At 41.3% G+C, this 72,089-nt stretch overlaps 1 protein-coding gene and 1 long non-coding RNA gene across 2 annotated transcripts in view; both read right to left on the bottom strand.

Moving 5' to 3' along the window:
• Window positions 1–11,581: 11,581 nt before the first annotated feature.
• On the bottom strand, window positions 11,582–37,653 carry Ndp (Norrie disease (pseudoglioma)). The gene is made up of 3 exons (XM_005408998.2): window positions 37,338–37,653; window positions 22,416–22,796; window positions 11,582–12,800 (listed from the first exon to the last, which is right to left on the bottom strand). The coding sequence occupies exons 2-3, from the start codon at window positions 22,587–22,589 to the stop codon at window positions 12,573–12,575; spliced, it is 402 nt and encodes a 133-aa protein (XP_005409055.1). The 5' UTR covers window positions 22,590–22,796; window positions 37,338–37,653; the 3' UTR covers window positions 11,582–12,572.
• A 27,451-nt stretch (window positions 37,654–65,104) lies between these two features.
• The window catches only part of LOC102005833, a 139,093-nt gene continuing 132,108 nt past the window's right edge, over window positions 65,105–72,089 (bottom strand). Inside the window, exon 8 of the long non-coding RNA XR_264537.2 lies at window positions 65,105–65,138. This is a non-coding gene — a long non-coding RNA (uncharacterized LOC102005833). The remainder of the gene's footprint in view (window positions 65,139–72,089) is intronic.

The following is a 72,089-nucleotide window of genomic DNA, read 5'->3' as shown; positions in this document are numbered from 1 at the left end:
GATCTGCCTAGAATAGTCTGGTACACTTAGCACTTCCAAAACCTTTCTATGGCAACCAAAACCCCAGAAATATATTTTTATTAGGATTCTTCCAGGTCTCATCCATCTCCTTGATTCTGAGTACAAAGCACTTGCAGAATCTGCATTACAGTAGACCATTAGCACCATCTAAAGGCTACATACCAAATGTCTTGCTAGCATGCATGTTGCTCAGAATGCTCTTTGCTCTGATGATGTAATTCTTCGCAGGACTGACACTCTGAAAAATGTTGCCTACACGGAAAGAAGCGATAGGCCACAGTGGGATGCTATATATCTGTGATGGTTGTATGCCCAGAGAGGTGCGTACCGTCCCTAGCGCTTGCCTGTTTGAAAGAGGTCAAACAGTAGGCAACATGTATCAGAAGCTGTGATGGCCTGATTTCTTCCTTAAGCACCCTGTCCGTTCTTAGCTCAGGAAATTCCCTCTGCCTGTAAGCCTCATCTGAACCTGGCCGTAACTGCTGGAGTGAAGGTGATGGTGAGAAGGATGGGGCAGGCATCCAACAACCATTACCCTGGGCCTGAGAGATTGGGGCTCCAGTCCTGCTTTGTGTGTGCTAAGTTTGTGACTTTGAAATATCTGAGCTTTTCATCCATAAAATGCAGCTCAACTGTATTATCTCTAGGGGCCGCTCCTGTTCTGACATCCATGAGTCCAGGGGTTCTGGGAAAGTGATAAAAGTGGCCTATCTCCTCATGTCATTGCAGAGAGTGAAATAAAATGCTCCAGGTAGGTCTCTGTTACGGAGTTCCTAATCCAGGCCAACTTTCACCCATACCCTTTGGATTCAAGGCCAAGGCAAGTCTGCCTTAATATTTTCTTGGGATGTTTACAGGGACCCCCATGGTTGGCTGGAGTCCTTGGAGTTTCTAGAAGCTGGAGTGCTCCCAAGGATCTTTTAGAAATAGGGGCTGTTCTTATAAAAGACTTGGATGGTACGAGGGTTTTAGAACAAACTGACCTTGATCTTGACACAGGTGAGATGATGTAGTTATCCAGCAGGAAAGCGTTCTACCCAAGAGTCAAACCCAGGTAGGGGCAGGGAAGGAGAGTAGGTGGAATGAAAAGGAAAAGAATTTTAAACTTAGGAGACAGAGAGATTTGTGGTCAAAGCTTGCTCCTGCTCCTTACTGACTCTGAACCTCAGGACAAATGATGGCACCTCTCCAGGTTTGGTTTCTGTGTCTGTAGTATGTGGCTGATAACAAAGACATTGAGAGGATTATTTAAGTTAATGCCATTTTAATTGCACCCGTGGTGTGTAGCAGTATCCTTGATGCAGGGTAAAGATGCCGGGAGTGATTTCCCCGGCTTCTTATCTTAAAGTCACACGCGAATCTCTTGTTCATGGAGCATAGACCCCTGGGACAGATGCCAAGTCTCAGATGCAGCACACTTGCCGGGTCCCTCTGACATGAAGCCCGGGGCTTGGCCTTTGTCTTTCCAAATGTCCTCTCTGCCCACCACTTCCTGAGAGTCTGCTATCGGCCCCGCCCTTCTGCTTCCAGCACAGGTGGCTTTTGCCATCAGAGTATTTGAAGTTTCCCTTTGATGGCCCTGCAGTGAAGCAACTTAATTATGGATGAGCACTTTGCCTAAAAGCTTCTATCTCTCCTTTTTTCCTCAAATATGCCTGGCATATTTCCAGGGCCTTGGAACACAAAAGCAAAGGGATGGCTGAGCCACTGAGCCACCCCCGAACCCTGCCGGTCCATCTGCCGCTTGGGGCATTTGTTAGGAGAGAAGAGAGGAAGGCTGAGCTAGGAGGAGAAGAAAAGAAGAAATGGAACACGTTTTCCCTAAAATATATCAGCTTCAATTAAAAAATTCTCAAAATGAATAATGCATTATAAGCAGTTCTCCACTATGTAATGTAATAGAGTGAACCGTGCTCTGATATTGGACACAGCGGTATTTTAATGAGATTATTAGATTGTTCCTATTTTCAATAATGCAGATAAAGTATTGCCTGATGTGCTCTTTTTTCCAGTTCTGTGGCCTGAACCTAGGGCCTTCTGCCTGCTAAGCATATGCTCTACCGCCAAGCTACACATGTACTCCAGCCCCATGCACAACCCCTGAAAAGAAGAAAACTGGAGACATAAGTGAAAATACAAGGTTTCTCACTTGTGAAAATAAAACAGGAACACATGTTCAAAAACAAACAGAAAAGTTCCCACTCACTTGAGAACAGGCATTAGGGCATGTGTATGACAGAGAATAATCATGATATAAGAAGAGATCTTCACAATCTACTCTAAGAAATTACAAAATAGAAAGTCAAGGTGATACGCTTGGGCTAACACAGTCTGTTAGAGGCAGAGCAAGGATATTCAGGTTCCTATATCTGACAGGGATTTCTGGGCTGAGCCACACCGGCCATCAACTCTGATATGGCCAAGTAGCTATTGCTTGCCAAGTGCTAAGGCAGCTCACCCATGATCTGCAGACCCATCCACCTAGACTACACCACCATATCTGTCCTGTTTCCCCAGGGATTTTAGTACATTTACAAAATCTCAAAAAGAACATGTAGCTCGAACTGCTATGCCCTGTGAGTGTCAAATACACACCAGACTTAAAATGTCTCATTAATAACTTCATATTGATTACAGGTTGAAGTCAGAATATTTGAGATCTACTCGCTTGAGTAAAATATGTTGTTAACATTAATTTTACCTACTTGTTTTTATTTTTTAAGTGTGATTATTAGAAAATTTTAAATGATATACATATTTGAAGTTATAAGAATGTACCAACCAGCTGAGCATGGTGGCACACATATGTAATTCCAGCACTCAGGAGGCTGAGGCAGGAGGATCATTGCACATTTGAGACCAGTCTAGGATACAAAGTGAGCTCAAGGCCAGCCTGAACTGCATAGAGAGGCCCTGTCTCAAGAAAAGAATGCACCAACTGTTTTTCTTTTTTTCCTTATCCATTTAAGACTAATACAGGCCTATTATTGGTGGGACAGAGGGGATTTAGGTCACAATATATTTATTCACTCTTTCTATTTTGGCAACACTGAACGTAATCTGAAATTGTAATTTTATTATTTTAATTTGATATTCTACTCTGTTCAAGGCTCAGACTTGCTACAAAGGCTTCTGGGGTTGGATAAATGACTGCTGTTGTGGAAGAAGTGAGAATTAATGTAAGAGACAAATGACTAAGAGATATTAAACTGAGCTAATCAATAATTGTGCTGTTTTTAGAAAATATATAAACGCGCTCACTTCAGCAGCACATATACTAGAAAATATATGAACTATGATAATCAATAGTTGTACTGTTTCAGAAAAATAAAAATTAATGTAAGGAGTCAAATGTATTAACTTGAACTATTTATTATAATCCTTCTTCAGAACAGTTCTTAAATTTAAAGTTGGGCCTGGGGATGGAGCTCAGCAACAGGGAACTTACAGAGCATGCAGTAAGGCCTTGGCTTGCATTCCCAGCACTGCAAAAATAATAACAGTCACTAAAGTTGACCCTAAGATTTCCTTTCATGAGCCTCTTCCATCAGATCACTAACAGAATACACTTCTGAACAGGATCACTAACACACATCTTTGAGGAACTGCTAAGGGATTGGGGGAAAGTATTTTTGAGAATAATTGGATAACAAGAAAAAGCAAAAGCCATGATTTACTTAAGAGTAAGATGATTTCCCAGAGAAAGCATGGAGAAATTTGCACATTTTGTTGCTTTATTTGTTTCAGGCTAAGCCTGAGTCAGCCGTGTAGGCGGGAACATAAAATGATCTCATAGGCATTTTCTGTCACTAGTATGAATGCAATTTGAAAGTGGAATTCACAAGCTAAGAATTAAGCTATGAAGTAGCAATGAGCTCTAATTTTTTTTCTATCAATTTAGTGCTACAACCATAAAAAAATGGAAACCTTTTTTTGTAGCGTAATTATAACAAAAATCTCAAGAATGTATCACTTTTTGGATTTTTTTAATTTTAAAGAGAAAAAACAATAAAAACAATGGCACAGAATTTCAAAACAAGCTAATAAGAAATTAACAGGGGCTATTATATTGCATAGCTATCTTCAAAATAGTTGCTCTGATTAAGAATGCATCAGAAAAGATTTTTAATTTGTTTTAAAAAAGAATTTATCATTATTGTGGGAAAAGAATTGGGGTAAGAATGACATTCAGCTTAACCAAAGCTATGTTTGAGAAGTTACAACTTCCTCAAACTACAATGCATAAATGCAAATAATTTTTAATATTCACAAAGGCTTAACAAGTGCCAGGCATGGTCCTAGGTCTCGAAACACCATGTTTTAACTCATTTAATCCTCAAAATATCACCAGGAAGCACATGCATTTTATCCTCATTCTCGTCTTACGAATGTGGACTCCAGGTCCTCATAAGCTAACCAACCTGCTCACAGTCACGTGGCTAATACACAGCGGGAAGAGGTCATGCTTTTTAACACACGATGATGGCTTCAGCAGCAATAAAGGATGGTTGCATTGTGCCTAAGAAATTGTCATGCAAGAAAAATTTAAAAAACACAGCATTTGCTGATGAGGTAAGTTCTGGTTGGGAAGGCAGGAAACAGAGGACCAAAAAACTTCTATAAAATGAGAAGCTGGGCTCCGTGCCTTTCCTGTTCCCTTTCCAACCAGCACTTCTTTAAGTGCTATGGTTTCTCACGGTTTCTTCTAACAACGACTGTCTAAAGAGCCATAAACTGCAAACAGAATAGTGGAACCTAATAAGGGAAAGAGAAGGAGACCGTCCCAATGCAAAGGGGAGACAATTGGATATATTAGGTTCATGGGGGAAAAAAAACACACTGCTTGAGTAGACCAAAGACTGGAAAGAACACATTGTTAAGAATTCAGTTATTTAAAACCACAAGCAGGGTTTAGAATGTCAGCCCTTATAAGGAAAAAACTTACCTCTTTAAATTTATTGCCAGAACCCATATGCATACGCAGATGCTTTACCTAGATTGGTTTGGGTGATCATGTGGAAAATAATAAAGAACTCTAGAACTCAAACAATTAAAAAAAAAGTGAGCAGGAGCCATAAGCACTGACTTATTCTGCTCATAAAGTAGAGCTCGTCGTGGCCCTCGAGGGCTGCCGGAAGGATTACATGACATGAAGCAGGGACCGTCCCAAGAAGAATGCTTCTTTTACTATATGTTGCTAAACAAGGTTCACAATGACAATGACAGGCCACACACATCAAGCTGCTTCTAAGGACCCATGCCCAACTCTCAACAATTTTTACCTAAAACACTCACATTATAAAAGTTATCACACTAGGACCTTGAAGCTATTCAAAAGATTAGAGCCAAATACAACAGAATGTTAAACTCGCAAGCACAGCTTTGATTTCATGTATAATCTGGAATGTATTTATTTTCTCCAGAAATTCATGGTAGAATAATACATTCTATGAAGTTCTGTTGGGTCAAGGCCTTGTATTCACAAGCTCCTCACATTGTGGGATCATAGTTTGCTAATGAGAACTGGAAGATACCAACACAGGATGATTCGGTAGGACTTTCTTTCTGATCAAGTACTTCAGAAAAAAGGAAAAGAATCATAGCTGGAATCTAAAAAAAAAAAACCAAGTTGTTCTTAAAAAAGTCAAGGCAGAACAGTGGCTATGAAAGACTGCAGAAGGGACGCAGAGTGATAGGGAGAGGTCAGGCAGTGGGTCCAACGTGACAAGCAAGGCTACCGTAACTTCCCACAATAGCCCACACTGTCTCCCAGACGCAGCACGTACTTTTGTCTTTTCTCTTAGCCAGTCAGGTTTAGTTGGTGAGCCACTTTTTACAAACAAGCTCCCCAATAACATCTTTGGTGATCGCAGCCAGGAGAGTACATTTTGGCATGGCCAGCCTAAAAAAAAAAAAACAACATTTTGGCCATCCAAGCCAGGAAACAACATTCTCGGCGTGGCCAGGCCTGAGAGCAATGCTCAGAGGTACTGGAGACGAAGGGAAGGCCTGTGTGGGCACACTTTTTGTTTCTTTCTAAAATACCACAAGGTTTCTTTTCTCTTTCTTTCCCTGCTCTTTCTTCTAGGCCGGAAATGCAGGGGACTGTTCCCAAGGCGTGCAGGAAGCTATCTGCTGCTTTTCTAGCCATGGAGAACGGGGGAAGGGAAGGTAAGCTTTGCTTTTCCTTCGAGCTGCTTGCACTCACTCCGTGGGTCCTTGTTTTCTGCATGTGTTGTACTTTGCTACTCTTTTTTTGAAATCAACCTAGTCTCTGCATACCCTAGTTGGTAAATGGCTTTTTTTCTCTGAGTTCCATTCGTTTGCTCCCTTTTTTTTAAAATCAACCTAGTCTTCATGCACCCCAGTTTGTAAATGGCTTTTTCTCGGTTTGTGTTTTGCTCAGGGGTGCCCCCATGTTACTTTGCCGCGTGGCCAGCAGCTAGACTACTTTGCCACGTGGCAGGCACCATCTTGTTGCATGACTAAGGAACTTTCCCGTGGCCATGTGCCACCAGCCATTGCCATCTTTTTTCTTTCTATCTCTTTTTTCCTTGTTTAATAATACCTTATGAACTAAGCCTCTGCTTTCGAATAACATATGGGTTTATGAAAAACCAGAGAGAGGAATCTTTTTCTTTCTTCTTGCAGGAAGAAAACAATGTGTAGTATCCCTTTAAGAACTCAAGCAGCCTTTTGCCTGCACAAAGTACAAAACTTTTGGGTGAGAGCTACAACCAGAGGACCTCCAGCAAAAGTGAGCAACACTGGGCGGGGACCCTGCTTTCCTCCCTGCTGGGGGTGACCATCTTACAGTGGCTACCTCCCTGTTTGTTTTTTGTTTTTCTGTCTTTTTGAGACAGGGTCTCGCTATGCAGTTCAGGCTGGCCTTGAGCTCACTTTGTAACCTAGGCTTGCCTCGAAATTGCAAGGATCCTCCTGCTTCAGCCTCCCGAGAGCTGGAATTACACCACCATGCCCAGCTAGCTCCCTGTTTAAATGCAGCTACATTAAAGATGGATGCCTGATGACTGAACAAAGCAGCATTTAAAAATTTAAGTAACAGTGTATGAAAACAGACATCCCAATTCTTCTACCTTTTCAGTCATCCTGGTTAAGTAGAATCACTAAGGGAAACGAAATACGGTCTGAGCCATCAAGGGGCTCAGAAAAAATGCAAGTTAAACCATCAAGGGTTTCAATTAGGTGGCTAAGGAAACTGCATGGGGAAGTTCCACCCTTACTTCATAGGAGTTTGAACTAAGCAAGGCCAACAAGTAGCTTTGCCCTCTTCTCCCTATTCAGCTAATAGGTCCAAATATGGAGTCAAGAGGTCCCCCACCCCGCGAGCTTTCTTCTGTGCTTAATGATGCCAGCATGGCTCAGACAGGGATATCTGTCTAACCTGTGTTAGGGTCTCACAAAGGACGCTTTGTGGAAGGAACCCTCAAATCTACCTCTTATGCATGGGACACCGCCTTAAGGAACACAGCCCTAGTTGTCTCCTTTTCTCTCTAGGGCCCAAGACAGCTGGGAAACCAAATAGAACTCTACCATATTATGGGTCACACAACAAATCTAGATAGCTCTGGATCAAAAAATAATACACTTCTTTCCTTTTACAGGCCAAGAAAGTTACTATTGCAGACTCTATCCTCAAAACTTAGATAGTGAGGCAGATTTTGTGATGCCAGCTATTTAATAGGAATCAGCACTCGTGGAAGGCAATGGGGAGAAGGAAGCATAGGCAGAAAGAGAATTAGGGCATACGTCCACGGACAGCTCTGGAGCAAGGAGTACTCATTAGAATTGACCTCCGCTGATCCTTATGCCCTGGTCTTCAGCAGGCTGAGGATGTGCAAGGTGACTTTATGCATTTGAGGCAGCCCTTGAAGAGGCCAACCGCTGAGACGACAAACCCTTCCCTGAAGGGGGACCTGGTTGATATGTCTCCATGTTTTCCATAATCATCCAGTTTAGAATGTTCTGTTTACCATGTGAGAAGATAGCATCGGGATTTGAGGGCGCAGAATGACCTTAGTCAATGAGACATTTACAATCACATTCACCATGGGATAAAAGAAAAGGTCTGTGGCACTCTACGCTCTCATAGACTTATGGTAGAATGGACCAAAACATTTTGTCAATACAGCAAAGACTTGGAGGATTTGTTGGTGTGCGGTGTCATTTTCTTATGAAATGCTGTCCTTCAGCAAGTGTGCTATGTGCATGGAAGCAGGGATCACTAACCAAAGAGCTTCCCCCAGGGTGTAGCAGTACAGTCTTGGGCCAAACTCTTCCTAGCTCCAAGTTTATGCTTATTCTAGCTCCTAGAGGGAGCAGGTGCGGCCAGCCACCAGGGTGTGTCTGCGCCCTGGAGTTACGAAGACAGTAGCACCGGAAGTCAGCTTTTTGTTGTTAAGCTAAAATACCTGACATACACAACTTAAAGAAGAGAAGAGTATTTTGGCTCATAGTTCCAGGGGTTTTAGTCCATGCTCAGCTGGCTTCAGTGCAAAAATATCATGGCAGAAGGGCAGGGAAGAGGAAAGCTGCTCACCTTATCGCAGCCAAGAATCATTAAGAATGAGAAAGAGCTAGCGGGAGAGGGAGGATCTGAAGATGGGATATACTCTTCAAAGGCACAGTCCCAGTGACCAACTTTCTCCAGCCCCACCTCCTAATAGCCCATTCAGCTAACGAGGTTGGTGCACTCATGATCCAGTCACCTGCTAAAAGCCCCCTCTGAACACAGAAGAATTTGGGGAGGCATTTTAGATGTAAAACATAAAAGCAGGATACGTCTTCCCTTTCTGATATAAGCCTTCAGACCACCACCACCCCTGGCCTTTCTGACTCCCACATTATGGCTTACCATCTTGGGCAGCTCTCTTGCTCAAGAATGTATTCCATTAGGACCTGAAGGAATAACCAAAAGTAAATCTACACCTTAATTCCTCCAAGGTCAAAATGAAGAAATCTACTTATTCAAGTAATCCCCTAGTCCAAATGTGCATGCAACCTGCTCTGCCTAATACAAAATAATCTATTAGACAGATTAGCAAACACTTGAGCTTAGAAGAAACTCAACTCCTTTTTCAGGACCACTAAAAGTTGATTTGCCCTTTATTCTAAACTTCTAGAGAAAGTTCAGGAGCTTAATTGCATGTCCAGGACTTAAGGAATTGATCTGTGAAGTTGGAATCTCAAGAAAATCAGTTAAGTACCTAAACTTCTATATATTCCACAGCAGTAGTAACTCATTATTATTGTTTAGAAGTGATTAAGGTAAGATTCATTTACAGGAGGCTTTTCTTCCACCATTAAGAATTATCTCGCATATTTCTAGCATGTAAACTACAAACTATGAAGACAGAAACCTTTAATTTCCTTTTTTTTCATGCATGGTAAACGGGGAGGTCAAGTGAACATTCCTTAGGCATTCCAGGAATAGTGTTCGTAACTGATCGATGTTTTCATTTGCTTCTCTCTCAATTCTTAAGGGTAAACACTAAAATAAGGCTAAATATGTTTAATTTTTTTAAGGATGCAATACAAATTCCATAGAAACTTCGTATACAATAATGTCTGAATTTTATCAGTTCCCAGGGCTATTTCAAGGTCTTTGGGGAGAGTATAACTCTTTTTTCTCTTTGTCAGTTTAGGTATGCCACCATTAAACTTTGCCCTGTCTAGCCACACTCTTTTCTAGCCCATTCACCCTATTAAGTATCCACGGTCCTAAAAGAACTGAGTTTCCTTGGGATGCTGTGGGAAAGGGACGGCTACGGGCAAGCCTGAGCTCTAGTTCCAAACCCAAGACCAAGTACGTGACTTTGAACAACTTCCTGGATTTCTGCTGGCCTCCATTTGTTCATAAATTTAAGGAGAAAAGAGGTTGGGTATTTTCTAATAGCGTTCCCAATACCACTCTCCTGTGTCCTCTAATTCCAAGCATATTCTGTTCATTTCCATGGGGGAAGCTTTGACAATAGACCATGTAATGGGATTTGAAGGGAACATTTTCTATGGCTTCCAGAGAATTTGGAAGATATGAGTCATATAACTCCCCACTCCAGTCCCAAATTGGTAGGAAGGAAATAAAGGCCGGAGTTGGGGGGTATGTATTACATACTCGCAAAGCAAAAGGAGATTTCAAAGCCAGGAAGGGACATTTTAAGGCTAGCGGTATTATTTCCACTGTTTGATGAGCATCATGAAAGAACGGTCATAAACATGACCAGCGGTTAATACTTTCATTATCAGTTAAGGATTGTAACCATTTAACTTTCAGCATTAAATTGAGTTCTTTTATTACAAAATTTCTCTTCATGTAATGATTTAAATTGCAATTTCACATTTGCCTTCAGAATGGGGAGAACCTCCAGTTTTGTGGACTGCCTGGCTCTATCATCTTGAAGGTTAAAAATTAAGGTCAAGGTTTAATAACATTAGTTTCATTGTGTTTCTAAGCCACAAATACAAATTTAACCCCGCTGGCTTTCTAAAATTGTGTGAGAGCAGTGCACAAAGCAATCATCTCTACAGGAAAAGTCATTCACAGGTTGGCTGTGCTAACAGCGGGGAGCGCTGTCACCTCTGGTTAACCAGGACAGTCTGGTGTCAAGGTTGCCCTGGAAACTGAGTTGCAAAAGCTGAGTTAGTACAGAGATGCCTACACTGGCCATAGCACTATTCTAGTGATAGGAATCTCCTTGTAGTGCTCATAGTAGTACTGTTGGGTCTGAAACATTGGACCTTTTATTGAACAGCAACCAGGGTTTGTAAACCCTTTGTCCTCCTTCTAGTATTTTAGACTTCACTTGGAATAGTTATCTCTTCTGAATAAAGTACAAAGATTAAAAAGGAGGTGATTTCTCTAATTTTGCTCCAGAGCCAGAATGCATCAGATTTTGTGTTCATTCTATAGGATAAATTTAAGACTAATAACCAAATTTCAGCACCTCTGCATTAGTACACTGATTTTTTTTAATGTCCCCACCATGCATTCTGGAACCTTATCTGGTACGTTGGAGGGGAGCAGTTCTGAGGATTGAAGAATCCAGGGCCTTCACACTTAGCTACATTCCCAGCCCCCAGCCCTTTTTAAAAAAAGTTTTATTTTGAGACAAGAGATTGTTAAGTCTCTAAATTGCTCACTTGTGATCCTCCTGCCTCAGCCTCCTACAGTGCTGGGATTATAGGCATATGCCACCATGCCCAGTTACCATTTTGGACCTCCCTGCCCTATCATAGAAGCTGTCCAAGCACTACCAGTGGTGAACCTATAGCACTCAAGCCATAGCAGGTTGTTTGTACCACTGAAAGCTCTGTTACCGTTTTTCTTTTAATGTGTGAGTTATTTTTCTAAACTAAGTCCTCAGTATTAAGGTTTAATGGCAGTGTTGGCACATTACGATAAATAAGAATGTTTAGGGTTGCAGTTTGGGCACCCGGTCTCTCAAAGTTTTGCCATCAATGAGCCTAAGCAGATCTCATAGTCCACAACACAGTAGGATGTTGAAGAGAAAAAGTACACAACCAAAATTTTGAAGATACTCTCTTTTTATTTCAAAACATGGGAATAACTCAAAATTTAAACCTCAAGGACCAAAATATATTTTCACCAAATGTTGAGAAGATGAGCCAGGCTACCATTATGGCAACAAGCCTCACGTGGAAAAGTGGATGTTAGAGAATGATCCCCACGATGCGGCTAAAGCTATAGCACACCCACAAATAGATTCATACTTGCTTGTCTAATCTGCATGCATGCGTACGGTGCATTCTCCATGCCACTAGAACATATATGCCTTTTCCAAAGGCAGTACAGGATCCGTGTCTGCGCAAGTCCTTCAAAGTCTGCTCCCCTACAAAAGTTTACCATAATTTATCTGCAAGAGCCTTCAGGAGACAAATTCTTTATGCCGCCTTTACTTCTCAAAGCCATTTTTGAATAATAATTACAGAGGTCAAGAGTTCCAGCATCACATAAGAGAATCCATTTGTTAGTTATTTTAATGTCAGTTAGTCATTTGTGAGTAAACCTCAATAAACACATCCACATGTTTGGTGTCCAGAATTTGAAATTGATAACCTTTGTAGTGGCGATGGCAAACCTAGACCAAAATGACAAGATGAGAAACAAGAGAAGATGTTCCAAGAAAAGCTGGGCTTCCCTCCCTCACAAAGCAAATTCTTCCCTAATATGCACCAGTGACAGCCAGACACACTTGTGCATGGGGACCCACTTTTTCCCACCAATGCAGAATGGCTGGAAACTCAAACAGCATTCAGAGCCAGCGGGGAAAACGCCTGAATCTGAAAAAGAACTCAAAGAAATTGTACACGGGAAAGGAGATGGGAATTGAAAACAAATTTCCAGGGTAGCTCTCTCTGTCAAGAAGCGAAAAGTCTTTATTACTAGAATATGCAGAATCCCACAGGAATTGCTGCATCTTTCGCCTTAACTCTTTTCTTGCCAGTCCTTTCCCAGGCTGGTTGAACCGCCTCTGTGGTCCTCCCATCCAGATGCCACGCAGTAGCAGGCCTCAGGAGCTGCACTCCTCACATTGACAGGAGAGTATGTACCGGTAGGTGGCGGTGAGTCGCATGCCCCCTGAGCAGCGCAGGCGCAGTGCCTTCAGCTTGGAGGTCTGGGGCCGGCAGCAGTGACAGGAGGAACGGAAAGGCTGCTTGAGAACAGTACTGAAGGACACCAAGGGCTCAGAGCGCGACGCCTGGCTGCAGTGCCCCTCACACCTGGCCAGGAGCACCATCTGGGGAAAGAAGAGAAGCTGGTTACTTTGTGAAGGTACCAACGCCTCAGCAGGGTACCACAGCACCCTTTGAAAGGCCCTAAAGCTCCTGGCCAATGTCTGCTAGGTCAGACAAGTGGCTCTCAAGCTGCGCCACACATTAGAATCAACTGGTAAACTAAAAAAAAATGTTGGGGCTCGGGATGCAGTTCCGGGATACAGTGCTTACCCAGCCTGCACAAGGCCCTAGCTTCAGTCCTCAGCATCACAGAGGAAAAAAAATAAATCAACAACCAGGCCCCATTTAGACCACTCACATTAAGATCCTTGGGGTAAGACCCAGGCTCTCAAGATTTTCAAGACTCCACAGGTGGCTCAGAATTGCACTAAGGATTTAGAACCACCGGGTGAGACTCATGATTACAAAGTACACATAAAAATCCAAGAATACTACAAGTTTTTCCTAATGGAGGGCGTTCTACAATCAAGCCAACACATCTGCAATTTGACCAGTAGCAAAATGCAGAAAGTCATTTTAAACTGAAAGCAAGAAGTAAAATAAAGAATGACAGAAGATAAAACTTGATTTGTGCAGGGAATGTCTAACCAAAAGGAATATGATTGTTTTTGAGGAGGTGGATATGTTTGCCCTGACTTGGTTTGAGGGGGTTCATTTTTTATTTATACTCGTACATGTTTGCAGTACACACTGTCTGTAAACCTTCATGGAGCTGGCACATGCGCATAACACGTCTTAATCCTTTGTACCACCCCACTTCCCTCCCCTCTCCCCCGTTCCCTCCATCTCTTGATCCCTTTCCCACTTGAGGAAGATCTATCTCCCTACGTCCTATTATCTAGCTTTCATTTTGTTCTATATTTACACTTTGGATTTCTTATCTAAGAGAAACCGTGGGATATCTATGCTTGTGTGTCTAATTTATTCCACTTAACATTATGGTCACAAGATACATCCATATTCCTACAAATGATTCAGCTTATCTTTCTTTATGGCAGAGTAGGAATGTGATTTTTGAAGAAGAAAAAGAGAAAGCTAAGTGATATTTAGGAAGAAATATTTTGGGTGCTGCAAGTTGCAACAAGAGAAGAGAGAGGACACATTTGGGGTGTTGGGTTCACACCCTTGGGTTTGGTAACGGTTGATACATTGTGTCCTCTTGAGAAGTGTAGAAGTTTAATTTAGCAACTCAGCGGGGAGCCAGGGTCTTTACTTTGTAAACATCCTGAGCTTGTGCAAGAGGAGGACACGGAGATAGTGTGAGTGCTACACCCACCCTGGGGACAGGTAGCCTGGGTACAATATAAGGGAGGAAAAGAGGCTTGTTCTTCCCCTTTTTGCTCTTGTTGCTTTGCTGCCTTCTGCTGCCTTGAACTGTTGCTCCCATACCCTGCCACCCTGCCGTGGAGCCAGCCGAGTATGGACTGAAACCTCCACAAACTGTGAGCTAAACTTTCCTTCCTTAATTCTGGGTGTCAGGTATTTTGTCCCAGCAACGAGAGAAAAGTAACTAAGACATACACTGAGGAAGCCTGAGATCTGTGAACTCACATCTGCATTTTCACAGTCACTTAGGACTGGTAGGAAGTATCCATTTTGAGCATCTCCATTTCCAAAAGTTCAGGCGGAAATAAGAAGCTGTGTGTTCTTTATAGCAGCTCTTAATCTGGCTTTAGTAAACAGAATCCTTTAAGAATCTGATGAAAACTATCAAAGTTATCTCCAGAAAAATATACATAAACACACACTAGACACTGTGCCCATAGCTTAAGGATAGGGACAAAAGGTTCATTTTTGTATCCCATACATAAATCCTGGTGTCTTGAGGGGAAGTCATGGGTGGAGTGGGGTGGGATGGTTTGATTTATGAAGCTGTATGACCCTATATGACCAGGGTAGTGAGGTCAGTGGTCCATGTTTATATAGGGTGATCTTGCTTAGTATATTTCATATTAAGTGATGGAGGAAAAAAGTTGCCTTATAACTCCAGAACCAACAGCAAGTTCAGAAAAAGTGGAACTGTTCCAATGAAAGATCAAAAGATGTAGATAGGTAAACAGGTAGATATATATAGACGGAGATACATGCACAAAACCCTTTGATATTGACCTTATGATATTTGGGGAATTAGCAGTTAATATTAAAGACTCGCTAGCTATTATCTCTGACACCATCCTATAGGGCGGAATTAAACGATGATGATTCAATGATTAAAAGATGGAAATGGTCAGCTCATCTTTCCAAACGTGGGAAGAGATAACTTCTGTCAATTATAGGCTACTAACATCATTATCTGAGAGGATGCTGAGGGTGAAATCCAATAATCACCTAGCAACCACCAAGGGAATATAATACTGGAAGAAAAAAAATGGAGACAAAACAAAACAGAACAAAACCCAATCTGCGCGAGGGGAAGAATAAGTCGGACTAAATCAGCTGATTTCTTTTCCCTGAGAGAGCATAGAGATAGAGAAAAAAATGGCAGCTGTAAACTCTTGATTCTCTCCTACCTGCCCTTCACATTGATAGGTAAAATAAACATGATCTGAAAGAGGTTTGGGAACATTATGCCATAAGTCAGTAGTAAAGTACATGCATGTCCAACTCTAGTGTTCAATCCCCGGCTCTCTAATGGGAGTGAGAGGACCAGATCTTCCCCAATTTCTTGCCAAGGCTGCTAGTACATGGCAAGAGCTGCTTGGCACCTCTCCTTGGAGCAGGGATAAATTTGCTGGTCTCTAATCTAGCTCACCTATTCTGTAGATTAAGCAGTTATTCAGAGCCATCTCCTAAAATGGATTCTTCAGAGAGCTGGTTTTGGGCTGCGTGGGATGTGATGAACCTATGCCAGCAGACTTAATTCAGAAGGACTAGAGACAATGTGGCCATCATACCAAAATGATACACATACAGGCATGCCAAGTGTAGACCTCACTGGCCAGGCCGTTAGCACTGTCTCCCAAATGACTAAATCAGCAGTGTAGGGCCATTTGCAGATGAGCTAACCTGATTATGACCTTACTAAAAACTTTCAACTTGTCAGGCTCTACCCCCAGCCCACTGTGAAAGACAAGCACCCCAGCACTACAGGAGACTGGGGACCACCTCCGACAGGTCTGGCTCCTCTGCTTCGGGAGCTGACTTTCTGCACAAGAAGAATGCACAGACATGTACAAGAAACACCTTCAGTAGCTACTCCTAGCCTTCAGAATAAATCCGAAAATCCTGAGCAGGAGTCCAGGCCTTCGTGCCTTGCTATCAGTATCACTTAGAGTGGTTCTCATCACCCACTCCCTGTTCTGGTCAAGTCTACTTAGCAGTCCATGGAGCTGCCCCTCAACTCTCCTGCCTCTTGCCTTTGTTCATGTCTTCTATCTGCCAAGAAGATCCTTTCCATCCAGCTCTGCCTGATGAAATCCCACCTGTCTATCCTTTGTGGCCAAATTCAAATGGTCTGTTCTCAGGGAAAAAACTATGAGACAATTATTGTGTCCTTCGTGTTCTCAACACACACACAAATTCCCTGTCTGGAATAGCTTAGTGTGTAGAACTCAGCTCTGGGTTGTAAATCAGAGGGAAATGTATCTCTGCTTTGTGTGTGCTGAGGGATAAGGTAGAAATCTAGAAGATTAGATCTACTAATGGGTATCACTTAGGAACAGAAGGATAATCATCTACTTTCTGGGTTCACTCCTGATAGTCTTTCACCCTTGCGTATGCCTCTTCTGTGTTCTAGCATTTCATGAATATCTTCTGACCTCCTCCAGACCACAGTTTCTCAGAACGGAATGTGCACAGGAATCGGCTGGGATCTTGTTAAAATGCAAGTTTTGATTGAGTAGTTCTGGGGTGGGCCAGTGAGTCTGCATTTTCCCTAAGGTTCCAGGTGATGTTTAGACTGTTGGGCTGATACACTTTGAGTGGCAAGTCTGTGAAGTCATTAAAGTTTGGGGATTCTGAGCTCAATCATTATAAGCAATGATTTAACAAATAAGAACTTTTTTGAGGTACTAGGGATTGAACACAGGGCCTTTGCACTAGCTACACTTTTAGCCTTTTTCTTCTTCTCCTCCTCCTCCTTCTTCTTTTTTTAGACAGGGTCTCATTAGGTCACTAAGTTGCCCAGGCTGGGCTTAGACTTCCAATTCTCCTGCCTCAGCTTCCTAGAGTACACTGAGATACAAGGTGTGCGCTACCATGGCTGCCTAAGAACATTTACTGAGTGCTTAGGACATGAGGATTTCATTTAATCTTCATAATAATCCTATAAGAAAGGGACTATCACGACTGGTACTATTATTACAAATAAGGAAACTGAGGTTTTAGAAGGTTTGTTACTTGCCCAAAATCACGTATCTAGAAAAAGCCAAGGCTAGACTCAAACCCAGGTCTATTTGAAATCCCTACAGCATGAGCTAACTCATACCCTTCTCTACACTGACTTGCCTCTGGGAGTCCAGACCAGGTCTTCAGCAGAGGCAGACGAGGCTCATCTTTGCCCCGCAGGCTCGGCGGGGCACAGCCTCGCCACTGCCAAGCTTATGCAGAACCAAATCTGCTCAGAATAAAGACACCCCGCCCGGTCCCATGTTAGACCAACATGTTGGCTATTTTACCCCAGTGGAAAGGGAAACCTTTCTTCTTCACTCAGCAGTGAACACTGCACCCCTATTTCCACAGCACCCCCTTTCTCCTCAAGACCAAAATTCATTCATGCTTCTCTCCTTCCTTCCCGCATCAGCAACTTCAGTAAACGGCTGTTGCACTCATTTCCAAGGACCCAAGCGACCCTGCAGTGGGTCTGTGCTAGGCTGAGGACACCAGCAAAATAGCAACCGGGAGGCCAAAGCAGCCTGAGGGCCGCGGGAGCTTTGGAGGTTTGGGTGGGAGCCCAGCTCCCTCCAACTAGAGGCTGGTGCCATCACTCAGGTCACAAATCAAATTGAAAAGGTCTTTATTTTTTATTTGGGGGCGGTTCCAGGAAGCAAACTCAGGACCTTGCACTTGCCAGGCAGGTGCTGCATTGCTGAGCTACATCCCCGGCCCCGAGAAGGCCTTTAGGCATAGAACATTTCCCTTTCCTCCCTCTGCATCGACTTGTAACCACTATGAAGACCAAAGCTTTGTCTTTTCCTTCTCTTCCTTCTTCCTTTCTCCCATTGTGCTTTCTTTCCATTTTTATATTTCTAACACCTTCCGCAATATCTACACATAGCTCGTATTCAGTATAAATTTGTTCTGATTTTAAAAACCAAGTCATATCTCTCAAGTGGCCAACTATGTCATAAGATCGATATTCCTGACAACGCAGATTTCATCTGCCGTGTCCTACGAACCTCTCAGGCAACGGCGGAGGATAGCACTGGGGCCCTGGTAGCTTCCCTCAGTCCTGAGGGTCAGTGCTTGCCATGTTGCATTGCTTTTCCTCCGGGAGCCTTCACAGGCTTTGTCCCCTTAACCCTCCTCCTTCTCCTTTGCTACTGTCCTTGGGGCACCTCTCGCTCCCATGACCCTTAAGAGTTCAGGCAACTGTGCCTTGGTTCCGTGCCCTGACCTGGGACGGCCATCTCCCATTTCTCACCCTGCTCAGGCTTCACAGACCGGCCCTGCCAGCTCACTTTCCCAGCCTGCGTTCCTGGAAACCCTTGCCTGGCCCGGGGCCAGAGCTCAGCCCTGCACCCCTCCGTCCCCTGCTCACCTGGTAAGGGACGCGAGCCGAGAGGGAGGCTGCTCCTCTTTCTCTTTCATCCTCCCTCTTAGCAGCCAGCACAGTGGCTCATATTTGCTTTGCTCTTCTTTCCTACCCTGTGTCCAAGGAGAGCTCCAATGAGGTTCATTTTCCTAATCCCTTAAGGCTGTAGGAGATCCCAACAGTTATTGAGGCCTCCGCCATGACTGAAATAGAAAGTGAATCGAAGCACCTGTCTAGCTTATAACTTCATCATCAGTGTCACATCATTTATTAAATGTCTCTTCTACACTGGACACTGGGCTGGCTGCTTTACAAAAGTTATCACACACCCTCGCCCTCCAAGAGGCAGCTCCATTTTATATGGAAAGAAACAGAGGCACCAGAGAATGACCTGGCTTTCCCAAAGTTCCCCATTTGGCAAGCTGGGAAACCAGGCCTCTGTTGCTTCAAAGCCTGGAATGCCTCAGTTTCCTTAAATGTGTCTTAGGCAGCCCATTTCCACACTCTACAGCCTTTACTCAGAATTTCAGGGAAGCATGGTCTCTTAGGAAGACCGGAAATGAACCTGCTGCTCTGTACCCAGATGTCACCACTTCCAGGGTCACTGGGTGCATCTTAGATCATGGCCATATTGTTCTGCCTGCTCTGGCAGGTTAGGCCACTCCTGCATTGTTAGGAGATTGGCCACAGGACCCTGGGACTGGCCAACGGCAAGTTCAGGGTGATGATGAACAAGGAGTCCCATTGAATGCTTCCAGAAAAGCTTTTGTTATTGTATCTTTTTTTTTTCCTGGAAAAATTGCCATGTATTGCATAAATCATTATTGCTGGCAGGCCAAAAGTTGGGCCTGGAGCTCAAGATAGTTGTCCCTACATTCTACTTGCGATCCTCCAGTGTGAAGAGGGAAGTAGCCTAAAGATAAATGCTGGAAGACAGACACCACCATTGTCTGTGGCTATTGGTTATTTGGCTTTAAACAAAGTACTGTACCCAAGCTTTCTTTCGGATTTCAGCTTTCTTTACTGTTAAGATAGGAATGCCAATGCCTGCCATCACAGCTTTATTGGTGGTGATTAGCACATATACTGTAAGGTGTCAACTAATGTATTATTTGACCAGTCCTTCCTTCCCTGAGGCTGGTCATGAGCTATCTTTCATCTGCCTTCACAAGGCCAGATACTGAACAAATGTAAACCAAGAGGCAGTAAGTAATGGCTTTGACCATGATGATGAGGAAAAAATTTTCAGAGAAAAAAAAATCTTACCTTAGTCTCTTCTTTCTAGACATAATCTAAATGTTTTATCCCAAGCCTCTAATGAACAATTTCGTTAAATAAGATCCACTAGAAAGAAGATCAGCCTGAGTCTGCCGAAGTTAGAAATGATAGGCTATTTCCAAATGGAAGCAGTTTTCTTCGTGGATACACAGAGAAAATCTAATCCAGAAAAGGTCTGGGTAGTTGAGGTTCTGCCAAGCATTTTTATGGCCAAGGAAGGAAGGTTTATAATTACAAGCACCATTTACATAAAACTATTGCTATATTTGGGACAGTTTGGGATGTTTGAAAACAGATTGTTCCCATGAAATTACAAATATTTCTCTTATTATCACAGTTTCGCACTGTTATTGACTGTGGCCTTCTGAGAGCAGCAAAGGTGAACAGTAGACTGAAGTCTGTTTCTAAGATTTGTGCCTGAGTGCAGTAGGTTTGAGTTCATGACGCCTCTTCTTTGACCTTCCTTAAGTCAGTGTGCTACTTGCTAAAGCATTCTTCCACCATCATTTTGCTCAGTATTTCCAGATTGCTTCTGAGCTCCCTTCTTTTTTCTTTTTTCTTTCTTTTTATTGTTGTTGTCATAGTGCTGGGGACCAAACCCAGGGCCTCACACATGCTAGGCAAATGCGTTACCACAGAGTCACAGGCCCAGCCCATTTTCCAGGTTCTATACATACACCACGGGCACACGCGTGTGTGTGTGAGTGTGTGTGTGTGTGTGTGTGACTGCATATTGAAACAAGGACCTTTGCATTGAGCTGCATTCCCAGCCCTTTCTCATGTTTTTATTTTGAAACAGGGTCTCACTCGATTGCTAAGTTTCCCAGGCTGGGAATGAATTTATGATCGTCCTGCCTCAGCCTCCTGGAGTCCTGGGATTACAGGTGTGCAACACCACCGCAACAGGCTGAGGCTCCTGTTTTCTATGGTCCTTCTTGTCAAGATGGCAGTTGCTCTGAAATCACTTTAATTCCTTTTTCTCTTTAAAGAGTCATAATTATGAAAGACAAGTCAAGAAAGAGAGAAATCATCCAACAAGAAACATTAAATATTAGTGCTTTCTGCTTCAGGAGAAGGAGGAGAAGAACCGCTAATAATTGCAACCTTATTCAGGCCTACAACTGCCAAGCAATCATGATTGTAAAATATTTCTCATATTTCTTCTTAATTACTTTTAGTTTTAGATTTTGTGAGATGTCTGTGTATTTGTTTCTTGTGTTTTCCAATACTGGGGATGGAACCCCAGGCCTTGTGCAAGCTCGGCAAGCACTCTGCTACTGAGCTACACTCCCAATCCCTAATTTTCTTTTCCTAAGAAAGGATTTTTATTTAGCCTTGCAAAAATTCATATTCATCTACTTACTACTTTTTTTTAAGTTTTAAATGCACAAATAAGACCAAGGACATTTTTCTTAAGTGGAAAAATCTCTTTTTCCCACAGTCATAGGTCTTATTAATATAATAGCTAGTGGTTTAACTCAGCTCTCAATGTGCTAAACTAAAACAAGTCATCTTCTTTGGCCTGTAATCACAGAAGTTATGGAAAATTTAAAAGCAGACTGAAGTTGTAATGTTTTTAAGTGGAGGGTGGAGAGATTGACTTTTATGGTCTTAATTCTAGTGGTTGATATTACAAAAAATTCTTAATTATACCAGTAATTTTAAAAATACTTGCCATATGAGAATGTTTAAGTGATTTTAGTCTCAACTAAAAGTGAAAATCTCTGAGGTTGAACTAAACAAATTCGTATTTACCGGGGCGGGGGGGGGGGGGGGGGGGGACAAATTTCATTCATATGACTGTTTGGAGGCAGTGACAGTCGTGAGAACTCTCATTTGGAGTCTGTTCCACCCTGTAATGTGCCTGCCTTCTGGGTGGTCTCTGTGTCTGGCCATTCTTGGTGGCCTTTCAGGCCTGTTATTCCTTTGCACACCTTGTCTTAACACTGAGACACAGGTGGCCTCTGTAAGGAGCATGCAACCCTTCCAAACAAGAGCGCCTTGGACAACCAACATAAAAATGATACATGATCAAATTGCCATCTTAGCTTTTGAACTCATTTTCACATAAACATGGCCTGTGGAAAAAGGCTCAGAGCACAAAGTCAATTACCTAGTATTTCACCAGGAAACTCTTTGCAAAGAAAGCACATCCCATGACTCAGTCATATTCCCTTTTTTTTTTTTTTTTTTTTTTGAGACAGGGTCTTGCCATGTAGTCCAGACTGGCCCTAGATTTCCTATGTGGCCCAGACTGGCTGCGAACTGGTGATCCTCCTGTCTCAGCCTCCCGAGTACTAAGCATTTCCTTTCTCTTTATTGCTGGTAGAGGTAGGAATAACAATAACTTCTTGACTTCAGTTTTCTTTCTGGAGAAAGGACACTATTTCTCATGTATTTCATAGCCGGGGACAAAAGACACCTCGCCATGGCATGGGGGTGTACCATGTTTAGTTAGGCTGACAGAAGTACAAAGCATGATGGGAAACCCTAAAAGCAGGCCTCTCCCACAAGTTCTGAAGGCCAGTCATTGCGCCACAGTTTGAGCAGTGACCATAGGTCTCCCTCCCTGACAAAGAAATATGGCTTCTCTTCTGGTTAGAGGGGAGGAGGGCAGATGCTCCCCTCCCAAAGACCTTGTTCTTACCTTTGAGCTACACTTGTACAGTGGGTGACTGATAGAATCAACATAGTGGTGCCTCATGCAGCGTCGAGGGTCTGAGTCCATCATGAATGAGCTGTCTGTTTTGCTGTCTGTGTCTCCCATTACCGCCAGCAGGGAGAGCATGGAAAAGGATGCAGCTAGTACATGATTTCTCATTGTTGTAAGGAAACACTCCTCTGGAATAACAGCAGAGGGAGGCAGAGGACAAAAAATTAGAAATGCCTTCACCTCCTAGGATCCAGTTCCTTTCAAGGCAAGGGCAGGATCTGGCTGAAGCTTTGTGGCTGTCATTGTCCGCTCTATGCCGGAGTTTTGTCTTACTCTTTGCGCTGGCAATCCATCACCATGGAATCTGCTGCACAGCTGGAATGAAAACAGAAATTATTTTTCCCCAGCAATATTTACCCAGAAACACTAATGGAACCCAGGAGGTATTAAGTAGAGTTTTTCCATTTCATTCTGAGTGGAGAATATTGGTTTCTACAGGGTAATTAGCATAAACTGTCATGTATTCCACTTCCCGCCCCTCAGTGCTTCTACTGCATATTCATAGCCGCTTGGAAGTGGACACAGCGATGTAATGAAAGCACATGCGGCCTCTAATTGCTGGAGTCCATGCTCCTAAGGGCAAGAATAGTTTGAACCTATGGTAAACATGGAACATGTGCTTCTGGCCACAGTGTCACTAAATTGGGTGGTCTCATCTTGAGCCTTGGTTGGTAGGAACAGGAGGGTCTATTCAGTTTCTCGGGAAGCTTTGGTGTCAACCTCAGCTTACAGGGCTAGAGATGCGGCAGGTCAGTGCTAATGAACACAGGCCACGTCCCAAGGGAGCACATTTTCCATTTCCAAGCCCGTGCTCACCCACCCACCCAATTTTCCACTTCTGTGCTCTGGGCTCATCCTGTTTTTGTTTTAAACTCCATGCCACCCAGCATCAATGGCAAACTGCATCTGAAATACACATTATTTGCGCTGGCCTCCAGCATCGTTAAGGCACACATGTGCATTTCCCAACAGAGTCACACGTTTCTGCAGAGCCTTTGTAGCCTGAGCCCATGGTGTAATTTGAAAAAGAAGGTGGCCATTGGAGCAGAGATTTACCATTAAAGTAGGATTATGCTAGACTGGTTTTCCTGACATTTGCTTTGTTCTTTTAACCATACCTCCTGGTCAAAGGACTGAGGTCCAGAGATCTCCTCAAATCACCTCACGAACCCTCCTAGGCATGGCCCACACTGATGCTTTTTATTACACCGGAAAACAGTATCAAAAATATTTTCAAACATTTAGGGAAATTTGGTGGGGGGGGGGGTCTGACATTATATCCCAAACCAAAGGAACGGGATAATTAAAGCCTCAGAAAAGCTTTCAAAGGTATTTCAGATCAAAGTTTGATTGTTTTGTTCACAGTACAATTTTTTTTAACTTCCTACTCATGAACAGCCTGAATAAACCGGCAAAATGTTGATATGATCAGATTAGAAGTTCAAGTCTGTATAAGCCAATTGGTTTTGTTCTAATAGAGTGGCCTTGGGCCCACTTAGCTGCAGCTGGCTGTCTCGCAAGCACAACGCAGGGGGTCCTAAGGGCAAAAGTTTGTGATACAGGGCTGCTTCGGAACAGCACGTCCCTGGCTATGACCAAGGTGGAATGTACATGCTTCGGAAGTCCTGCAACTTGCAGGAAGAACAGGAACCAGCAAGGAGGGGACCTACCTAGACTCAAGTCATGACATTGCTGCTCATCAGTTGGGGCAATTTGCGCAGCTCATTTAAATTCTTCCAGCCCATTTCCTCATCTGGAGGGTCAGGGAACCGACAGAGATGTGCTATCCCCATCCTGCTTTAAAACGCTACCACTTAATAGCTATGGATTCAGCTACCACCGTCTCTAGAAGGTAATCCTGAAATCGAAGAGACCCTATTTTCATACAACCTCTTACCATTTTCCTTTTTGTGCAGTATCTCATTAAAATGAATCAAACCTGCATACAAAGTTTGACATCAGCAAAGGATTCCGAAAAGCATTTTTTGAAGGGTGATTGGATTGATCAGTGTGTGCAGTGTACGTGTATGGAAATAGCTCACTGAACCCCATTAATATGTATAATTAATATAGTTAAAAGTGATTTTTTGTTCTCTTTACAGCAAAAGATACTTATATAGCAGGTTTTCCTGTATCCATGACCCCTGAAATTTACCCAGATCTCAGTTCAAAAAACCAGCACTTTCTTGGGGTCTGTGTTCTGGGGGATGCGATATCACTATTTCCTGAGTTTCAATATGACTAAATTATCCCGAGTGGTTATGTGTCTCTTTGAAGCCTTAATTAGTCTCAGAAAGAGAATTGATTTGATTTCTCCTTTCACCGCTCCAGTCTACAGATATTTCCCCCAGGAGTTACTGGCAAAAGGATGAAGGGAAAGCAGACATTCCAGTCTTGGCTTTTCCTCTCCGCTGCCAGCAACTTCTCTGCAGAGCCATGGCCATTGACAAGCACCGTTAAATACACAAAGCAAAGGCAGAAAAACATGGACGACATGATGGCAAAAACAAGCCACAACATCAGTGACAAATCACTACACGTGTGTCTGGATGGTTGTACTTGTTGGCATGTCCATTTTCTTCACAAGAAAGAAAATATAAGCAGGGGATATAGCCCAGCAGCACAAGTGCTTGCCTGGCAAGTGCAAGGTCCTGAGTTCGATTCCTGATACCAAAAACAAAGGAAATATAAAGTGTCTTTTAGTATAGAAAAGGGACATTGTTCTTCATTTAAGAGAAATGAAAATTAAGCACTTGAAGATATTTTGTTCAACCAATCGGACTTCCAAAGTCTAATCATGAGCTCTGTTGACAAGGCTGTGAGAAAGTAGGCCCATTTTGGAAATAGTCCAGAATAATAAATCAGCACAAATTCTGTAGAGGCCAATTTGGCAAATTTTTTTTTTTGAAATATGAATGTATCACTTAGATCTAGCAACCCTGTTTCTGTGGATTATACTGTATGTGAAATCACACAAGTGCATGGTTGTAATACCATAAAATTGGAAACAGCACAAAATATCCGTTAATAGGGAATCAGTTCATTATATTATACAGTACTCACACAATGGAATACTGGATAACTACATAAAGAAAGATTCAGAAATTCTATGCACTGATTTGTGTTAAAACAGGCAGGGATAAACATATATGTGGATCTGCACAGTGAAACTCTGGAAAGATATTCAGAAACTAATGACATTTGTTCCCCACCTCTCTCTTTCTCTGGAGATTGAACTCAGCGCTTTTGCACTAAGCTACATTCCCCAGTATTTTTAGGATTTTTCTTTTGAGACAGGGTCTCCCTAAGTCACTAAGTTGCCCAGGCTGGGCTGGAACTTCTGATCCTTGCACCTTCAACCTCCGGAGCAGGATTATAAGCATGCACCACCACATCGGCCTAATGCTTTTTCTTTCAAAAGCTTAGTTTAAAACTTGTGACTAATATTTTATTTATGCCACTTTGAGTATCTTAATAACAGTGTATTTGTATTTCTCATAAACTAGGAAGATGGGCTAGTCTCAGGAAAATACTCTCCCAGGTACACCATTTCGGTTCTGTACACTACTGCCACCTAGTAGAAATATCCTGAATTGCAAGCACAGTTAAATTTTTTTCCTGAAAAATGAGTAAAACACTTGCAAGTAAATATTAAGACGTTTATACTGATGAGATGGTTAATGTCATGTACAGTGTAGGTTTGTTAACTACCTTTATCTTTAAATGTGACAAACTCAACCCAAAAGTAGTAATAAAGAATAAAAAATGACAGAGGAAAAATTGCTTCACCCCTAGTTCTAAGAAATAGATTTTTTATTGTAATACACTCACAAAACATGATTTTTTTGTTCAGTTCTTATATTAAATGCAAAAATAAGAATCTAAACAATATGAAGGTAGCACAGAGCTCACGGAGTCATCAAAACACAACTTAGCCTGGCATGGCGCACACGTACACTACCAACACTGTGGGAAGCCAAGGTGGGAGTATCACAAGTTCAAGACCAACCTAAGCAACTTAGACAGACCCTGTCTCAAAATAAAATATAATATAATACACAATATGGATGAGATGCAGCTTACTGGTAGAGTATTTGCATGCCTGAGGCTCTGAGTTCACACCCCAGGACAGAAGGAAAAAAAAAGAGTCTCACAACATAACAGTGAGAATTTTTTGCTTTAAATATTCAAGTTGAATGAACCAATGCTGCTGTGTTGAAGGAGAAATAAAAATAAAGCTGCAGAAAAGAGGAATGTGAGGTAGACTTGTCTTGACATTGTGTTGGCTCGGGTGCGCAAGGTGAAGGGAGTGCGGAGTGGGCTCACAAAGGGGAAAAATGGGAATTAAGGAAATTCTCACTGTTAGAACCCTCACTCTCTGACAGCCTAGGGGTACCTCTGCCCTGTGGGAGTGCCTATCATTTTCTCAAAACTAACTTAATTTCTCAAAGCCATATGTCACAAAAGCAAGTGCTTCTTATCAAGACGTAAAACCTTGGCCCAGCCAATGATGGGTTGAATGAGAGAACAACATTCTTGCTGAACCCCGCCGTCCTGTGGCTGCTCTGGGCTCTGGCCGCGGTCTCTGAGACACGGACTTGGCCAATGTACAGAATCCGCATTCTAATAGCTCCAACGTGGAGCCTCTGCCTGCAGGAGAGGCACGTAGGCTGGCGTGCCCGACTTTGGAGCTACCCTCCAAACGATACCAGTGGAAAAGAACAACTGGTGCCCAGATTTCCCACCTGTCATCCTCAGTGAAATAACATAGCAGCCTCCTGGGTGAGAGATGGTATTGTGCCCACAGATCAGCTCACTCTTGGGCTGACCTTCTGCCTGGCAGAGAGTGAAGTACTGGTTTTATACAAGCGATTCCAGCAACGGGCTAAGACAAGCAGCATGTGCCAGGAATGGTCTTATTCTTGCCCTGCATGCCAGGCAAAGGAGGGCGACGCTTCAGTAACCAAATTTCTTCCTGGGCTGTTTTCAGCGCTAATAATGAAGGTGTTCCCTCTTGTGATTTTTTTCATTACAAACCTATTTAACACATATTCACTGAATGCCTACTATGTGTTTCCTTTCACGCTAGCACATAAGAAATGAGGGCGGGGGCAGCTAGGGATGTAGTTCAGTGGTAGAGAACATGCCAAGCCCCTGAGTTCCCTTCACAGCACCAAAAACTAAAAGATTAAAAAGAGATATGACGGTCAGGGAAAATGCTAGTCTTATCCCCGATCCCTCTTTTAGCTCACCGCACCTACAAGCAAAATCTTGGCCGGTCGTTTTCCTGGGTAATTTTTTTAGACACACTGCTAAACTCCCTTAACATAGAACTCATATCCGACTTGCACTGCATCCTTTCTAAGAAGATCAAGTGAAGCGGATAAAATACAATGGCTTTGAAATAGAGTTAGCATATCAGACAGAATTATTTAATGTTTACTGTAATTTTTTTAATCATGATATGAGGCAAGAATAAGGTAAAGATGGCATAAACAGAGAGCCTCTCTCAAAGGACTCGTCCCTCATCCAAAACATCAAAGATGTGAAAGTGCGGAAGAGAGCTTGCCACTGGATAACACTTCATGCAAGGATTGGAAAAGCAAGAAAGCCTAGGTCTAATTCAGAGTGTGATGTGCTCAGTAGCTCTTTCCTAAGAATTCACAGAATTCCAACGGGACCTAGTCAACTAGATGCCTTAGAGAATAAGTCAGATGCTTCTTCCCAAGGCACTTAATTTATAAACTGTGCACGGTGTGTTGAATTTTCTAAAGCATCTTGTGTGCTTCATGAATGGTTTTTAATATTCTTCCTATCTGACAACACATGAGTAGCAGCCAAGGATGACCCAGAGGCAGCGGTACCAACTGGGAAAGCTGCCCGGCCCCCGCCTGCCAACCCCAGCTGGCTCCGAGGATGGGCAGCCACAGGGTCAGTGGAGAGAGAGTGCGCTTGCCCCCTTCATCTCATGGTGTCCATCGTACAGCGGAAGCAATGGCTAGCCCCATGGTGCTACCTTCAGAGAAAAGACAACATCCTTGCAGTTAAACAATAGTGCCAGCCAGGGTCAGTATTGCACGCCTGTATTCCCAACACTGTGGAAGACCAAGGCAGGCAGATCATATCTGAGCCCAGCCCGAGCAACTTAGTGCCTTCGCAAAACGTCATCTCAAAATAAAAAATAGAAAAGGTCTGAAGTCATAGCTCAGTGTCAAGGCCTGGGTTCAATCCCCAGCACCGCAAAAAAACAAAAGGAAAATGAAACAATAAGCCTCCAGTCTGTGATGGGACTCTGTATTCTAATCTGCATGACCAGCCACCTGTGGCGAGCCCAGTGACAGGGGTACTGTAGGAAGAAAAAGACATAGAAAAAGCAAAAGAGAAGGAGGAACACAGCCAGAGGCGATCAGTCACAATTCTGGAGTAGAACTGTGCCCGAAGGACTGGGAGCAGAAACAACGGGAGGGGAGGAATGAGCCAACTGTCAAGCGGCCCCACCTGCGTATGTGTGTCCTTGGCTTGAATAGCTTTATGGTCTGGGGAGGGATTACGCTGGGAGGACTTGACCTTCCGCCTGGTTAAAACTTAAAATCTTGACTTTTAGACATTGTCAGGGGATCCAGAGGCACCTCTCACTATTACCCAAACTCCCGCTGACCTGTACCTTCACAGTTCCCTCCCCAGACCCGCTGCCGGCCTGTCTTGCTAGTGCCCCTGCGCCAGTATTCTGCACTCACGTATCAGAAATACCGGATAGTTGTTCCACTGTGTTCTGAAACCTATAGGACTCCCTACTGTTGTCTGACCAAGTAAAAGCAAGACTGACCTGACGGGACTCGGGCTGAGTCCTGCCCTTTCACTATTGGCTATGTGATCTTCATCGAGTCACTTGTCTTCTCTAGAACTTGTTTCCTCACCTGCAAAATAAATGGATGCTTGTATGGCTCTATCCACTTCTAACAACGTCTAACTCAATCCAAGCCTCTCAGAGGACGGCATCTGCTCCGGAGCTCCGCAATCCCCAAAGCAATCCTACAGCAAGACCTTCCTTCTTACTCAAGGAGCTAATGACTGCTAAAGAGATTAAACTACTTTTAATGTGCTGCCTGAGCCAACACTGAAGGCTGGGCTCTAAGAATTTGCCCCTTGATAAGGCCATATGTGTGAAGTGAAATAAAAGTAGTTTTTAATAACTAATTGATTCAGTGTTTGCAATACATTAATGCAGCTCATAAGCCAACAATGTCTTATTAATAATAGGAAGTGCTCAGTGAACATATTTAACCAGTTTCTGTTTCTCTTAAAGCTGTCCTAATACTTGCGGTATTTCTTTCTAGTCTGCTCCAAAGCATAAATGGGAAAGGAGAGGTTAAAAAGTCATCAGTCAGGCTAGAATGAGACTTCTTCATTTGGTAATGATGGAGACATGGGCTGAGTCCAGCCCCTCTGTACCATTCTTATGAATCACCCTTATTCCTAAACTGAGCTTCAGTGGGCCACCTGCGATGCTCTGCTTTCAAATGGGGGAACACCAGAAGAGCTATCTTCTCTGCCAAAGTAGAATTAATAAGGTCCCAGGAGCCAAGGGCAAGTTATTCTGCTTAGTAAAATATCTCCAAACCCTCTGTGTTGGAGGAAGAATATTCCTGAAACCTTGGACTGGGATTAGAATCCAAAAGAACTGACCTTTGAATGCGGCTGTTGGATCCTACACTGGGCGTCTGTGAGCTCCCATAGTTTCTATGGAAAGACTTACTCTGGGTTCTTGGCAGTTGACATAACTAATTGACTCTTAGAATCCAAGCCCTTCATAAATTGGAAATGACCAGGTCTGCTTACCGGAGTGTCGGGAAGCATTTTTCTGTTGAAGTCTTTTTCTCTGGGGATTTGGATTCTGTCTGTAAATCTAGCACTGGACTATAAGCTGTGACTGATATGGTGATGAGCTGTCAGAAAATGCTTAGGGGTAGCCTTTCTACAGTGCCACAAATCACCAGTGTAGCTCTAAACATGCAGTCTCCCCCCATCCTTTCATCCCTAGGGAATAAAAATAAGGGGAGCGGAAGCCACAGGAGAAGTAACAAAGGGGGAGGAAGGCTTAGTTTTGATGTTCAAAATCTACAACTGTTTTTCCATTTTTTTCAAGCAGCACAATTTCAAAAAGAGAAGATTCCTTTCATTTTAGCCACTTTCTCCCAGGAAAGGTGGGGAGCGGGGTGTCTGTCAAGGAACAAGACACAATTTACTGCTCACCTTGCCCAAGACCCTTGGGACACAAAGCAGGAAATACCCAACCAGAGGGGCTCGGCGCTGCCCAGTCACATGAAGATGTGCCTTCCCTGAGAAAGGATGACCAGGTGTTTTGGAGACCCTTGTGCTAAAATAACTCCACACTTGCTCTGCCATGGGGCTGCTGGCTGTGGTCTGGCCTTAGGAGAAGAGAGGTGACCAATGTTAGCTCAGGGTACAGGCTCCCTTTTGCCCTGGAGCCAAATGAGTATGTTGGCTTTTCTTCAAAGTGTCCAGCAGAGTGTTTCCAAAGCTGCCTTTGAATCTCCTTACCCACAACCACGTTCTGGAATGGTGGGTAGTGATCTCACCTAACAGCTGTAGGGCCCTTAGTTAGGAATGGGGCATGAACAATAGGAGCAACTCAATCTTTCCACTCCCCATTCAATTTGCCTTTTCTGCCCCATGGTGGGATTTGAATACTGAATTTGACCTTGCTGCAATCCAGAACACTTGTAGGCACAGGCCTATGTGAAAGGGCAAAGTTACCATAGAAAATTACGTAAGAATGCTTTCCTATATTACTAACCATTCTGAGCTTGTTGGACTGTTAGTTCTCGGTGTTTTGCTTTGCTCAAAGCATGCATACTACAGCCATGTCTTTGGATTACCAACCCTCCTATTCTGTCTTTGGATTCCAAACCTCAGGAGAAAAATTTAAATGCTGAAAAGGAGTAATTTTCTATAATTTAGGACAAAGGAAAGAGTCACAGAAACATATTAAGTCCTAAAATATCCCCTTGAATTTGAAAGAAACAGGGAACTTTGAGGATTGGATTTCTTTGATTCTTCACATCCATTTTGGGAATGTGTGTACCTGCATTTTACCTGGAACTGTGTGAGAGCTGTTTTTCTTGAAGGGCTGACCTCCTTTTCAGGTAAAGAAGACAACTTCAAACCCCTTCCTGGGAGGGAAGGAGCGAAATGAAGGGAAACTTCCCTTTCTGAAATTGTGCTATTGGAAAAAATTGAAAGGGTAGTTGCAGATTTTGAACATCAGAAATAATCCTTCCTCCTTCTCTTTTGTTATATCTCCTGTGACCTGCTCTCTTCTTATTTTTATTCCTTAGGGATGAAAGGCTGGAAGGGGACTCCACCTTTAGGGCTATTGTCAGTTTGTGACACTGTAGGAAGGTCACCCCTGGGCATTTTCTGACAGCTCATCAACTTCTAGAATGCCGTAACCTGTTGCCCTTTCATTTTTAAAAGATACTGCAATTGGTTGATTCGCAGTTTAAAAGAAAGAGTTGGAGTAGAGCCAGGCCTTGAAAGAGACCAAATTGTCAAGATCATTCTTAGTTTCACAGAGAAAAAAAGAGAAAGCTATCTACTACAAATCTTACACCCAGCTACCAGTCAGTGTTCATGGCCAGATTTTTGACAAGAGGGTGAAATGAGCCCCAGTTGGGAGAATTCCTGATTATAAGCACTGGGGACATATTGCCAACTGTAGTTACCCATTCTTTGACTCTTCTGAGTCAGCACTCTTTCTAACAAGAAAGTAGTTGTTCCAGACTGTAAGGCCCATCTTAGGGTGCTTGGTTCAAGGGAGTGTTATTCTTAACAATATATGCCCAATATCAGGCTCAGAGACCCTCTGACCAAAGGGAGAGTCAGCTTGAGTGGTGCCATGAAAACCATTGCCAGGGACACAAGAAGGAAGTTTTGCAGATGTGAGGGAAGCCGGCATTGGAAAAAACCCCATCAGTACCACCTTCTGCAGAAGCTCAGAGGCCTGGGCGTGCGCATCTGCAGCGTGAAACCTGCACGGGGAGCCAGCACTCGCTTCAGTTCCAGCCTCCCTTTCCCGGCTGCAAGCCCATGGGGGCTTCCGGAAGGATTCCCCGCCCTTTGTTTCCTCCTGGAATCAATATCGAAGTTCAAGCTTGCTGACCTGATGGGTGAATAGTGGGTACTACCAGCTGGAAGGCTGCCATTGGCAGAGGCAGACAGGAAAACAGGAATGCTCTTAATGTCCTCCCAAAGAAAACCTTTGATGGACAAAAGAGTGGTTGTATTTTTACCCTCTCCCTTCCTGCTGCCAGGCATCTTTAAATAGATCCTCAAGCCTAGGGACTTGTATGGAATAATTCATATTAAAACTCAAGAAGTGGAGGAGAATTGGTTCTCTCTTCTCTCTCTCTCTCTCTCTCTCTCCCTCCCTCCCTCCCTGTCAAGCTAACAGGAAAAGGCGCGTTTTAATTCAGCTGTTTTAAATTTTTCCTTTTAGATCTTTTAATGAACTTCAGCTAATTTGGAAAAACCAACCAAAGCCCCCAGGAAAACAAAAGGAATAAGAAGCTGCCGTATAGATTGCTCTGTAATACCTCTTGATCCCAAGGACATTAGCAGCATCTTTTAAGGATGCTGAGCAGAGAGGGTCTTAAATGGAAATTTCTAATTGAGAAGTCCGGTGCCTTCCATTTGCAACTCATCAGCCAAACTGTTGTTCTGCTGCAGAGAGAGAGAGAGAGAGAGAGAGAGAGAGAGAGAGAGAGAGAGAGACATCTCCATTTCCAAAGCCCCGTGCATTTTCACTGGGCTCAGCCTAGGACCTATTTCTCCCCTCTCTCTTTCACCAAACAGGTTTCATAAACACCTTCAGGCTTGCGCTGGTCAAATTAAAAGTCCTGTCTCGCCTTCTTTCTGTTTTGGTGGGTGGGGGACGGAGATGCGGGTAGGATGAGGAAAAAGGGCAGGGCAGGGCCCAAGGATCCGGGAGCTTTGTTCTAAGTCACTTGTCTCTCCCCGCGAAACAGAGAATAATCACATTTCTCTTACTGTGGGCCGAAGTGCATCCAGGCGTTCCCATAGCACTCCCACCCCCAGGCCTTTGCGAAGATGTCCGGGTCACTATGATGGTATGCTTGTCCCTGCCAGCCCGGGTCACTCTGGCCCTGCTCTTGGGGAGCCACGTGGCTGCTCCTCTCTGCAAGTGGGTTCAGGCTCAGGGCTACAAAAAAGCCCCCATATCCTATCAGCTCGGCAGAGCTGGTGCCAAGAATGACATCCTGGGAATACTATGGAGATGAGGAGACCTCATAGGCTGTTCGCCCCGGATGGAACAGGACGCAGGCTGTCTGGAAAACAGACAAGCCAAGAGGGAGCTCACAATGGAAGGAGCTCAGGCGAAGGGAAAAGGGGGCGGGCTGGGAGCTGTCCTGAGCAAAAGAGAAGAAAAGCCACATGCCACCCAGGAAGATTTCAGGGCCAGCGGGAGGTGGTGGTGGAGGATGGACTTGCAGGAAAGAAGTACCCAGACATGGCACTGCCAGTTAGCTGGATTCTTTTCTGAATTAGATTATGTGCAGGAAAGAGGGGAAATATATAGCCGGCCAGCTGTTCAAAGGCTTACAACCTTGCTTTTATTGTCCGGGTAAGTTGGTGAGGTGGGGCATCAGAGGAATTCCAAACATACCATCCCAGAGAAATTTTAATATGCTCTACAGTGTCATACACGAAGAGGAAATGACAGCTGATCACAGCCAGGACTGGCCGCAGCAATTCAGGCCCCGGAGTTCACCCACTCTCCCCAGTCCCTGCTCCCCTGCTCAGTGTTAGCGCCGCTCCGTCTTTCCACCTGCTTCCCCATCCCCTCTATTCCTGCCAGGCGGCCCAGACCAAGCAGCACTCACTGATTATCGTGGAACGAGGTAAGGATGGGCTTGAAGGCCCACAGCCAAGAAGCTGAGGGCTGGCTAGGGTGAGTCAGGCACCCCAGGGAGACACAGGCATTTTAATCTAACCACAGGGGGATTATCTGCTGATAAGGACCAAATTGGGGTCCCTGGTGATGCTGTCTTCAGGGCTTTTTCCCAGTAACCTAACCGTGTGATAAAACGCCAGACTGACTTATTTGAAAGCAACACTGTGTGAGACTCAGAGATCCGGGTTGGGGGAGCAACTTCCTGCTAGCAGTTCCCAGGGGCCCCCTGAATGCAGGCCAGGCCCATTGCTTCCAATGGGTGTGAGAGTGGGACAAGTCAGTGGTGGGAGATGGTGACTACACCTTCCCCCTGTATGTTTCTAATTCAGTGAGTCATCCAGTGGCCCTGATGTCAGCTGCTGAGTAGGTGGCTCACACCCCGCCCCCAGTACAGACAGCATGTGGTCCTTTCGGAAGGGAGCTCAAGAGAACAGAGAAAGGATAAACTGCTCTTTTACCAGGCTTCTCCTACCTATCCAGGCTGCCAAGATCCTACCCTATTCACTGGGCAAGTGAGAGCTACCCAGGATCCACTGATCAAGTCCAACCTAAGAGGAACTCCTTGATCATAAGTAGAAAGCAAACCCATTGATAAGTGACAGCCATTTCAAGTAAATCTAGACACCAGCACCTATTCCATTTTTACCCAGATTACCTATTGACAAAGCCCATTTTGGTACGAAAATCTAACTGGAGTGAGTTTACAGTCAGAGAATAAAGGGGTAGGACCATGCTTCACTCACCTGTGTACCCATCAGGACTAGCATAGTATCAGGCATATTGCCAGTGCCTGACCAATATTATTAAAGGAACGATGGGATGAACAGTTCGCAGTAAGAATAATAGTGCTTAAATTATGAGTTCTTAAAGTAGAGTAAAATCACCAGCCACCATTGGTGGCTATAATTCCGAGAAACTCACCACATTTTTCAAGAGCCCAGGAAAATAAATGAGTTGGAAATTGTTAAATGTATTGAAAAGTGATTTATTTGCCCCTTGACAGTGTCATTGGAATTCAAATTAAGATTGAAAACTCCACGGGCACCTTTCCATCTGTGGGTGTCAGAGGCTTGGTACACAATCTCATAAGAAGGCCTCAGTCAGTTCTCCCGTTACCTGAACCAAATGTATTTTAAAATAAATGACGCAATACATTGCTTGTTGTGTTCAAACACTAACATATAATGATCTGAATAATGGTTTAAGAAAATTGTTTGGAGTCGGCTAACTGCTTTACTAAGTGCAGCAGTTTTAAGAAAAATCACTGTGAAGTTTTGTAACAATAGAATCTATATTACCTTTCTTAAAGGCTTCCTTAAATAGTGAATATTCCAAAGTTGTAAATTCATTCATTCAAAAGTCAGCTTTGTATGCATCAATGCTTGTCAGGCTAGGTATCGAACAAAATCAGAAAAGTTTCTCCTAAGTCAGGCCCCTATCCACGATGAAAACTGGTCAATAGGACCCTAAAGTTCACTTTCAGAAGCAAGACCGGTGGGAATAAAATGAACAGACACTTGCATCAGGTCTAAATGCTCAACTGTCCCCGCTATCTTTGACACCCACAGTCAACACCAAGCTGTAGGCACCTCTGCAGCTTCTAAATGCACCTAGTATTTAATGTTACATGTTGAAGCAATTTACTTAGGCCAGCTCCTTATAATTAAAATACACTAATATTAGAAATGAAATGAGGCATGCTTTGCTGTAGCCATAGCTGTTAACCATGACAGTCAGAAAGGACTCAGGACTCCCGTCTTGCCAAATAGCTTCCTTTCACGCACCTGAATCCCGGCCGAGCCGGGAGACTGCCCCTTTCCTGGAGGCTTATCAGGGTTTGGCCGTTACAATGAGCCTCAGTTACTGGGAGTTCTGAGTCATTAACATTCTGCACACAATCGAACTTCCAGTCCCCCAAGAAAGAGTTATGCGCAGGCCTCCTACAGCTCAATTGTTCATTTAAAAGGAGAACTTGTACTCCGGAGTTTGAAAGAACCCTGCAAATATTCCTCAGGTGTCTGCAGGAGTCATTCCTCCAAGTCCTGGTCCTTGTGCTGGTGGGAGCATCCTCTCCCACTCACTCCTTGGACACTGAAGCATTGGTGGTGCTATTGGGACAAGCCGACTACTAAAAATAACCTCTTGCAATAAGGCCAAGGCAAATAGCATGCATTTCCTCAGACTTTGTGCCCAATCAAAATTACACGGCAAACCATCCTCCTCTGTCCCCGATGCTCCCTAATGCATCTATGCAAGCGAAGCCCCACATGCGTTGGGAGAAGAATGCAAAGGAGCAAGATTCCTACAAAGTGTGACACCGAAAGCTAGAAATAAATGTTGCCTATTGTTTGAAGTCATTCTGAGCACTCCGGCACAGCCCTGGCAAGAGCTCAGCAGCATACATAAGTAGTAATAAAAGTAAACAGTGCGCGTTGAACCTCGCAGGCTCGCCTGAGCTAATAGTGCCCCCATTGTAAGTGGGATGAGGGCGGTGAGGAAGACACTGGGCTCCACGGATCCATGTCGGCAAGTTGCTGTTTCTCTGTCCCCCTTCACAGGGTCAAATATAAGAAGCATTACAAAGTTACATCTAACTACGCAGAGAGTTTGAAAAGAATTCTAAATCAAACCAAAAGATATTTTCGAGCTTCTCGGGAAGGCTCCCTGCTCTGTCACGGACTTCAAAGACCCTTTCATTTAAAAAACACAAGGCTAGCACGCTACAAATTAATGCAAATTAAAGTAATGCAAATGTAAGTGGTATTTAAAGGTTGTCTCTTTGTCTGAGAGGAGGATGAAAGGCTCGGTTTGGAAAGAAGTAATGTCCTAGGCAAGCGGTCAGCGCTTGTTTTCCTGCTTACCTTGGGGGAAACGCAGGGCTCGTTTCTTCTCAGACTTTTCTGAGAGCTAGAAAGAGGTCCTGTTACTTCCAAATGCTTTTGTTCTTCTGTCCCTCTGTCACATGGCTTGCCTTTTATATTTGCAACACACAAAAGTTAGGACTGTTGTTTAAGCGACACAGAGAGAGAGAGAGAGGGAGAGAGAGAGAGAGGGAGAGAGAGGGAGAGAGAGAGTGTGTGTGTCAAATGGAAAAGTGCCATTGCAGGCATATATCAATCAGGCGTGCGGCCGCAGCAGCGCACTAGCAAATGGAAATGCCACGGAAATGTGAGGCGCTCGTTATCAGGACTCACAGCCGCTGCCCACTGCTTGGCTCCCTTACCGGAGCATCTCAGGATGGGAACAGTGTAGAAGAACGAGGGCAAGGCAGTTTTCTTTTCTTGTCTTTTTCTTTTCTTTTTCCTTTCCTTTCCTTTTTTTTTTTTTTTTTTTGTACTCTGAAAATAATAGACTGAATGAATATTCTAAACTTAATTCTTTCGCAAGCATGTGGCTGTCATAAAGATGTGTGGTCCGCAATAGAAACACATAGTTTTGGAAATACAAAGACAGGCTGGCATTCTGTTCAACGACTCAACAGCTGACAGGGATGAAGTTGAAATGCTAAGAGAGGGGAAAGATGGACATGAGAAATCGTACTCAAGCGATGCCTTTCCAGCAAGTGCAAAACGCTGCCCTATGTAGTCATGTGTGTGGGTGGTGAGAGTTCTTCTTTTCTGAGTTATTCATCCATTCAATGATTTGTAGCAAGCATATACATGATTAAATTCACAATGGCACTTTAATAAGCGCCTTCATCAACATCATCTAAAATAAAACTTTAGATCGGATTTGGAAACAATGAGAAACGTGTGGTCCATGACTCCTTGAGACAAGCAAGGGTGTGACAAGCAGGTAAGGCCAACCCACCATATCACAATTAGTAGAAAAGTGGCAAAGGTAACTGCGTGTGGGGGTGAAGTGCCTGTAGCTGAATAATACTGTGCTAGGAGCTGTGGGACCACAAAGGGAAATATTTCATAAAGCCTGCTTAAAAGGCTTAAAATTAAGACAGAAAACCATCAGCAGGGTTTGTGGAAAATACAAAGAACCACTTCTAATTTTTTAAATGTCAGATTCAGTCTCAGAATAATTTGTTTCATTAATACTGATGAAGAATTAAACCAAGAATTATTTTTAAAACCCATGAGAGTTTACAGAAGAGTAAATACATCACAAAATGTAAGATATTTCTCTTGGAAGCTCCAGATAACTGTTAATGTCAAAATGGTCATATTTTGGTGTATCAGACCATTTAGTATGCATTAATAAAGTGATAATCACATTATTCCCTTTCTGAAGAAGCTTTGCTCTAAAGAGCCACTGGTGCTTACACTTCGTAGGGTTCTTCTTGTTTTCTTTTGCTTGGTGGTTTCTTTTTTGCAGTACAAGGGACTGAACCCAGGACCTTCACACTGGTTCTGAATTTGTGATCCTCCTGCCTCAGGCTGCCAGAATTCCGGGGTTACAGGTGCGTGCCACCACGCAAGAAGTATCTTAAAATGTTCCGTTGTTTTTCCATCTCTTAATAAGAAGAAGCCCCTTTTCTTTTGGTCTACCTGGAAAACCCTGTCTACCTTGGACTAGTCAAAGACAGAATCCACCCAGGATAAAGGATGAATGACAAGTTCAAAGCCTTGAAAGAAAACCTGGCTCTTGGCTGACGATGATATTGGCTTCATGTCTTAAAAAGCAGAAGATCAAAAAGCAAATGGAAATTGGGCCTCAAAAATGGAAATAATCTGAAAGGGGAAATGACTTGTCGCTGAGTAAGAGCCATGGAAACAGTCATGAATACGTTTTCTGGCTCCATTTGGTGGGTCACATTGGGAGGGAGAATAAAGTCTTTGGCCACCAACATTTTTAAATATCAGAGCTTGACGCTCGTCCACCTTTTCATTCCTCCTGAGAAATAGTTCACAGCTTTCTCAGCATATGGTCACTGCTCCACCCTGCCATCTTTCGCCTTGGGGTTCTCAGGGTTACCCTATCTGTGTCAAAGCAACATGAAAAGGTGTGGTTCTTCCTGGGCGGAATTTTCCAGCCCTCTACAATCTGTCCTTCTGGAAGAGCACTGCAGAAAGTGTAAAGCTTGCAAACATATTGAACGCTTGGCCTCAGAAGACAGGCTCTCTCCCAGATGGAGCCCCACGGCTTCCTCCCACCGTTACTCTGTCAGGGGTGGCGAAGAGTACCATCTGCTGCCCCTTTCAAGGGGAAGGCTTTGCCTCCGCCCATTGGGCTCCAGGGGGCCTGTTTCTAAGCCTGTCAGTAGGTATCTGGCAACGGCAATTCTTTGCAGCACATCGCGGTGCTTTTTAGAAATGTCACTGTGCCATGTGGTTACTTTCCTGGCCATCATTAATGCTGCCAAGAAGAAAAGGTTTCCTTTAAATGTCCATTTGTGCAAAGGGGATGAACATACCCCCGCAGTTGTTTCATCTGCACTCGGGGCGGGAAAAGTTTGCAGAAGGGGACTGTCTATCAGCTGGATGGCAAATCTTCCACGGATCGCTTCCGAGACTTTTGTTTCTGGTCCTGCTGTCAGGTTGCATCTGCCCTGTGGATGCCCAGTGGAAATTTGCAAGAGTCACCCAGCATCCAAACACCCCTGGCGATGGATCAGTCTGAGGAGCTAAGAAGACAGGACCTGCCTCCTTACTGTGGGACTTGAAGGAGCAGGTGTTTCCTCTTCCTTCCTCAGGCTGGCTGGAGGGCCCAGGTATGTCCAAGCCTGGCTCACTAGACAGCCCTCTGGGAGCAGTGACCCAGGCATGCAGACATTCAGAGCTTATTCCCTGTGGCTGCACTGCAACTGAGAGCCCGGAGGCTGTAGTGGGCCAGTGTCTGCGCAACAGATCCCAGCAATGGGACGGTGGGTGTCTGGAATACAGAGTGGTCTTCTTGACTGCATGAGTGTTTGCCACCATCTTATGATCCTGGGCCTCCAGCTTTCCTGGTGATTCTGTGAGCCACATGGTCCCCGCCCCTGCCAAGATCTTGCCAATAAATTCCTTTCTACTTTAATTAGCTAGAGACAGTTTTTGAGATTGGCAACCAAGAGTCTTGACCTGAATGCAACACTTTCCAAATTTAGGGAAACTAGCATCATTAGCATATAGATGGCAATGCAAGCCCCACTTCTTCCTGGTTCCTTTCCAAGACAAATGCATGACTTTAGATTCATTGTCAGTATCTTATAGTCTACTATCACATAGTAGAATTAGAAAGTTCATATACAGATTTATAACAAGATGTACGGTGTTCTGTGTGTGTGTGTATGTGTGTGCATATATATGTGTGTTTGTGTGCATAATCCTAATCTACCAACATAGTTTACTAGGCACAGTTTACAATTATCTATGAGAATATTAATCTGCATTGTCCTCATGAATATGATAATATTCACTCATTCAAAATACCTGTTAGTAAAAATAGCAACTACCTAATGAGTGGTTATTCTCTGCTGGGCTCTGTGCTAAATATTCTCCGCTCATGATCTTTTTGGGAGAGATACACAACAGCCTCATGAGGTAGATACTGTTGCCTCTCTTTTACAGATAGAGAAATGGAAGTTCTGAGGGGTTGGGAACTTACATATAGTTGACACAGCAAGCAAATGACAGTTAGGAACTCTGACTTTCCTATCTCCAAAAGTGATAGTTTAACTGCTTTGCCATGCTACTCCCATTCAACAGAAATTCCCTGAGGAGCACCTGCTATTGGGAGGGGCAGGAGCAAAGACAAGTAGGATCTGGATTCAGTTCTTCAGGTGTCTGTGATATGGTATGCAAGACAGAAATGTTTGTTTCACTGCAGATGTTCTTGCAATGACAACATTGCAAGGAAGAACGTGATCGGGACCACAAGAAAAGCGAATGAGGAAATGATGTGTCCCGGAGAACGCCACTGGGTCTGAGCTTTGAAGGCACACAGTGGGAACAGAGAATGAAGGTGAGCTTGTGGAGTAGCACACAGTCAGGCGTTTTGCCTGGGCTTAAACTATTCTCTGGTGAGCCGGGAGGGTGTGGAGCCAGGCTAAGAAGCTTGGGCCAGAGGGACTTAAAAGGTGGGCTGGAAGGGAAAGCCAGTCTGAGACAAAGGTGAGGTTACGTAAGCAGGAGAAGATAACCGAGGCAGAGGAGCAAATGTAAGCAGCTGACAGAAGTGTGGACATGTGCTTTCATTCATCCGTGCACTCACTGAGCAAATATGCTTTGATGAAAAGAACTATTTTTCAAAAAGTTTGATCACTTAAAAGTCAAGGTCACAAAACTATGCTAGATAACTTGAAATAAACTTTGAAATCAAGGAAAATAATTCTTAGATTATCTCTTAACTGCCCAATGCTAGTCTCATCCCAGCACACCCAGCATTGGATAAGATAAGGTTTTCACAGTCATGGTGGAGCAGTATGTCAGTAAGGACATGTTAAGGGCAAATGACAAATGCCTTGAATATCAAAGGCTTAAAACATAAGGGCATCTTTTAGGCTGGAGATGTGACTCAGTGGTAGAGAGCTTACCTATCAGGTGTGAGGCCCTGGGTTCAGTTCCCAGTACCACAAACACACAAACAAAACCAAAACATTCACATAAAGACTTTCCTGCCACTCAGTCAGAGGTGGGCAATTCTCGGGATAGTTCAGGGGCTCCATGACAGCATCAAAAATCCAAGCCCCTTGTTCTCTCATCGTGTTCAGCTTTGGTGGCTTCTGTGCTCCTCTGGCACAATAATTCATACCAGAAGGTGTCTGGTGACACTGTGGAACTCACACTGAAATTCAGGAGTCAAAAGGGAAAAACAGAAGAGTTTGCTCTTTGTTGGCTTCTTCCATCAGAAGGATGAATTTTCCAGAAACTTCAAAGCCTTCCTCTCACAACCTATTGACCAGAAGCTGGCCAGGTGGCCAGAATAACAATCTGTGCAATGTGAGATGCAGTCTACCTAACTGACCTGGCCCAAACACAATCTAGGCCTTGTTATTGGGTGCAGAGCCAACCAAACACGAAAGAAGGTACAGAGCAGTGGGTAGACAACTGGTAGCATCTGCCACAGTGAGAGAGGCAGGAAGAGAACAAGTTAGAGCCCAGCTTGAGCAGCTTAGCAACTTCATAAGACCTTGCCTCAAAATAAAAATAAAAAAGGGCTGGGGATGTAATTCAGTGCAAAGGCCCTGAGTCCAGTTCTCAATATTACCAAAAAGAAAAATTCTATACACATTCTGTACAAATACCAATTAGTATTGCTTTTTAAAATATCTTCCATCTACGATTGGTAGAATCCATGGATGTAGAACCTGTGGATACAGAGGCCCAAATAAAACTGTATAAACCAGCATAGGCGCTTTGGGGGTTTGTCATGTACCGAATCATGTCACCCTACAAAAAGATAAATTGACATCCTAACCTCCAGTACCTGGGAATGTGATATTATTTGAAAATAAGGCCTTTATGGAGGTGATCAAATTAAAATGAAATTATTAGGGTGGTTCCTAATCCAATATGACTGGTGTCTTATAAAAAGGAGAATTTTAGATATGTAAAAGGGGAAGATGTGAAGACACAGGGAAGGCATGGCCATGTGATTGGAGTGATGCTTCTACAAGCCAAGGAATGCTGTAGAGTGCCAGCAAACACCAGAACCTAAAAGAGGAAAGGAAGGATTCACCCCTAGAGCTGCCAAAGTCAACTGGGCTCTGCCAGCACATTGATTTTAGACTTCCAGCCTGTAGAACTGTGAGATAAGACATTCCTATTGTTTTAAACCACCCAGGTTTTGGCACTTTGACACAGCATCCCCAAGAGACTAAGGCATTTTGTTTGTATTTGGGTAGGAATTCGCTTGTGGGTTGAAAACAATGATTTATATTGTTAGAAACTCACTCTGGCTCATGTGTAGAGGTGAATCATAAGCAGCTAAGGAGGTGTAAAGGAACAAACAATGGTACGAGAGAGGTCATCGAGGTCACCCAGGAAAGAAAAGGTGACATCTTATGCCAAAGTTGAAGTAATGGAGATGAAGTGAAATGGACAGAGTTCAGATATGTTTTGGGGGCAGAACGTACAAAATTTGGTTTGGGGTTAGATGTGAGAGGTGAGGGGAGGAGGGGAAAGAAAAAGAAATATCAAGAGTGATTCGTTCCCTGTGGTGGAGTGAGGGAAGTGAGGATTTGGTGAGCAGTAGAGCCACAGCCATAAATTCAGTTTGGAATAGGTTCAGGGTGACTTTCTTCTAACACAGCCAAGTTGGAATATAGAAAAGATGGTTTGCTATACAAGTGTGGTTTTCAGGGGCAATTTCACAGCTCGAGCTACACATTTGGATCCTGTCAACCTGTAAACTGTATTTAAAGCTATGTGGCTGATTGAGATCACCTAGAGAAAGAGTACAGCTAAAGAATAGATAGAGCTGGGAATGGTGGTACCCACCTGTATTCCTAGCATCCTTGGAAACTGAGGCAGGAGAATCACAAGTTTGATCCCACCCTGGGATCAAACTTAGCAACTTAGTGGAAACTGTCTCAGAGTGAAACAATGAAAAAGGCCTGAGGAATATATCTCAGTGTATAGGCCTGGGTTCAATCCCCAGGAAAATACACACACACACACACACACACACACACACACACACACAATTAGAATGAGCACTCACAACTCACCTACACTGAGTGAGACTCAAATGAAGACATCAAAGAGGTAGGAGGAGAGCAAACAGAGCAGGTTGTCATCAGAAAGCTGTTGGCTGAGATAAAGAAAAGAGTCTACGGATTTAGACCTGTGCTTAACTTTACAATTGGATGGAAATCTGTAAAAATGCTGATGCTCTGGTCTCACCCAGGCCAATTAAAACAATTTCTCAGGGTAACAACTGGGTACTTGGTATTTTTGAAAAGCTCCCTTATAACACCAAAAGCATGATTCAGTTTATAAAAGATATAATCAATGAGCTATACTTCATTCAAATTAACAACTTTGACTCCGTGAAAGACAACACCAAGAAAAATGAAAAGACATAGGCTAGGAGAAAATATTCTCAAAAGACACATCTAATAAAGGACTATTAGACAAAATATACAAAGAATGTTTAAACTCAGTTGTAAGAACATGAATAGCCTGATTTAAAAATAGGCAAAATACTTAGATGCTTCACTGAAGGATGTAGACAGATGGCAAATAAACATGAAAAGATGCTCTACGTTATAATGTCATTGAGGAATAACAAATTAAAACAACAATGAGATACTATTACGTACCTATTAAAATGGCCAATATCCATATCACTCACACCACTAAAAAACGAAAGATGTGAAGTAACAAGAACTCTCCTTCATTGCTGGTGGGAAGGGAAAATGGTACAGATACTTTGGAAGACAGTCTGGCAGTTTTTCACAAAACTAAACATAGTCCTAGTGTGCAATCCAGCAGTCATGCTTTGTGGTATTTATTCAACTGAGTTGAAAATTTAGGTCATTCAGAAACATGCACACAGATGTTCATAGTTCATAAATGCCGAAACTTGGAAGCAACCAAGATGCCCTTTGGTGGTTAAATGGGTAAATAAACTATGGTACATCCAGATAATGGAGTATTATTAAGCACTAAAAGGAAATGAGAAACTGGTGTAAAGTGTTTTTTACAGTGTTATGATTCTTAGAAATATAAACAAATCAGTGATTTAATTAAAAGTAATGTGATTTGACCACCCTAACTCCATTTTGAGCTTTTTCTTATAACACGAGCTATAACTAAGCCAAGTGGCTAGCCAATAGTCACCTTGACAGATGCCTGGCAGATAGATACATCATCAACTGTGGTTGATTTTTAAATGAGAGACTTGGTGCTTGAGAATTTTCCAAAACTGGTATCCAAAATTGGCATCCAGAATTGATATCTGGAAGCTGAGCTAATAGACCTTCTGGGACTATATATACCAGTGCCTTCATATTGCCATTTGGGACAACTCACTGTGACTCCATTCTTAAATATTCACTCTGAAGTGACATTGGCTGCAGGAGGCTCTGCCTGAACAGACAAGTCTATTATTTCATTGCTGACGACTTGAGGGTAATCCGAATTCATTTGATTGTCACCTTGAAGGGACTGACCTCCTTGATCACTGTACAATTTCTTCCATGATAGCCAGGCGTGGTGGCGCACACCTGTAATCCCAGCACTCGGGAGGCTGAGGCAGGAGGATCGTTGAGAGTTCGAGATCAGCTGGGCTACAAAGTGAGCTCAAGACCAGCGTGAACTACATAGCGAGACCCTGTCTCAAAAAGACCAATTTCTTCCATGAACAAATGCTATTTGGTCCATTACTAACATTGTGCTCTTGAGAGATTTCCTTTTAATTAGTGTTGCCTGTATTTCATATATTCCTTTTGCGTTTTTTTGCTTATTCTCTTTTTGCATGCCTTACAATAACCAATTAATCCAGGTACTATCTTTGTTTCACTTCACTTTTCATTTGGTTAAAAAATAAAGAGGAATTAAAACTGTCACCAAGTAGTGGAGAACATGACCATCCTTGACAGTCCAGCACAACTACCACCTAGCCATGAAAAGATGGGGTGGGGGGAGACAGGGAAAAGCCATGAAAAGACAGGGAAAATCTTTTTTAAGGTACTTGTTTACAGTACACGCAGTTTACCATCATCATGGGAGTGGGTATATGTACATACTACAGTTTATTTCTTTTTTTAATCATTTCCCCCCCTCACTCCTCCTCCCTCCTTCCTCTCTAATTCCCTTATCCCGATTTTCATTCTTGTTGATATTATTAATCTTGACTCATATTGTAGCATAAAATGTTTACATTCATTGAAGTTATTAGGTTCCTGTACATAGCATAACTTTCATCTACTTATTTCTCCTTTCCCTCCTCTTCCCCTCTTGCCCTTCTTCCCTTGGATCACTTCCCTATGTCAAGAGATCCATCCCCTGTCCCTTTCTATCCACCCTTTATTATACTCTTTGTTTGTACTTTGCCTCACTCAAATGAGAGACACCATATGATATTTAAGCTTGGGTATCTGGTTTGTTTCACTCAACATTACATTTTCCAGGTGCATCCATTTTCCTACAAACGTCTCAAATTGGTCATTCTTTATAGCCAATAGTATTCCATTATATATAGATACCACATTTTCTTTATCCAATCATCTGCTGATGGGTACACAAGTTGCTTCCAGGATTTAACTATTATGAATGGTGCCGCTATAAACATTGGTATGCATGTATTGCCATAGTTTGATGTCTTAAACTCTTTGGAGAAGATACTTAGAAGGAGGATAGCTGGGTCATACGGAATTTTTAATTTCAATTCTTTGAGAAATCTCCATACTGATTTCCATAATAGTTGTACTAGTCTACATTCCCACCAACAATGTAGAAGGGCTCCTTTTTCACCACAGCCATGCCAGCATTTGTTATTGTTTAATTTCTTAATGATTACCATTTCTTATGGACTAAGAAGGACTATAAGCATTGTTTTAATTTGCATTTCTGTAATGGCCAGAGATGTTGAACATTTTTTCATGTATTTGTTGACCATTGTACTTCTCTGTAAAGTATCTGTTCATTTCTCTTGCCAATTTCTTGAATGGGTATTTAATTTTAGGTGGTTTAATATTTTTTTAGTTCTTTATATATTCTAGATATTAGTCCTCCATCTGAGGAGTAGCTGGCAAATTGTTTTCCTGTTCTGTAGATTGTTTCTTCACTGTACTGATTCTTTTGCTATACAAAAGGTTTTTATTCTGATATAATCCCATTTGTTGATTCATGCTGTTCTTCCTTGTGCAATTGACGTTCTGTTTAGAAAGTCCTTTCCTACACCTATGTCTTCAAGTGTTTTACCTATTTTTGTCTTCCAGAAGGTTTAATGTTTCTGTTTTAATGTTTAGAGCTTTGCTCCATTTTGATTTTAATTTAGTATATGGTGAGAAATACGGGTACAGTTTCAATCTTCTGCAAACAGATGACCAGTTTTTCCAGCACTATTTATTGAATAGGCTATCTTTCCTCCAACATATACTTTTGGCCCCTTTGTGAAACATCAAATAGTTTAATGTGCCTGGGAATGTTTCTATATCCTTTATTCTGTTCCACTGATCTATATATCTGCTTTTGTTCCAGTGCCATGCCATTTTTATCACTATTGCTTTGTAGTGTAGCTTCAAATCAAGTATGTAAGGCCTCTTGGTTTGTTCTTGTTAACCAAAATTGCTTTTGCTATTCAGGGTATCTTGCATTCCATATGAATGTTAGGATTGTTTCTTCTAGTTCTGTAAAATATGCTGTTGGTATCTTGATTTTGATTGCATTGAATCTGCATAGCAGTTTTGGAAGTATGGCCATTTTGACAATATTGGTCCTGCTATTCCAGGAGCAGGGGACATCTTTCCATTTTCCGATGTCTTCTTCAGTCTCCTTTTTCAAAGTACTGTAATTTTCTTTTAGAAGTCTTTCATTGTGGTGATTAAGTTAATTTTGAGGTATTTCATTTTTCTTGAAGCTAATGTGAATGATATTGTTTTTATAATTTTTTTCTCATTGAGTTCATTATTGGTATACACAAATGCTAATGATTTTGTGTTTGTCTCATATTCTGCTATTTTTGCTGAAGGTGGTTATAAATTCTAAGAGTATTTGGTGGAATTTTTGGGGTCTTCTATATAGGGTATCATGTCATCTACAAATAATGATAATTTGAGTTCTTTCATTCCTATATAAATCCCTTTTATTTCCTTCTCTTACATAATTGCTCTGGGTAATATTTCAAGTATTATGTTGAATAGAAGTGGTGATAGTGGACATCCTTTTCTTGTTCCTGATTTTAAGGGGAATGCTTTTAGGTTTTCCCTATGTAGTATGATACTGGCTGTTGGTTTGTCATAAATAGCTTTTGTTAAATTCAGGTATGTTCCTTCTACATCTGTTTTGTTCAGGGTTTTTAACAGAAAGTGATGTTGGATTTTGTCAGAAGCTTGTTCTGCATCTATTGATATGATCATGTGGTTTTTCACCTTGCTTCTGTTTATGTGACGTACTACATATATTGACTTATATATGTTGAACCATCCTTGCATCTTTGGGATGAAACCCACTTGATCATGTTGTGCTGAATTGTATTTTCTAATATCTTGTTGAGGATTTTTGCATCTATGTTCATAAAGGAGTTTGGTCTATAGTTTTCATTTTTAGTTGGTTCTTTTTCTGATTTAGGGATCAGGGTGGTTGATGCCGGTTTCCATAAATGAATTTGGGAGCACTCCATTCTTTTCAATTTCCTTGAATAGCTTGAGGAGTGTTGATGGTATAACATCCTTAAAAGTTTTGTAAAACTTAGCAGTGAATCCATCAGGTCCTGGGCTTTGTTTTTAGTTAGTAGATTCCATATTACTGTGTTAATGTCATTGCTTGTTATTGGGTTGTGAAGAATATTTGTGTCTTCTTGGGCTAGTTTTGGTAATTTGTATGAGTCTAGGAATCTGTTAATTTCTTCAAAATTTGCTAATTTGTTAGAATACAGTTTTTTTTTTCAAAGTAGTTACTATCTTCTGCATTTCAGCAGTGCCTGTTGTGATTTTCCCTTTTTCATTTCTAATTGCATTGATATGCATCTTTTCTCTCTCTTAGTAAATCTGGCTAAGAGCTTATCTATTTCATTTATTCCTTTTAAAGAATCAATTCTCTGATTTGTTGATTATTTGTATTGTCTTTTAGTCTCAATTTCATTGATTTCTGCTCTCATCTTTATAATTTTCCTCCTTAATTTCTGTTTGCAGGTGGTTATTTTTGTTTCTCAAGTATTTTAAGAGGTCTCATAAGGTGATTTGTTTGGGTTTGATCTGTTTTCCTACTGTAAGCACTGATTGTGATGAAGTTTCCTCTTAGAACTGCTTATGTACTGCCCCAGAGGTTTTGTCAAATTGTACAGTCATTGTCATTAACTTCCAGAAATATTTTCATTTCTTCTTTGCTTTTTTCTGTGACTTATTGGTTGTTTAGAAGTATATTGTTAATTTTCCAGGAGCTTTTGTCTTTTCCAAAATTTCTTCTGTCATTGATTTCTATTTTCATTGCACAATGGTTTGATAGTATGCATGGAGTAATTTCAATTCTTTTATATTTCCTTAAGAAGTCTTTGTGGACTAGTGTGTGATCTATTTTGGAAAAAATGTCATGTGCCACTGAAAAGAATGTATACTCTGTTGTAGAGGGCAGAATACTGTGTATATATCCATTAAGTCATATTTCAAGAGTGTGGTTCAGCTCTGATATTTCTTTATTGGTTTTTTGTTTAGATGATCTATCTCTTCACAAAAGTGGGTTGTTAAAATCCCCTACTATGGTTGTGTTAGTGTTTTATTTGATTTTCTAAGTTCAGTAGCTTTTGTTTTATTAAGATATTTGTTCCAGTATTTAGTGCATATATATTTATCAGTGTTATCTCTTCTTGATGGATTGTTCTCCTTTTTTTTTTTTCTGGTACCAGGAATCGAACTCATGACCTTGCGCTTATCAGGCAGGCCCTGTGCTGCTGAGCTAAATCCCCAGCTCCTGGATTGTTCTCTTAACTAGTATGTAGTGATCTTTGTCTCTTCTAGTCAGTTTTAGCTTGACTTTTATCATGTCTGCTATTAGAATTACTACCACTGCTTGTATTTGGGGTCCTAGTGCATGAAATATTGTTTTCTATCCTTTAATTTTTAGTCTATGAATATTTTTTGGATTAGATTAGTTTCTTGAATGCAACAGACTGTTGGATTCTGCTTTTTGATCCAGTCTGCCAATCTATATATTTTAATTGGAGAGTTGAGATCATTAACATTGAGAGATATTACTGAGATGTGTTGATTATTTACTATCATTGCCTTCTTTATATGTTGGTGAATCCCTTGAGGTTTTTTTCCTACCATTTTTTGTTGTCACTTATTCATTGACCTTACTTAGAATTTTTGTTTCCTCTGTGTTTTTAACTCTGTTGGTGGTTCCATTTGTTCTGTCAAAAATATTCTTAAGTATTATCTCTGGTGCTGGTTTAGCACTCATAAATCTTTTGATAACAGAGGAAACCTTAAATTTATATTGCCAAGTGAAAGATACCAAGCTGAAAAGGCTACATGCTACATGCTTGCAATTATGTGACATTCCAGAAAAGATAAAATTACATATAGTGAAAAGATCATTCGTTGCCACAGGTTAGATGGAAGAAGGGATGATGAATATGCAGAGCACAGAGGATTTTTAGGGCAGTAAAACTACTCTCTGATATTACAATGGTAGACATATTTCATTATATATTTGTCCAAACCTATAGAATGTAGAACACCAAGACTGAACCCTAATCTAACCCCGTGTACTTTGGGTAATAACAATGTGCCGATGTGGGTTTATCACTTATAGCAAATTCATCACAGTGGTGCTGAATGCCCCTGGTGAGGAGGTTGTGTGTGTGGAGACAGAGGATCCATGAGAGTTCCCTTTACTTTCTACTCAATTTTGTTGTGATTTTTTTTTTCTTTCCGGTACCAGGAATTGAACTCACAACCTTGCACTTACCAGGCAGGGGCTGTGCCACTGAGCCAAATCCCCAGTCCCTTGTTGCGATTTTTAAACTGCTCATTTTAAAAAAAGTCAGTTCAAAAACAACAACAGCAACAAACCCCATGGCGTGTTCCCCTTCCCACTAAATGTTACCTGAACTAGGAGACAACTTCAGGAAAGGAAAACAAAACAAAAATCTCCCCAAGTAATCTAAACAACAGTCTTCAGCCACAATAAATGAACATAGCCAGTGCATTGAGTAAACAATTTCATAGTGTACATTCAAGTTAATGAACCATTAGGTATACACTAATTTTAATGAATAATCTCTTTTGGCATCTTTTCCATCATTTTATGAGCTCCCTCCAGGCACTGAGAGGACATCTTTTCTTACAACATACTGTATATTTCATCAAAGGGATAAATCAGCCACAATCTTTGGTTTATAAAAGATGCCTAGAGGAAAAAAGGACTCTAAGCTCTAAAATTTAAGCACCTTTTGACCTTTGTAAAAAAATCACTTTAAAAGCAACATTGTTGGGGTCATAGAAAAATTAAGATTTTTATCTATCCTTTTCTTTTAAAATAAATTCTCCCTGTGAATTACTCCATAAAGATAATGAGAAACAATTTTGTGCACAAAATTTAAATGCAAGGATTGAAGGCAATGCAAAGAACAGTTGGGAAAAGGACTTGCCTTTAAGGAGGAAAGAAATTTTCCAACAAAGCGTGTCGTCTTACTTCACAATGGCTATAAACTTAGCCCTGGCTTATCTAGATGAGAAATAAGGTTGCTATAATCATCACTTGATAGTCTGTTGGCCTGGAGGGATGCTCCATGCTAAGGACCCCAAAGTCCATTGTATTTCATAGGTCCTATTCTTCATCTCAAAGTATTCCTTGATATTTGATGAAAAGGAACAGCTCTTCCTGAAAATTCTTCCTTCTCTTAGTCTTCATTATGTTATAGAATCCATTTCTTCAAGCCTCAAATCTCTTCTCCATTAATACCTGTCTGAGTGACTTATCTAGTTCATGGTTCAAATGTTAATTCCATATCAATTTCTGTTCTTAGCCTACTTTCTGAACTCCGAAGGTAAGTATTTCCATTTGCTCCTGGTAAAATTCCATTTAAATATTCCATCCACACCTCTTTCTGAGGTAACAAACCAGATTGACGGTCCGGTCCTCTCAGGGAGCCCCAGGATTTGTATCATTCACTCAGTTTCATCACAACTGTCCCAGCCTAGAAACTCTTACTGAGTTCTGCAGTTTTGAGGATGCTATTACAATAACTTCTCACTGCCTCAATTACTTCATCTATTTTATGGGTAAAGAAAATTAAGAGATCCTGTGTGTAGGTTTCGTGAGACATTGAACTGTCACTGCTTTGGATTTCAAACATTTTGGCTGTGTCGTTCAACAAGGTTCTGTAAGAAAATGTCTAAGGAAATGGTGAGCCCAGTCTTGGCTATAACACATTCAAGGTCTTTGACTCCCATATCATGAGGACTATTAAACTCTTGGCAGGCTATGAAGCAATCACCTCTCCACGGGAAAAAATGGGACTGTTTCCACCATATTTGAATTTCAATTTCTTATATTTTTACTATAATATACTCTATTGTCAAATCTTATTTTCTCAGAGTCTTGAATTTTACAGTATTAAGAAATGCTTCCTTTAGTATAAAATGTGACATTCATTTAAATATATTTTTAATTAACTTTGCATGTCACAGAATCACTACTTTCTCTGATAGCTCAACAAATTTTGGGAAAGTCAGTTTCCATCTTACTTAAAGTTAATGTCACATAGCAAGAATTATTTTTATAGAGTTTGCACAGACAACTTATAATTAATGTACACTTTTGAAATGATGAATAGTCATTGACTGGATGTTCAAAGAAATATTGTATTTCTTGATCTTCTCCAAGTCAAAAAACAAATATACCACTCATTATATTTGACACTTATTTATTTTTCCCAAAAGAATTTTTTCACATAGTGAACAGTTTCTTGGCCGAAACTTATGACTTTTTCAATTAAAAATTAATCTTAAAATACTTGATATTTGAGTCAAGAGAAAAGTAACCAGCTTAGAGATATTTCATAATTGTTCCACAGGATGAATAAAGGCAGCTTCATTTTATGCATGAATTTTTTCAATCTGTATCTATTAAGTAGTCATTAAGTACACAAAATTTGCCTTTCCTCACTGAATTGATGAATAATTATATTCACAGAAATAGACCCCAATTTTCCCAGATATCTGAGAAATGGTTTTCCAAGCCTTTTTCACTCCGTCTTGCTCATTTTTTTCTTGAACAATGTCAAGCTCCGTTTTAGGTCTTAGAGACAGAGTAACGAAGAGCAGCAAATACGACAAAGGGCCCCGGCTCTTGTGAAGGTGACATTGCACTAGGGAGACAGACTACAAGCTCATAAACAAATATATACTATACTCTCTGGTGATGATACTGCAACAAAGAAAATACAAAAGAGTAAGGAGATGCAGAGGAAAGGAGATGTTATTTTTGATGAGGCGATCAGGAAATGAACCCAGGAGGAGGTGGTATTTGAACTGAGACACAGGAGAAGTGAGATTGGTCCTGCAAGGGCTGGGAGAGGATTGGTTCAGGCAGAAGAGACAGCAATGAGAGGGGAGCAAGCTTGACAAGCTCAAGATAAAGGAAGATTACTGTGGCTGGAGCAGAGTAAATGAGAGTAAGAGTAAAAGGAAACAAGCCAAGAGCCACATCAGGTAGAACTTATGGCCGTGTAAGTTAGTGTTTTCCTCTTTTCTTTTCTTTTCTCTCTTTTCTGCTTTTCCTTTCTTTTCTGTTCTTTTCTTTTCAGTACTGGAGATTGAAACCAGGACCTGCACTCTGAGCTACACCCCCAGCCCTTTTTTCTCTTTTCTTTTTGAGACAGGATCTTGCTAAGTCTCTAAGTTGCCTAGGCTGGACTTGAACTTGCTATCTTCCTGCCTCAGCCTCCCAGAGGACTAGGATTACAGGCATGTGCCTCCACCTTTGGCTAGTTTGAGTGTATTCTAATGCAAATATAACCAACCCTCAGCCCGCAGGCCACATACTAGTAATGTGGTCCCAAAAGATCATAAACTTTTAACATTATTATGTGATATTTAGTAATATTTTTCATGACTCCTTTGGGTTGTGCTTGCATGGGGACGGTATAGGTTACAAAAGAATGCTGTGCAGAGGAGGGCACATATAGTGCTAACTCTACCTCCTTTACCCACCACACGTATAGTCAGTCCAGTGGCAACTCACATGTGTCTTGCTTACATGCGTTTGTGCACCTTGGTGAATAAAACACGGTGACTACTGATATCAGTATTTCAACCTACCTACACGTGTGTATGAAGGCAAGTGTTTACTGTTATTAAGCACACATGTAAGTTTACTTATTTAATTGTTAAACATGAGCTTGTATTATTTCATAAAATAATTAATAAATATAAACATTAAAAATGAAGTTTTGTCACTTATCTTCATGAACTATATATTTTCTGTGTGACTCAAATCAATTCCTTTTCACGCAATACAGCCCAGGCACGCCAAAAGGTTAGACACCCATGATGGAAAGCCACTGGGAAGAATTGAACCAGAGGATGACATGACCGGATTCTTGTTTATAAAAGATCACCCTGTGTCTTTTATGGAAATAGGGACTTTGTTAGAATGCCAATGCAGTGAAACGTGATAGAACTCTGACTACATTTTGAAAGTGGAAATCTTGCAGAACTTGCTGATGGATTGAATTTATGGTTTGGAAGAAGAGCGATTGGCAATGGCTGTGAGGGTTTTCATCTGAACAACTGGTGTTCCCATTTAATTGAAATGTGAAAGATTAGAGGATAAGTACAGTGGATGTAAGATGCAAAGCCAAAAGTTCTGATTTGGACATAATAGAACATCTATTGTGCAACAAGGACAGATGTTGGGACGACAAATAGATCGAACCTACTAGAACAATGTTCACTGCAGATATGTGAGCTCCCTATTGCCTCTTACACTCTTGGGAGGGTCATCCAGATACCAGATGTGAAAGAGGGACAGGATTTGGGGATGTGGGCTTGTGTGTACTATGACAAATGTCCAAGTTGCAATTAGCGATATGATGCAGTGGGTACCATGCTCCATACCAACCCTGACAGTCTCTCCTCTGGTGTGATCTGGGACCAGGATATGAAATAGCAGAACCATGTTCACCCCTATCTTGTCAGCTCATCTTCAAGTGCTGTGGAAGCGAGGGGAGGGTCTGAGCTCATGCTGCAGCTGTGTAACTCAGAACACCAACAGCAGGATTCGCCACATCAGTGTTCGTGACTGGAGAAGCACCAGCCCCCATCTGGGCAGGCTTGCAGGGCTGAGGTCCAAGCCTCATGGTTGACCAGGATTGATTGCCTTAAGTATTGGCCTGGGCTAGTTTCTATGGAGATTAGTGGGAGGCCAATTCCCTCTCTGCAGGGGCTAATTCATGGACAAATTAACATTTACCTCTTAGTGAAAACTTGGATTGGGCTAGTAGTGGTGAAATGTTGTTGGATTCTGGAAATACTCTGAGTGTAGATTTCCTAAAAGCCTGCTTTATGGTTTGAGGAGAAAAGGAAGGTGTATACTTTTTATCTTGAACAAATTATTTAATTGTTGTGTCACTGACAGAAATAAGGAAAGGCAAAGGAGAGGGCCATGGAGTAGAGGCAGAATCCAGGCTCCTGACAGGGAAATGTCTGCCTTACACCCAACGAGACAGGTGAATGGCACCGCGAGTTCAGGACAGAAATGTGCGCTGCATATATAAATTGTGGAGGAAGCACATGTAGGTGCCTTTGAAAGACATGAAACTGGATCGTCTTGATGACTTTTTGTGGGTGTGTCTGTTTGGCAGTGGGGATTGGACCCAGGATCTCATGCATTCCAGAGAAGTACTCTACCACTGGCCACACTCCCAGTCCAAAACCAGATCATATCTTGATTCCTTTTTTTCCCCATTCCTGTTTCCTCCTTTCAACCCCTCTTCACTCCCCATTCACAAAGCTCTGTCCTCATTTTGTCCTTCTTTTCTCATTTTTTCTTTCTCCTCCTTCCTTTCCCCTCCTCCTCCCTAGTTCCCCACCCAAAAAAAAAAGAATCAAGACATATCATGTACAGATACAAATTCCCTATAATGAATGTGATCAGTATGTAGACCTCACTGTACCAATAAACTCAAATGAACCCTAAAAAAACTGGATCATATAAGGAGAAACTGTATCTGAAGCATCACTGTAACACTAGTTAGAGAAACTTGTGTTTAAAAGAGAAAACAGACGTTATCACGTGAGGGGACTGTCCACTAATGTAAGAATTCTGTAGTTTTAGGGAAGAGGACAGTAAAATATATATATTCAATGTCCTGGGGACAGACTCTCTAGCTCTTTTTTCCTTTACTAACCTGTAGACCATATAGGCATATAGAACATGGCAGCATCACGACACAGAAGCAGCCTATGTCACTGAAATGTCTGCACAGAAGACAACTGTTCCGTAAGAGTAAGTGACCCACAGTGGAAATCCTGTGAAGGTGAAAGGGGTCTGTTGTGCTAAGCAACAGAGATTTGAGCTTCAGTATTTTACCATAACCTTAGCTATGTAGGTACTAACATCATGCCATGCTTAATGAGGGGGGTACATTCTGGGAAATGTGTCACTAGGTCATTTGACCATTGTGCAGACATCAAGGAGTGAGTGCATGTGCACAAACTAAAATGACCATCACGTCTCTAGGTGGTACTATTTAATGGGACCACTGTTGCATATGAAGTCCATTGGTGACACCAGCTGTGTGGCAATGCATGACTGTGCTCTGTATACTTTTTTTTTTGAGACAGGGTCTCACTATGTAGTTCAGGCTGGCCTCGAGCTCATTTTGTAGCCCAAGCTGGTCTTGAACTTGCAACGATCCTCCTGCCTCAGCCTCCCGAGTGCTGGGATTACAGGCATGCCCCACCACGCCCAGGTTATGCTATATATACTATATAAAACAAAGAGAAACCTTACTCAATAGACACTACTAAACAGATAATGAAATGCAAAAGCATCTATAAATATACCCACACATATCTGAAAGTTAAGTATATAACACTGGTCTCTTAAATCAGTGTGGAAAGATGGATTTCTGGTGCATGTCTCATCAAATTAACCCCAAACTTTGTGGTTCGAAGTGACAATAATCATTTGTCATCTCTTGTAGATTAGGAGTTCTGGCAGAGCACAAGTATATTTTACAAACCAGCAGCCTACATCTTTCTGATAAGGCTTTTCATCTAAAGACAGGAATAGGATAAGGATGCTTGAAGTCACAGACATTCTTTTTCATCTCTTGTGAGTTCTGGACAACAGAACAAAATAAGAAACAATTGAAGGCATAAATATTGAAAAGCGCACAAAACTAGTGCAATTTTCAATTTTTTTAAATCTATGTCAAAACCTCAAGAAAATCGCCCTTGAAAATATTATGACTCCTAGGAAGTAGCAGATAACAATGTAAATATACAAGTATCAATTGCTGTCACTTATTTAAAAATAAATATTATTAAATTCACAAAATGAAAAAATAACTTACAAATAAATTTAGGAGGGGCTGGGGATTTAAGTGGCAAAAGCGCCTGCCTGGCAAGCGCAAGGTCGTGAGTTCGGTTCCCGGTACCAGAGAAAAACCAAAAAAAAAATAATAATAATAAATAAATAAATAAATAAATTTAGGAAATGTGACTACTGAGAAAACCCAAAACACTAGGAGGGGGAGGGGAAAGTTTAAAAATAAACACAATATTTCAGAATAGGAAAACCCATTATTGCTAGTGTTAACTCCTCCCAGTTTGCTTTTTAAATATAGTGCATTTCTAATCTAACTCAGTGCCGACTGAATATTTTTTCAACTTGACAAAATATTTTAAAAGTTTATCTAAAAGAATACTTACACATGAAGAATCATGAAAAATTTTAAAAGAAAAGTATGAAGGGTTTGAAATCAAATGTTGAAATATATCACAAAGGCTCAATAGTTCAAGCAGTGTGGTATTGATGCAGAACTAGATAAACAAATCAAAATACAGTAGTACCTCAGTACACGTCATTAATTGATTCCAAGATGCACAATCAGTACCAAAAACAAGTACCAAACAAATTATTTTGGCTGCAAAGTGTAACAAGTCACAAGGCAAACCACACTGACAAGTTTTAACTTGAGTGTCTGGTACCATTAATGCACACCAGCACAAAATTTTCATGTCAAAATGCACCTAGTACCAAATTCAAGGAGTTTCAAAGCAGTCAAGTACCAAGGTATGACCGTAACAAAAAACAGAAAGTCCAGGTCAGACTAGTGAGAAATGTTTAAGAATTTAGTGTATAGTAGCCAAGGCATTTAGAATCTCATATTTCTTATATAATGTGACTAAGTGTTTCTGGGAAAGTTACGTTAACCTCATTATGTTCCAGAATAAATTTCAGCTGGGCTAAAAATTTACATTTAAAAATTTAAATCTTAATTAAAAATCAAGAACATTCTAGGAGAGACTATAGATACACATTTATACAACCTGGGGGGCGGGATCGGCTTTTCCAATCATGATATCCAAATTATAGTCATAGGAAAAAAATTGATCTATTTTAGTATACAGTATAAAAACTTTAAGTGAATATAAATAAAGGAAAAAGCAATACCTAAAAATCTCAGCTCCCCCACTCCTCTCTCTTTTCTCTCTCCTTGCCTCTGTCTCTGCCTCTGTCACTGTCTCTCTGTCTCTCTCTGTCACTGTCTCTCTGTCTCTTTCTCTCTGTGTCTCTGTCTCTGTCTCTGTCTCTCTCTGTCTCTCTCTCTCTCTCTCAGCAGTACTGGGGATTGAATCCAAGAGCTTCACACTAAGCTACATCCTCAGCCCATTTCATTTCTTATTTTGAGACAAGGTCCACTAAATTTTCACATTGCCCAGGCTGGGTTCAAAATTGCAGTCCTCCTGCCTCACCCTCCCAGAGTGCTGGAGTTACAGGATGTCTCCTCATGCCACAACTCCTGGCTAATACCTAAAACTCTCAAGCATATAGTGCTCTTTTATATATATATTTTTTGGTGCTAAGGATTGAACCTAGTGCCTCACGTAAGCACTGAACCAAATACTACTGCCTAAGAAATAAGAAACTAAATATATATAATAGTTTTCACAAATCAAAAAACAAAACAAAATTAAAATTGGCAAAGGGCACTGAAGGGTAATGCCCAAAATTGCACAGCAAAGTGTTTACTTTTTATGAACGTTTAACTGTTTGTGAGCTACACCCCCGGCCCAACATTTAGCCTCTTTAGTAATGAAACATGCACACTAAAATAAAGATGAAGTGTACATCACCACTTGTATATAAAACTGACAAGGATTAAATAAGATTGTAATGGACCAAATGTTGACAAATGTGCAAAAAACTGGTACCCTCTATAATTCCAGAACTCGGGAGGCTGAGGCAGGAGGATCACATGAGTTCGAGGCCAGCCTGACCTATACAGCAAGACTGTGTCTGAAAAAGCCAGAGAGAAAGAAAGAAAGAGGTATCCCCAAAGAGTTACCTATAAATATGCCCACTAGATCATTTCTTGTAGTAGTCAATATTGACAGTAAACTATTTAATGATAAAATATTGGCTTAATAAGTAAATCCTTTTATCTAATGAAACACATAGGAGTTATTAAACATTTTGAAGAGAATATTTAATGATATGGGCAAATGTAAACAATATCTGGTTTTATTTTAAAACTGTGGAGGGGCTGGAAGTACAGCTCAGGGGTAGAGTGCATGCTTAGCATCCATGAGGCTTTGGGTTCTATCCCAGCACCACTAAATAAATAAATAGAAAATAATATACAGTTTGAATCTTTTGTTAAAAATTATAAGCCAGGCATGCTGGGGCACTCCTGTAAACCCAACACTCTGGGAGGCTGAGGCAGAGGGTTGCAAATTTGAGCCCAGCCTGGGCAATTTAGCAACTTAGTGAGACCCTGCCTCAAAATAAGAAATAAAAAGTGACAGAGATGTAGCTCAGTGTGAAGGCCCTGGGTTCAATGCACAGTAGCAGAAAAAAATATATATCTATATGTATATACATATTTAAAACATAGGAAATGCACATAGATGTTCACAATGTTTTCTTCATTTATACTTCAAGTTTTAACAAGTGTTAAAACTTCCACAATCAGAAATTATAAATATATCACAATTAACTTTTTCCAAAAGTTGGAAAGAAAAAATATATTTATTCTTACAATTTATTTATTCTTACATTTATTCTTACAAAGCAGTTTTGTAAGTCTCTTGGTGTATATGACTGTGAGTATGTTATCAACACCTCTGTCACAATATGCAGTGCCTCTTTTGGGAGGCGAAATTCTTCTCCATTCTGGACACCAACAATCAATCATGGTTGCTCTTGTCCTGAGCAAATGGTTTGATTTTATCTGATGGACTCTATGAATCTCCATATAAATCAGAAAGCTTAGAGATAACCTCAGTCCACCTCTGTAAACAAAGGTAGGGATCTAAGTGACATGTGATCGGCTGATTGATTGATATTTTTGGTGGTTCTGGGGATTCAACCTAGGGTCACCTGTGGGCTAAGCATGTGTTCTACGACTGAGCTACAGCCTCAGTCCTGTTACATTTTAAAACTTATCGTCTTGTATTTTGGGTATTCTGATAAGTCAGCTTTAAGTTTTTAGAGGAAAGACATGAGATATATGTAAAGATATGTATATATGTATATATATATGTATATATATATATATACATATATATATATGAGGCCTTGAAGCAATGAAAAAATTTCCCAGCAAGTAAGAACGACAAAAAAGGGTGTATGCTAGGTCTGTAGAAGAATTCACTCCTTAAACAGCTGGGAAGAATAGGTCAATCATTCACTTAACTAACTTTTGCTAAGTGCCTACTGGTTTCCAGACACTGTTGCAGCAGATATGGATGGCAAGAACGTGACACAATTCCATTATGGGCTCAATTTTATCCCCATTTCAAATTCATATGTTGAAATCCTAACCCCCAGGACTTCAGAATGTGACTGTATTTGGAAATAGCATCCCTCCAGAGGTATTGAAGTTACAGTGGGGTCATGAGGGCGGCCTCTAATCCAAAAGGACTGATGCCCTTATCGAAAGGGGACATCTGGACACAGAAAATGCATACAGAGAGGACAATGCAAAGATACAAGGAGAAGACGGCCAGGTGCAAGCCAAGGACCGAGGCCTGTGAGGGAACCAAGCCTGACACCTGGATCTCAGGCTCTCGCCTTCAGAACTTCAATTCATCTCTGTTGTTCAAGTCACCTAGCCTTTGGAACTCTGCTGTGGCAGCCTGAGCAGAGTAACAAACCTGTCATCAAAGGATTAAGGGGCGAATAAGCAAACAAACAAATATATCATTGCGAATTGAGCAGTGTCCAGCCGAGGCACTGGGAAAGGCTGCCCTGGGGAAGCATGTTAAGCTAGGGGGAGAATTTCAAAGGGAGGGGCTGCCTGCGCCCAGGACAGGGAGGGTAAGGGCGCTGGGTCTAGAAACCAAGAGTCAAGCGAAGCTGGACACATCCTATGAGAGCCACTGGTGACAGACTACAAGATTGGGAAACCTTGCTTTCAGAATTTATTCTTCATTTTGGTAAGGGTGTGGTTGGTAACATTCATTCTCTGCACAACTTTCCCAACTGTTTCCCACTTCCTGAGAGCTCCTACTCTTCCTGGTCCCTCCAAAACTTCGGTCATTGCCAGATCTTGATGAAATGTGAAGGTGTGGTGGCCTCCAAGTTAGTTCTTAGTGTAAGAAAGCAGGCAGAAAGTCCGTGGCCCCTCGGTGGTGTGTGGATGGAGGTTTGCACCTGGGAGAGTCTTTTAATAAAATAGTCATCCTTTGGGGCTGGAAATGTACCTGTGTTCCTTTCCTTGTCACTGTGACAAAATATCTGGGTAAGCAACTAGATGGGGGGATGGTTTATTTTGGCTCAAAGGTTTGGATCATGGTTGGTTGGCTCCACTGCTTTTAGGCCTGTGCTGAGGCTGAAGCATCTAGCAGAGAGGACACGGTGGGAAGGCTGTTCACCTGACAGCCAGGAAGCTAAGAGAAAAAGAGAGAGAGACAGATAGAGAGAGAGAGAGAGAGAGAACCAGCGCTGGGGGCCTCCTCCTTCTGCTTCTCTTTCCTCCCAGTCTCCACCCTATTGGATGCTGCTGCGCACAAGCAGGATGGGTCCTCCCCTTCAGTTGCTGCCCCACATGCCAATCATCTCTGGAAACAGACACACCCAGAAGAGTGCTTTAATAATTTCCTATGCGTCTCTCACTCCAGATCAAGTTGACAATCAAAATGAACCATCCCAGTCAGTCAGTGGTAGAGACCTTTCCTTGCATGTGTGAGACCCTGGGTTTGATTCTCCAGCACTAGATAAAGAAAAGTCATCTATTAATCAATGGGGCCCATACATTCAATTACACACGTCCCCCTTTTGTCACTGAGGGCTCACCGCACCTCGTTTTGCTCTGGGTGCTGTCTCTCGATCACCCCATGGAGCTGTTACCCAACTCTGGGGCAGGCAGACTCCTGGCTCTAACAATGTCCTCTGACTCAGAGAAGGGCTTTATTCCTATCAGCAAGTCCTCCAGATGCTTATTTGGTTAGCAACAAATGTCCACCGTGCAGTTACTTCAAAATGGATGTTAAGGGGCCAGGGATACAGCTCAGTGACTCAGTACCTGCTGGCAAGTGTGAGGTCCTGAGTTCGATTCCTAGTACCAAAAAAAACGGATGTTATTAAAGTTTCTCTTAGATATCAAACTGACCATTCAGCAAGTAAATTAAAATAGATTGGCTTCTTTAAAACCATACATGTTTATAACATCTGATCTTCAGCAACTTTCTGTATTTGCTTTAGAAATGATACAAAGATCAGACTTAAGTGGTTTTAAGATATTCATTCCAATTAAACTAACGCTCAAACTGCTTTGAAGGCAACAATATGCAATAGAACAACCATTGGTGAATTCCTACCATCTTATCTAGTGAAACTCTGCATTGTCTCTAATGTTTTATTTAATAATTATTTTTTATTCCCTTTAATGGTTTGAACAATCTTCCATTCTTACATCTGGTAATCTGAGCAATGTAGTTGAACATAACAATATGTAATACAACAACCACTGTTAATTCCTGTCATTCTGTTTTGAAACCCTGTATCACTTTCAATGTTCTTGCTTTGTTTTGTTTCTATTTATGATGTTGATATGTTGCTATTATTCTTTTTTTTTGTTACTGTCTTTAAAATTTAAAAAAAAATTAAAAAAATAAACTAACACTCATTTTTAAAATGATATTTAAAACAAAAGTCAAGCGTGGTGGTGCATGTCTGTAATCCCAGTACTCAGGAGACTGAGGCAGGAGGATCACTGTGAGTTCAAGGCCAGCCTGGGCTACATAGTGAATTCAAGGCCAGCCTCAACTACGTAGTGAGATCTTGTCTCAAAAAAAAAAAAATCTAGGACAAATTCTTTTCTTTCAAATAAGTTCAACAGAAAGAAATTTTTTTAGAAAGAAATAAAACAGATCTAAGAATATTATGAATATACTATGCAATTTAAAACATAATACTATTACTCGATTCTCTCCTAACCCTTCTGTTCTCTTCTACTATAGACATGGCTTTGATAGTACATCTAGAATATCAATAAATAAATAATGGCTGAGCACAGCTGATAGAACTTCTAATTATAATCTTAGACTAAAGCAAGTTTGGGCTGGGGATGTAGCCTAGTTTTTGCCTAGCATGTGTGAGGTCCCAACCTGAACCCCTAGCACAGCTAAAGAGAAGAAGTAAAGTTGATTTTGAACATACTCTCTTGCTTATTTTATAATAGGATGCTGATATTAGCATAGCTTACTTTTCATTTTCTTTCTTGTTAAGATCAAATAGGCTCCCACCCCCAGGACTGTAGTTAGGGTAGAGCTCCAGGGGCCAAGACCCATGGGAAGTAGACATGTTCCCTGGATGTTTTCAGGGTCACTGACTGTTTTGCACGACTCCAGCATGCCTTACCTTTTTCTGCCCACTCTTACACCTCCATTGTACTATACGTCAGCTCTGTTGAGAAATCAATAAACTTTGAAATATGTAGAGATGGTAGTGGATGCCCTCCCAACACCAAATCCATGGGAACTTTCTAACTAACACAGTAGCTTTTTCTGAGTTACTATTTGCTTTTACTTCCCTATAGCTTTTTTCCCCCAGTACTGGGGATTGAACCTAGGGCCTTTGCACTGGTTGCCCAGTTGGGCTTGAACATGTAATCTTCCTGCCTCAGCCTCTCAGAGTGCTAGGATTTCAGGGATGTACACAGCTTCCCTATAACATTCAATACAGTTGCCCATGTCTTCCTTCATGACCCTTCCTCCTCCAGCTTCTGTAACACTACGTTACTGTAGCCATCCTGCTATAATTGTGAGAGTTCCCTCCATAGCTACAACTTGTGTATTTCCATCTCTGTAGTTCAGTGTGGAATTCACTGGATGTTTCTTTCCACCAATTTATAAAATACAAATCAATCATTGTCCTCGTCTCTTTGAAAATGCCTGAAGCTATTCATTGCATATTGATCTGCTCTACCAACCACTACACAGGATTTATACTGTTTGGGTCAATGATCAACTATTGCTTCCACATCTCCTGTAAGGAAGCCTTATATTTTAGTTAATTCTTATATTCTTATTACAGAAGGAAATTCTTATACTCTCCAGAGAGAAGAAGAGGGAGAGAAATGAGTAATTTCAAATATGATCTGAAGGTCCTCTCCCTTGCCCTTTCTTGTACACATTGCTTTTTCAGTCACACGGAGCACCAAATCAGGAAAGAAAAAATTGCTAGAAACCAGGCATAGTGGCGCACACTTGAGAACCCATGTAGTCAGGAGGCTCAGATAGGAGGATGGCAAGTTAGAAACCAGCCTAGACATCTTAAGTAGTCCCTTTCTTGAAATAAAATTTTAAAAGGGCTGGCTGGAGGTATAGCTCAGTAATAGAATGCTTACCTAGCCTGCTCAAGTCCCTGGTTCCATCCCAAGTGCTGAAAAAAAAAAAAGAATTATTAACGCTAAGTTAAAAAAAAAAAAAACAGTGTACTCAGTCTGGTATTTTAGATTTTGAAAGAAGCTTTTAAAACCCATGGCACAGAAAGCAGTTTGAGAACAGAAGGATTTCAGTTCCAAGAGTATGGTCTTTATCAGTCTTAAAAGCCAAGCTGGCCTAGAACAGAAGACTGATGTTGAAGAAAAGGGCTTCACGTCCGATGGGCTCGGGGAGGAGATCACAGTGACCTGGTCTGGACATAGGGAGGGAAACTCAAAGCGGGGGAAGGAGTGGTGGATGCGGAGGAGAACCTGTGCTCTTTCCAGGGGTAGCCAACTACGATAAGCCATGCCCCCACGCCTTCCTCCACGGAGTAAGGAGAGCTGAGTGAAAGTAGCTGTTCAGAGTTGAGGATATCCAGGCAACAGCACTGCAGGGAGTCCTCAGAATCTCCCCCCAGGTCTTTCCAAGCATGAGCATAGTCAAAAGAACAATGGCAGAATTCGAGTATTCGGAGTTCAGGTAAGGATTGTACAGCAGGTTAAGGAGCAGAGACTCAGCAAACATCAAATGGAAACATCTGAGTTGGTACCAGTGAGCACAAACCCTAATGGTGTACAGGGACCAGTGGGAGCAGGTCCCCAAAACTTGTTCATACTGAACTCACTGGAACTTGGCTACAGCCCCAGAAATAAGGTGAAAAAGGGGAGCTCTAAAATAACCAAGCAATCCTTGGATTGGCCAAATCATGGGAAACACAGTTATACTGCTTTTACCAAGCAAGATGGTAGCTGTAGATAACCAGTTAAGAAAAAAGTTTTGGAAAACTGTACTACAAAACCAGTAAGAGTGCATGATATGAATACTTAGGCTTGAGTATCATCCCCACACTAACACATGTATCTTTTTTCTTTTTCACGTTTTTAGTTTTCCTCCAAAGCACCTAGAAAGCTTGGAGATGGTTTAAAAAATCATTAAAGGGCTGAATAATAATTATTTTGAAGTTAGCGGCTAATTTAACATTAAAACAATAAAACAACAATAACCTGAAATTTTATATTTCATGCAAAGATTGAGAGAGTGCTATGGTTTGGATCTTAGGGATCTCCCAAAAGCCAAATGTTAAAGTCTGAATCCCCAGCCTGTGGTGTTATTGAAAGGTGGCGGAACCTTTAGGAGGTGGGTTCTAGTGGCAGGAAGTTAAATCATGAGGGGTGTGCCCTTAAAAGGGATACTGGAACCCTAGCCTCTTCCTGTCACTCTCTCTCTTTTGCTTCCTGGCCACCATGAGATGAACTGGCCTCCTCTGCCATGTGCTCTGGCCATGGCATCCTGCATTATGACAGCTCCAAAGCAATAGGGCCAAGCAACCATCCACTGAAACTTCTGAAACTGTTTCCCAAAATAAACCTTTGTTCTTTTTGTTTCACGTATTTTGTCACAGCTATAAAAACCTGACTGATAGAGAGGACTGCAAAAATGAGATCTCCTTCCTTTTTCCTACAACCCATTCATTATTCTGCCTAAGAAATGGACTTTGTGTTTCAGGGAAATGAGGAGATACAATGTGTGGTTTGTAATGCCTTTTACGTTCACGGAAGTCACCACTTCAGCCTTGGAAATGAGAGAAGCCAACTTCACAGAGTTCTCTGAGTGCATAAGAAAAAATATCTATTCAGTTCATTATCACAGTCATGAAACAAAATATTACGAAGTAGAGGAAAGAGGGAAATCGCTCACATAGACATCACTTGAGGGGTAGAGAAAAATAGCAATACAAGTTGAACTACAGAGAATTTCTGTAGAAATTTGCCATGGATACTCTGCCTACATATACCACCTCAGTTATGAAAACAAAGCCTTGAAGAACCCTTAAAAATGTCCATTGAAAATCCAGCACAAGATTATAAGAAGTGAACCAGTCTGACGCTGGATGTTGATAGTGGGGGTGGTTGTGCAGTGTGTGGGGGCACAGGGTAGATGAGAACTCTCTGTTCCTTCCACTCAATTTTTCTGTGAATTTAAAGCTGCTCTAAGAAGTAAAGTAATTTTCTTTTTAATAGCTACCACACTAAGTCTGTAGAAATGAATAACAGATTGGTGGTTGCCAGGGGCTTGGAGGAGGTAGACAGGAGAGTGGTTGCTTAATGGGCACAGGGTATTTTTTATTTTTGTAAGAAAATTTTAATAGTACATGTTTGCAATACATAATGATTACATTTATCATGGGGAGTTGGTACATACACATAACACATTTTAATTCTTTTTTGAAAATCTCCTTTCCCTTGCTGCTCCTTCCATCTCATGGTCCCTTTCATCCCATGTGCAAAAGCTCTATCTCCACTTTTTTCAATTTTTTTCATCCCCAAACCCTCCTCTCCCACAAGCTCTTGTTCCCCTTCCCATCTGAAAAAGATCTTCCTACTTCCTTTTACCTTTTATTTTGCTCTTTATTTATATTTTGGATTTCTCATATAAGAGAAACTATGTGATAGTTAAGTCTTGTATGTCTAATTTGTTTCACTTAACATTTGGACTCAAGGTGCATCTGTTTTCCTACAAAGGTCTCAAGTTTATCCTTCATTGTGGGAGGGTAGTACTCCACTGTGTGTAAATGCTACATTTTCTTTATCCATTCATCTGTTGATGGACACATACAACAAGATTTAGTTATTATAAATTGTGCTGCTAAAAAATGGATATGCGTGCATTACAATAAACAAAATAGACAAACCTTAGCCAATCTTACCAGAAAAAGGAAAGAAAGGACACGATGCAATTAGAAATGAGATTAGAAATGAGAAAGGTAAATCAAAATCAGCACTAATGCAACCCAGATTAGCAACTATTTCACATACAAACAAATTGGAGAACTCAGAAGAAATGGATAGAACTTAGATACATATCCTTTACCAAACGGAACCAAAATAACTTAAAAATCCCAAACAATCCAATAACAGGCAATGAATTTGAGGCAATAATAGAAAACTTACCAACTATAAAAGTCCAAGTCCTGATTGGGCACTGCCAAAATTCTACAAGAACTTCAGAGAAGATCTTACACCCATACTCCTTAGACTCTTTAATGAAATCTGAAAGGAAGGAATATTCTCAAAGTCATTCCTAGAAGCTACCATTACCCTGATTACAAAGCCAGACAAGAATCCAACCAAGAAAGAGAATGACAGGCCTATTTCTTTAATAGATATAGAGGCAAAAAGCTTCAACAAAGCTTGGTGTGGTGGCACAGGCCTATAATCCCAGCACTCAGGAGGCCGAGGCAGAATTACTGTGAATTTGAGGCCAGCCTGAACTACATAGAGAGACCCTATCTCAAAAAAAGAAAAAGAAAGCCTCAACAAGATACTGGCAAAAAGAATGCAGCAAATCATCAAAAAGATCATACATCATGGCCAAGTAGGCTTCACCCCAAGAGTTCAAGAATGGTTCTACATACACAAATCAATAAATGTAATACATCACATAAACAGAAACAAGAAAAAAATCCACATGATCATCTAAGTAGATGCAGAAAAAGCCTTTGACAAAATCCAACATCCATTCATGATAAAAAAAAATCCTGAAGAAAATAGGTAACAAGGACCTTATCTTAATTTGATAAAAGCCATTTATGACAAACCTATTGCCAACATCATATTAAATGGAAGAAACCTGAAAGCTTTTCCTCTAAAATCAGTAACAAAAAAAGGATGTCCTTTTCCACCATTCTTGTACAGTGTAGTCCTTGAAACACTAACCAGAGCAATCAGACAAGAAAAAAAAATAAAAGGGATACATGCAGGAAAATAAGATGACATAATCCTCTATATGCAGTACCCAAAAAATTCCACCATAAGACTAATAGAATTAATAGCTAAATTCAGGAATGTAGCAGGAAACAAAATTATCACACAAAAAACAATAGCATTTCTGTACATTAATAATGAACTCATTAAGAAGAAAATCAGTATCTTGATACCATTCACAATAATATCAAGAAAACTTAAATACTTAGGAATTAACCTAACCAAGAAAGTGAAAGACCTCTACAATGAAAACTTCAGTACTCTGAAAAAGACCAAAAGAGGACACCAGAACATGGAAAGGTATCCCTGTTCTTGGATAGACAGACCTAATATAGTGAAAATGCCTACTTCCAAAACTGATACACAGATTTAATGTAATCCCAATCAAAATACCAACAGTATTCTTTGCAGATCTAGAGAAAGCAATCCTAAAATTCATGTGGAGTCAGAAGAGACCCAGAATAGCAAGAGCAATCCTGGAGGGGAAGCAAAGCAGGCAGCATCAAAATCCAAGATTTGAAACGGTATTACAGAGCTATAGTGATTAAAAACAGCATGGTACTGGCACAAAAACAGACAAGTTTGATCAATGAAATAGAATAGAGAAAGCAGAAATGACCCCAGGCACATTTGTCTATTTTATCTTTGGCAAAGGGGCCAAAAACATACACTAGAGGAAAGATAGATTCTATATTTTATTTTATTTTTTATTTTAAAGAGAAAAAAACAATAACAAAATATCAACAACAAAGACAAAAAGAAAACAACACAAAAACAATAAATTCAATACAGAATTTCAAAACAAAATGATAGAAATTAACAATGATTGTTATATTACATATTGTTATCTTAAATGAAGTTTCTCAGATTACCAGCTGTAAGAATGCAAGAAAGATAGACTCTTTAATAAGTGGTGCTGGAAATATTGTATATGCACATGCAGAAGATTCAGTCTAAACCCATATCTCTTACACCATGCACTAAACTAAAATCAAAATGGATTGAAGCTCTACATGTTAAAAGAGGAACAATCTGTTGGAAGATAAAATAGATAAAACCCATAAAGACATAGGTATAGGTAAAGACTTTCTGAATACAATGATACAAGAAATAGTGCCAAAAATCAACAAATGGGATGAGATCATATCAAATTGGAAAACTTCTATACAGCAAAGGAAACCTCCAACAGAGTAAAGAGACAGTCTACAGAATGGGAAAAAATCTACCATCTATTTCTTGGGCAGAGGATTAAGATCTAGAATATATGAAGAACTCAAAAACTTAGACACCCTCCCAAATAAAAAACCTAATCAAAAAATGGACAATTAAGGGGCTGGGGATTTAGCTCAGCGGCAAAAGTGCCTGCCTGGCAAGCACAAGGTCGTGAGTTCGGTTCCTAGTACCGGAGAAAAACCAAAACCAAAAAAAAAAGGACAATTAAAATGTATAGGCATTTCTCAGAAGAAGTACAAATAGCCAATAAATACATGAAAAAATGTTCAACATCACTGGTCATTAGAGAAATGCAGATTAAAGCAACACCAAAATTTCATCTAACACCAGAAAGAATGGCTGTCATCAAAATCAAATAGTAACAAATTCTGGTGATGCTGTGGGGAGAAAAAGTATCCCTTCTACATTGTTGGTGGGAATGTAAACTAGTACAACCACTATGGAAATCAATATGGAGATTTCTTTAAAAAAAACAAACAAACTAGAAATTCCAGTTGACTCAACTATCCTTCTAAGTATCTTCCCAAAAGTTAAAAACATGATATTTTAGTAACACATGCATACTCATATTTATAGTAGTATAGGGTTTTACTTGTGGTTCTGAAAATGTTTAGAAACTAGACAGAGGTTGTGCTTGCACAATATTGTGAATATACTAAATTCCACTGAATCATTCACATTGAAATGGTTAATTTTTTGTGATGTGACATTCATCTCAATTTTTTTTAAGAACACCATACAGTAGGTGGGTTTCTTCAAAACCACATCCCAAAGAATTATAGTACCCCAATGTGGTCTTCAATAAAGGATTTTTCTGACCCAATTTGATCCAAAGTAGTGCCCACTTATGTTCTCATATATATCTGCTTTGCATTAGTGTATTAAAGGTTCTGAGTGGCTATGGTGGTGAAGTGTATGTGTTAAATTGACTGGCCTCTGGAATGCCCAAATCAACCACTGTGCCAGTCCAATTATTTAAATACAAGATAACCAAATATTACACATTTTTCATTAATTTTTATGAGGTAATATAACAAAAATATAACAATTACAGTTTTATCAAATTTATTCAATACAAAAAGTGACTGGTTGAAATGACACCTCCTAGAGACAAATGTGCTGAGTGAAGCTTGGAGTAAACTGTGAAGTGGTTAAACATGGCTCTAAACCTGACTCTGAAGGTATTTCAGGATAGGATTAACACTTAAGGGATTGAGGATATAGCTTAGTGGCATAAGCGCCTGCCTGGCAACACAAGGTCGTGAGTTCGATTCCCAGTACCAGAAAACAAACAAACAAAAAAAAAAGCGAAAAACAAAAACAAACAAACAAAAAAAACTAAGAAAGGTAGAAAATAACAAAAGCCCAGGAAATTCTTGAAGCTCTAGGAGAAAGTACATGGGTGCTGGATCTTCTGGCCTGACCTTTAGTCACCTTTACCCTACTGGAACCTTACTAAGGATTCATAAATATGCACCACATCTCATACATCTAATTAAAATCAGAGTGAATTCTGGGACAAGCATGCATGTTGAAAGCCCCTGAGATGATTCAGCACCCTGTCACTCATTCTTGTAAATCATACCTAGAGACTCAGTGGGAGGCACCCAGCCTGGGGTGCATAGCCTTTAAATTCTGAAAGCCTGATGTATTTGTGTGCAGTGCTTTTTACTTCCCTGTCATCCTGGCACCACTTTTCTGTTCATGCCATGTTTTTGTCAGCATGGACTTGCCCTGAGCACATCTTCCTGTGATCTTCAATAAATGTAGTTGCTTTTCACTTTACAATTCTGTGCCCATATGCGTAAGAGCCTTGAGTCCATCAGCTGAATCCATCTTGTGGCAATATAGATGTATATGCCTTCTGTTTCTGTAGAGAATTCTAAAACAGAGGTCTTACAGTAGAGCTC

Source organism: Chinchilla lanigera, unplaced genomic scaffold, assembly GCF_000276665.1.
Source record: "Chinchilla lanigera isolate Chin_1 unplaced genomic scaffold, ChiLan1.0 scaffold00115, whole genome shotgun sequence".
NCBI lineage: Eukaryota > Metazoa > Chordata > Mammalia > Rodentia > Chinchillidae > Chinchilla > Chinchilla lanigera.
This window is presented reverse-complemented; position numbering and strand designations above follow the sequence as displayed.

Excerpts from the sequence above, each read along its gene's own strand:
- Ndp (XM_005408998.2), bottom strand. The coding sequence starts at position 22,589 with ATGAGAAATCATGTACTAGCTGCATCCTTTTCCATGCTCTCCCTGCTG. Across the intron at positions 12,801-22,415 it reads TGTACAAGTGTAGCTCAAAG|ATGGTGCTCCTGGCCAGGTG; the intron begins GTAAGAACAAGG and ends TTCTTTCCCCAG.